The sequence below is a fragment of the Saccopteryx bilineata genome, chromosome 4, assembly GCF_036850765.1.
Source record: "Saccopteryx bilineata isolate mSacBil1 chromosome 4, mSacBil1_pri_phased_curated, whole genome shotgun sequence".
Classification (NCBI taxonomy): domain Eukaryota; kingdom Metazoa; phylum Chordata; class Mammalia; order Chiroptera; family Emballonuridae; genus Saccopteryx; species Saccopteryx bilineata.
The window spans coordinates 265,107,047-265,175,073 of record NC_089493.1 but is presented as its reverse complement, the minus strand read 5'-3'; the positions used below and the strand labels follow the sequence as shown (position 1 = coordinate 265,175,073).

Sequence of the window (68,027 nt, the reverse complement as noted above, 5' to 3'; positions counted from 1 at the left end):
AGGTCCTAGTTGGGCAAGATGGAGGAGGTGAGTGTGAAGGGAGGAGAGAAAAGAACCTGTGCCCTGGAAGAATGGAGGGCTTCGATGCCCAGTAAGGATGGGGGAGCAGAGAGGGAAGTAGGGCTGAGTGAAAAGGAGGCACCAAAGGTCTCTGAGCACCATGGATGGACCATCCCTGTTAGGAAAATCAGCGTGAGCAGCAGAGTATGGCCTGGAGGCTGAGAGAAAGCCAGCCTGTTTCCCTGCCACTTGAGCAATAGGATGGGAATGTCTGGAGGAGGGGTGAGTAGAACACGATGGGATCCTGGTTCATACAGCAGGACTCTAGGGGCGAGATGGCTTGTCTCACAACCACCCAGCTCTGAACCTGTTTACCCCTGCTTAGCAACGACCTCTTTCAGATAAGGAAGTTCTCCACTTCAGCGTTGTTGTGAGGATTAATGTGATATTAGGTGTCCAGCATGTGTTTAAGCTGTTCTAGAAGCAAAGGCTACTCCCAAAATACCCTGGGGACTGTCCCTGCCTGAACATCAATCCATTATTTGTCCTCATGTTCCCGGATGTTGCAACACCCTGGGACACCCTGGGAACTCATCTCTCAACTTATCTCTCAACTTCTGCTGTCCTCAGCAGAGAGAGGAAGTGGCTGTGTCTGCTGTAGAGAGGAAGTATAACTAGGAATTGGCCCTGAAAATTAGCCCCAGCCAGTTCCAGATGGGCCTCAGCTCAACATGAAGCTGGCCCTGGCAGGCCCAAGAGGCAGCCTCTGGAAGTAATGTCAGAAGGTCCTGCTTTCCCCCTCAAGGTGGAGCTTGAGGGGGAAGGGGAGGGAGATGGCAGAGGACTGACAATTGTCTTGATTTCTGTTGCTTACAAGCCGCCCCTTTCCCTGGTGTTTGGGATAGCTTCCTGTTATATCCTGTGACATTCTCAGTGAACCAACACTTTCTGAGTGGGTTTAAAACGTTGCCTCTGCAGCCCGGAAAAAAGGGAGATGAGGTATGTTAAAGGACAATAGGGGAAAAAAGTAAAATTATGATAATACAAATAGAAAACAAATATGTGCCAAAGGTCTTGTTTTAATTTATTCATTGAGGGAAATCAGGGTATAAAAAACTGGTTCAAAAGAAAATTCAAATAACATTTATATAAAGGTAATCAGTAATACAGATATGAATTTGCTGATAGATGCACAAATGGCTTCTTCCATGGCATCTCTAAGGACAAGATCATTTGAAACCATTTGCATTACTATTGGTTTTCTACAATTTACAGAATTGTAAAATACCTTAGACAAAGACTAGGAAAGGCACAGAGTCTCATGCATTAGGTAGCCTGAAAGGGTGCTGCAGAAGACCCAGTAAGCGTTCTGCCCTCCTCTAGGTGTTAATTTATCATGAATTTTTAGTGGTGGATTCTAAGCAGCTCCTAAGGGCTAATGGAAGTTTTCATGGGATGGTTGGATACCAGCAGATAGATAAAGCCGTGTCTTCCAAGGGGCCTCTCAAGAAGCCTAGTTTGTCCACACACTATAATTGCTCTATTTTCTTGAGCAACTCTAGATCCCAAACCAGGGTGCCAGAGTATTAATTTATAGCTATAATGCTCTCTGGAGGTGGAAGGTACAGGCCAAGTGTGATTATTTGCTGTGAAAACAAACATTTCTAATTTGCAGCAAGGGCCCTACCAAGGATGAGCCAGTTCAAAATATGTTCCATGGGCCAGGACTTATAAAAGATGATGCTTCTAAGAGAGACAGCTTCACTCCTCAGGGCTGCAAAGTCATTGCACTTTTGATGGCTGTGTAGGTCATACCTGGGTCCTGGGGAGGCATCATGGCCTGCCCAGAGATGCCAGGTTCTGTTAAAAAGAAATAATGAGCAAAGCAGCTGTGGCTGCTAATCAGCTACTCCCTCCAGAGTATTGGATGGAGGCCAATTAGCTGAGGCACTGAGCAACAAAATTCTACCTTTCCAAGCAAAGCATCAGAAAGTTCTCGAGCCCCTTAACATTTGCCTTTTCCTAGGTTTCCTTTGATCTGCTCTTGCTCCAGGGTGAGCCAGGGGCTCCTTCCAGGATTGGAGCATTAGAAAGCAGTAAACTCTGACACCTGGAGTCAAGTTTAAGGACTTTCTAAAATTATGTAAGTCTCTCTGGCCATGACTACTCCCTATTCCAGGCCAACAGCCACATTCCTTCTTAGTCCACGTCATCCACTCTCAGTTGCTTGTGAAGGCCTGAGGGCTTCACAAGCTCCAGTCTTTGAGGCATTAAAAAAAACAAACAAACAAAAAAACAAACAAAAAGGCTGCCTCCCTGGACAGAGATGATTTAGGACAAAGAGCCCCCATCAGGAATGTTTCAGTTCCCAGTTACTCCTAGACTTCATGCCTTTATGCAAGGCAAACCTAACTCACTGTGTGTGTATGCGCATTCTCACATTTCTCTAATAGAAAAAAAAATAATGTGAGTATATAGTAAATAAAATCCACAGTTCATCTCTTATCTTCTTGGAGCATCTTAGGTTTTCTCCCAGAACCCTTATATGCCTACAAGCCAGTGTGTACATTAAGAAAACAAAATCAACATTCCCCCCCTCCCCAAAATACACAAAAGTTGGTGCAGGTCTACTTTATCCTCTACTCTGAAAGTTCCTTTTTGTTACTTTTCTTTTTCTCTATTTTTTATTTTTCTGAAGTGAGATGTGAGTAGGTAGAGAGACAGACATCCACATGCGCCCAACTGGGATCCACCCAGCAAACCCACCAGGGGGCAATGCTCTGCCCATCTGGGGCCTTGCTCCGTTGCAACCAGAGCCATTCTAGCACCTGAGGCAGAGGCCCTGGAGCCATCCTCAGTGCCCGGGCCAACTTTGCTCCAATGGAGCCTTGGCTGCGGGAGGGGAAGAGAGAGACAGAGAGGAAGGAGAGGGAGAGGGGTGGAGAAGCAGATGGGCGCTTCTCCTGTGTGCCCTGGCCAGGAATCGAACCTGGGACTTCTGCATGCCAGGCCAATGCTTTACACTAAGCCAACTGGCCAGGGCACTTTTTATTTTTATTTATTGATTTTAGCAAGATAGGAAGGGAGAGAGAGAGAGAGGAACACCGAGCTGTTCTTGTATGTGCCCTAACTGGGAATTGAACCAGCAACCTCTGTACTTCAGGAGGATGCTCTAACCAGCTGAGTTATTAATCAACTGAGCTATCCAGCTAGAGCACCGTTTTTACTTAACAATAGATTTGTGAGTCTTCCTCAGTCTTTCTGCCTGGCATTCCAGGGTTATTTAACCAGCCCCTTTCTGCTGGGTGGGTGTTTCTGATCCTTCGCTATGTACATTGGTTTAAAGTTCAGTTTGCAGGTGGCCAATCCCGTTTCCTTCATTTCCACCTTCGTGAGAGCCATCCTGCTGCAGTCTCAGGACACAGCACACTCACTCTCTCCTGCTTAAAAATTAAAAGTCCAAGCTCCCCATACTCCCTCTTGCTGCTGCCCTATTTTGCTTCTTTTCATCATCAGATCCCTATTTTTTCCCAAATATAGTCTTTCTTTTCAGGTTATAAAAATGGAAACTATTCATTGGGACACACTCAAATGATACAGGAAAAGTACAATGAAAGTGGAAATCACCCGCTATCCCGCCCCTTGGATGTTACCATGTTGGCTAGTGTCCTTCTAGGCACACACAGCTATGGGCAAGCTTATGTAAGTGACATCATTACACACGAGTGGGTTTATCCTCTGCTGCCCCTTCCACCTCTACCCCATAATGTCTGGAACACAAAGATTGTTCTTGGAAGAGCTGTCTGTATACAGAAGCGCGTCATATCACTTGTTACGGCCAAGACTGCATTCCTGACCTTCATGACCACAGATATATCTGCCCTAGCTTCTGTCTGTCAATGAAAACACTCTGTGGTCACCACTGGCCTCCATGTAGTAAAGTCAGAAGTTTGGAACCTGTCTTGAAGTCATCTGGCAGACTGAAAGATGAAAGAGCCCTGCCCTGGCCAGTTGGCTCAGCGGTAGAGCGTCGGCCTGGCGTGCGGGGGACCCAGGTTCGATTCCTGGCCAGGGCACATAGGAGAAGCACCCATTTGCTTCTCCACCTGCCCCTTCCTCTCTGTCTCTTCCCCTCCTGCAGCCAAGGCTCCATTGGAGCAAAGATGGCCCGGGCACTGGGGATGGCTCCTTGGCCTCTGCCCCAGGCGCTAGAGTGGCTCTGGTCGCAACATGGCGACACCCAGGATGGGCAGAGCATTGCCCCTGGTGGGCGTGCCGGGTGGATCCCGGTCGGGCGCATGCGGGAGTCTGTCTGACTGTCTCTCCCCATTTCCAGCTTCAGAAAAATACAAAAAAAAAAAAGAGCCCAGAACTGGGAGGCAGGAGCCCCTAACCCAGAGATAGACTGCCCTCCCCGGGATCTAGCCTGTCGGGCCTCTCAAGAGTATCTGTCACCACTGAGCATTTCATGGGTTCTCTGCAATCATGCTTACCCAGTGCCCTCCAGTCTAGCCCCCTCCTGACACTTCTACTTCTCATCTGTTATTTAAAGGCCGATGTTACTAAAACCTGATTCAGTTTTTCTCATTATCTCTCTCTCTCTCTTTTTTTTTTTTTTGTATTTTTCTGAAGCTGGAAATGGGGAGAGACAGTCAGACAGACTCCCGCATGCGCCCGACCGGGATCCACCCGGCACGCCCACCAGGGACAACGCTCTGCCCACCAGGGGCGATGCTCTGCCCCTCCGGGGCGTCGCTCTGCCACGACCAGAGCCACTCTAGAGCCTGGGACAGAGGCCAAGGAGCCATCCCCAGCGCCCGGACCATCTTTGCTCCAATGGAGCCTTGGCTGTGGGAGGGGAAGAGAGAGACAGAGAGGAAGGAGGGGGGGTGTGGAGAAGCAAATGGGCGCTTCTCCTATGTGCCCTGGCTGGGAATCGAACCCGGGTCCCCTGCATGCCAGGCCGACGCTCTACCGCTGAGCCAACCGGCCAGGGCCTCTCTCTTTTTTTAAAGACATAGATTTTATTTATTGATTTTTAGAGGGAGGAGAGACAGACAGACAGACAGACAGAGGGGAGAGAAGTGGGAAGCATCAGCTTGTAGTAGCTGCTTGGCATATGTGCCTTCACTGGTCAAGCCCGGGGTTTTGAAATGGCAACCTCAGCATTCCAGGTCGACACTTTATCCACTGCGCCACCACAGGCCAGGCTTTTCTCATCATCTGTGCTCTTTCCAGGTATCTTGATGTTGCTAGCGACTCTGAACTCCCTGTCTCTACCCCAGATCTCTCCAGAGCAGGGGTCCCCAAACTTTTTACACAAGGGGCCTGTTCACTGTCCCTCAGACCATTGGAGGGCTGGACTATAAAAAAAACTATGAACAAATCCCTATGCACACTGCACATATCTTATTTTAAAGTAAAAAAGCAAAATGGGAACAAATACAATATTTAAAATAAAGAACAAGTAAATTTAAATCAACAAACTGACAGTATTTCAATGGGAACTATGGGCCTGCTTTTGGCTGATGAGATGGTCAATGTCTGGTTCCATATTTGTCACTGCTAGCCGTAACAAGTGATATGACGTGCTTCTGGAGCCGTGATGCGTGCATCCCGCGTCACCGGAAGTAGTACTGTATGTTAGCAACACCGCGCTTTGTGGCGCCGCCACATACAGTGCTCCACTCACTGACCACCAATGAAAGAGGTGCCCCTTCCAGAAGTGCGGCGGGGGCCGGATAAATGGCCTCAGGGGGCTGCATGCGGCTCGCAGGCCATAGTGTGGGGACCGCTGCTCCAGAGCCTCATACCTTGCAGTTCTCCCCTTTCTCCCTATACACACTCATTTGTTGACTGCCCCCCTTCCTAGTGTCCTCTTCTTTATGCAACCCAGTCTTCCAGGCAGTGTCCTTCCTGCCTCTAACCTGGTGAAGGTCTCTAACCTGCCCTCTTCCCTGGATCCCACATTATTCCCAACCTCCCCCAGAGCTCCACATATTCCACCATCTCCTCTCTCTAGAGCCTTACTTCCAAAATCTTTCATCTACTCTTCCACCATTATTCTGTTGGAGTCTCTAGGTGTGTATGCAGTGGAGTTTCTGGTGAATAACACTTTGGTATTTCACTAAGATAAAAGGAAGCACTTAAGAAACTATCTTTTGAATGTTAAAAGACTTTTCTAATACTTCAGACTACATCATCTGTGCCCCTCCTCCAATGGGACCAGTCATACGGGGTCGCTCAATTAGACACTACCTCAATTCAAAGATGAACCCTGCCGGTTGCCAACTATGCAACCTTAGACACATTGCTTAAGATCTGTGCCTCAGCCTGACCAGGCAGTGGCACAGTGGATAGCACATTGGACTGGGATGCGGAGGTCCCAGGTTTGAGACCCCAAGGTCACCAGCTTGAGCACAGGCTCATCTGGTTTGAGCAAAGCTTGGACCCAAGGTCGCTGGCTTGAGCAAGGGGTTACTCAGTCTGCTGAAGGCCCACGGTCAAGGCACATGAGAAAGCAATCAATGAGCAACTAAGACGTTGCAACGAAAAATTGATGATTGATGCTTCTCATCTCTCTCCGCTCCTGTCTGTCTGTCCCTATCTATCCCTCTGACTCTCTCTCTGTCTCTGTAAAAAAAAATAAAATTGTGCCTCAGAAGTCTTCATTTTTAAAATGGAAATAACAATAGCACCTATCTCACTGAGAGGGTTCAGGGAGGTGATGTGTGTCAAGTGGTTGGCACATAATAGGTGCTTTAGAAATGTTGTAGATGGTTATAGCTGAGAAAACTGAGACTGAGAAGGGAAGGTAAATGTTCCCATCCTAAACTGTAACCTCTATAGTGATCTAGTATAAATCACAGGTAAAATACTACCCTCATTTCTTGATGGAGATTTGACTCAGGAAGTAATTGGGAAAGCCTGACTTTGGTGCCCCCCCCCGCCCCGCCCCGACTTGAGGACTGTGTCCTCTCAGTCAGCTCTTGGGTGGTAGATTCCTGGTTTAGGGTACCAGAAACTCAGCCTACTATAGGCACTTCTTCTCCTCCTTCACTAATTTCAGGTGGGTTACTACTCCTTTCTGGGCATCAGCTTCCTCTTCTATAAAATGAAGTTTTTAAACTGAATTACAGAGGAGGTCTCTTTCTCCATCCCCAGCAGTCTGAATCTTCCTCAAATCCCCAATAAAGTGTGAGTGACATTAGATTGTGTAAAAATACTTAACTAGCCTGACCTGTGGTGGTGCAGTGGATAATGCGTTGACCTGAAATGTTGCAGTCGCCAGTTTGAAACCCTGGGCTTGCCCGGTCAAGGTATATACAAGAAGCAACTATTATGAGTTGATGCCTCCTGCTCCTCCCCTGCCTTTCTCTCTATCCTCTGTCTAAAATAAATAAAATCTTTATAAAAACTTAACTAGAGTCCAAGATTCAAAGGACTCTGTATCCCTGAAACGGTATGCAAAATGTCTGTGTGTATAATGTGTGTGCACACGTGTGTGAAAACTGACATCTGAGCATTTTTCTGGGAATGGCTTTCTTTGGCTTTGGAAAGCAGATCTGTGATACCAAAAAATTAGTCATCAGCTTTGTTTCAAGGCCTCATCCACTTTGACCTGTACTACAACAGTCTCCAAACTAGTCTCCCCACTACTTCCTCTTTCCTTTCCATCTATTTTCCACCCACCACACAGGCTATCCTTCTAAAGTGCATGCTGACTCTGTCATTTCCCAGCTTACATCCTTCCATTGGTTGTTGCCTAAATTCCTTGCATGGCACTTAAAGTCCATCATAATCTTACCCAGCTTTCTTCCCAGACTCATATCCTGCCACACCCTAATCCATTTTCTCTGTCTTCAGCCCCTTCATTTATCCTCTGTCCTGGCCACAAGGAACATTTTACTGCTTCCTGAACGCGTCAGGCACTTTCACATCTCTTTTCCGTCGCACGGGTTTCTCTAAACTCCATGAGTCAAATCCCTGTGTGGGTTTGAAAATCCAACTCAAGCGTCATCCCCCATGTGATGCCTTCCTGACCCACCCCCAAAATTAGGTGCACCCTTCTCATTCATTTATCATAACATTTCCCCCACTATATTGTCATTGTGTGTTTAAGTGTCTGTATCCCCAATTAGGAGTTCTTCCAGGAGGGGAACCAAGTTTCCAATTGATCTGTTCATTCCCAGTACCCAGCACAGGGATTAAAACCATGTTATGTACAGGTAAAAACTATGTAAAAAACTATGTAAAATAATCAGTAAGTTAATGAAGGACTAAGTAGGTGAGTGAATAAGCTAAAGAGGAAGAAGAGATAAACGTGCACAAGTCCGCCGGGACCCGGACCCGCCCCCGCCCGGACTGAACTACATTTCCCAGAAGGCTCGGCGTCTTGGGCATGCGCGCCGGAGCGCAAGGAAGCTGCGACGCGGAGTTTCACTCCGGCTGTCTTCTCCTCAGAGTCGGAGTGGCAGCCGGAGTCGTCCCCAGGCGGAGCCAGAGCTGCAGCCCCAGGGCGGCGGTGCTCTCATCCTGCCCCCTCGCCCTGGTCAGCTCGGTGAGAGGGGACGGTCAGGCCACTTGCTGGTCCGTGGGACTGTGGTCCCCAGGGGGCGGGGGAGACCAAGCTGAGCTGGGACCGGAAGGGGGCGGGCTTGTAAGTGAAGGAGGGCTGGGCTGGGCTGGGCCGGGCCGGGCCGGGTCGGGTCGGGTCGGAGAAGAGTCCCGGGATGAGATCCGGAGGGACATTGGGAGGATTGATGTCAAGGTTGTAGGTCCTGGAGGTGAGAGTTGGGAGGCGTTGAGAGCTTAATGGTGCTGGGTGAGAGGGTGAACGCCGGGGTGGAAGCCAAAGGGCTAGCAGCAGGTGGAGGGGCGCCGGCCCTGGGAGTTTGGGTCGGTCGGGAGGAGTGGACCCCTTCCCACAGAACATAGTGCGGGCCTTGATGATGTTGCCACCGGGCTACCGGTTAGGTGTGGATTCGGCTCGGGTCTCCTCCAGGTGAACGACTAACTGTAGCAAGGCTTGTAATTTAGAGGTCTTTCCCTCCAAACTTTTCTTTCCTGTCCCAAGTGGGGTCTGCCTTCCAGGAAGCTCCTATTTCCAGGGACCCTGGGTTACTTTTGCGGAGTGTGTAATATATGCTGAAGAGGATTTAGAAGTCTTTTTCTGGAGCTCACCTTTCATCTCTGCTTTCTCAGTCAGCTACTGGTTCCACTTCCCTAAGTGCCTGTAGCAGTGGAAATAATGAGTGCACAGTCACTTAGACCCTTAAGAAACTCAAAATATTTCAGCTCCTTTAGAATTCTAGAAGGAGGACTTTTGGGAGCCAAAATTAGGGTTTACCTTAAACCATCAGAGTAATTAGAACTAGGCCTCTTGTTCATTGCTCTGTGACTTTGGCCAAACTTTTACCCTCTCTGGTGTGTTGATTTCCTGAATGCCTACACTGCAGACTCGCTTTTAAAGCCCTTTTGGACTTTTCTATGAAAAGGCTCAGTTAAAAAATATAATAATTATTATTTTTTTTTACCATCGCCTTGATGATTTGAGCAGGCAGAGGGAGAATGCTGTACCCTGTGCTCTGCCTAGGGTTTTGGAAAATAAATCTGGTGGTTTCCAGCCCCCAGTCACAGCACAGATCCAATATCTGTGCATTCGTTTTCACTAACTGCTGTTTCTCAATTTAAAACCTGATCATCTTCTTCCTTGTTGGCAAAGGTGCCTTGGAATTTGTGTCGCTGAGTCAGCAGGCCTTTCAGATTTGCTTGGTTTTTGTTGTTTGTGTTTTATATCAAGATGGGAACCCGAACAAGTCATTCCTCCTAAGGATCTGGTGTCTCCATCAAGAAGGGACAGTTTGTGCCAGCTCTCCAGAGAGAAAAGGTGAGAGCCATGGGGATTTTACATTGCTGCCTTCTTAATCTGGTTTTCAATAGAGAAGGTGGGGACTGGAGAGGGTAGAATTTGAGGTCTCCAGGATGAAAGTGAGCCCTGGGAGTAGATTGTTGATTGCCAACTCTCAAATAAATTCAAGTGGCTTCTTGCCAATGGCTTCTCCTGTTTAACTAGTCTTAGAGAGTGCTTTCTACATGGTCTGTACTTTAAAACGTGCTTTATGTGATGAAGGACATAAGTCATGATTTCTGCATTTGAACTGGAAATTTTTCTTTTGTTGCATGAACCTTTACTGGGTTCCTCCTTAGTGTCAAGCCCCGTGCTCAGTGGGGGAGGGCGGGTACAGTGAGGAGCAACAAGAGTTCTGTCTTCTGGGACTTGGTTGTGTGGTAGAAAAAACAGACAAACCATAGACAGCGACAAGATGTTGTCAGTGTGATACATGTTGAGGAGGGGTGCTCAGGGCAGAGCCAGCACCCCTCCAGCAAGGGCTAGAAGGGAAGGTGAGAAGATCAGGAAGGCTTTGGGAAGATGATAACTAAGGTGAGTAGTAAAGGAGTAGGACTTAGAAGTAAGGGCAGTAAGTTGCCTGGCAGAGGAGTTGGTATATGCAGAGTCGTGAAACTACCTGGCATGTCTGGGTCATGGTAAATAGCTCAGTGGCTGGAGCAACAAGGGGTGGCTGTGGGGTAGAGGATGCTGGAAAGGTGGACAGAGGGGTGAGTGTGGAAGGTTTTATGGGCCATGCCAAGGCCCTGGGGAGCAGAAGGATTTTAGCAGAAGAATTCCATGTGGAGCATTTACAATTTTCACACTGGCTGGGAAGTGTGGGTTGGATTTGATTGGATTATTCTCTTTGTGACTTTCCTTACACTAAGCCAGTTTCTGGTAAGGGGAGGTTAACATGAGATTTTGCCCTCAGCTCACTGATGGACATAGAGAACTGTAAGGGACAGGCAGAGTGCTGTGGAAGTTGATAAAAGGATGTTTTCTTTCAATTGGGCACACCAAGATGCTATTTATTTATTTATTTATTTATTTTTATTATTATTATTTTTTCTGAAGCTGGAAACGGGGAGAGACAGACAGACTCCTGCATGCGCCCGACCGGGATCCACCCGGCACGCCCACCAGGGGCGACGCTCTGCCCACCAGGGGGCGATGCTCTGCCCCTCGGGGCCTCGCTCTGCCGCAACCAGAGCCACTCTAGCACCTGGGGCAGAGGCCAAGGAGCCATCCCCAGCGCCCGGGCCATCTTTGCTCCAATGGAGCCTCGGCTGCAGGAGGGGAAGAGAGAGACAGAGAGGAAGGAGGGGGTAGGGGGTGGAGAAGCAAATGGGCGCTTCTCCTATGTGCCCTGGCTGGGAATCGAACCCGGGTCCCCCGCATGCCAGGCCGACGCTCTACCGCTGAGCCAACCGGCCAGGGTCCAAGATGCTATTTAATTGGGGCCTTGAAAGTATGGGTCAGGTGGGGTGAGTGGCCAAGTGAATGGGATTATGATGTATTATTTGATAGCAAATCATTACTTAAACTCCTTGGGAGGAGATGGAGAGAGGGAAGTATAGATACAAGAGGCTATAAAAGGGTAGTATACATACTGGCAAATACTGTTGATAGAGAGGGGCCAGGGTGTGATGGGCTTCAGTGTCAACCCAAGGAACTTGAACTTTATTCTAGAAATCCAGTGGAGGTATGGAAGAAACAGGATCAGAACTATGACTTCAGGAAGCTCAATCTTGCACCTGTCTCTGAGGTGAATTAGAAGGAGACACAAGAGTTAGGGAAGCCAGTGGGAGAGAATACTTATCAAGGTGAGAGGAATAAAGCAGCCCAACCAGTTGCTGGCAGTGGGTGCTGAGGAGCTGGGAAGGGAAAACAGAGAAAGCCATGGCAGCTGTGGGGCAGTGGAGGAGAAGGTTGAGGAGGAGCAAGACCCAGATTTTTCTTCTAACTGCCTGGGTCAGAGTGGAGCCAGAAATGCAGGAGAAAAAGCAGAATTAGGGAGGAGGAAAGTGAGTTTGACTTTAGACATGTTTAAGGTACCTAAGGTGCCACCAAGAAGGGGACTGTGGGCTAGGGAGAGAAGTCCCTGATTCATTCTACACATCCCTATAGAAATTATATGCCAGGCCAGCCTGACTAGGTGGAGAAACAGTGGATAGAGCATCGGACTGGGATGCGGAGGACCCAGGTTCAAAATCCCGATGTCACTGGCTTGAGCTCGGGCTCACTAGCCTGAACGCGGGGTCTCTGGTTTGAGTGTGGGATCATAGACATGACCCCATGGTTGCTGGCTTGAAACTCAAGGTTGCTGGCTCGAGCCTAAGGTTGCTGGCTTGAGCAAGGGGTCATTCGCTCTGCTGTAGAGAGGAACAGATAGGGACAGACAGGAAGGGAGAGAGATGAGAAGCATCTGTTCTTCATTGTGACATCTTAGTTGTTCATTGATTGCTTTCTCATATCTATTCTTCTCTCTCTCTGTCAAAAAAAAAGAAATTGTATGCCAGGTTTATGCTTGGCATATGGAGTACAAAGATAAATTAAATGATCTCTTTCTTGTGTTTAATTTTTACCTCAAATAAGCACGTGGCTTGCTTATATTTACTTTTCTTTTTTGTTTAAGGGAGAGAGAAGAGAAGCATTAACTTGTAGTTGTAGCACTTTAATTGTTCATTGGTTGCTTTCTCACATGTGCCTTGACCAGGGGACTCCAGCTGAGCCAGTGACCCCTTGTTCAAGCCAGCAACTTTGCACTCAAGCTGGGGACCATGGAGTCATGTCTATATGATCCCATGCTCAAACCGGAGATCCCACTCTCAAGCTAGTGAGGCCGTGCTCAAGCGAGCACCCTCGGGGTTTCAAACCTGGGTCCTCCGCATCCCAGGTTTATGCTTTATCCATTGTGCCACCACCTGGTCAGGCTTTACTAAGCTATTTTTAATGAATGTAGTAACTTTCTGTATTCCCATTACTCAAAACAAAAGCTTGGGGCTTGAAACAAAAGTATACATCTAGCCATGCAATCTTTCTTCTGGTTTTCATGCTGAGATAACTATTATCCCCTTGCTTTCATTTTAATATAGTTTTATTGTACCTATGCATTTTCTAGGAAAGTAAAAAATATATAATTTTGCTAAGATTTGTCCATATTATTGCATGTCATGTGGTTCATTTGTTTTTTTTAATTGATTTTAATTTATTGTGTTTACATAGATTCTAATGTTGCCCCGAATGCATCTCCTCTCCCCCATATTCCCCTCAGCATCTCCCTTGCCCCCTCCCCGTGGTTCATTTGTTTTTACTACTAATATTCCGTGGTGTGTGCACATCAGTTTATGCATCTGATCTTCCATACATGGGCACTTAGTTTCCAGGTTTGGCTGTTGCACATGTGCTGCTCTGAACATTCCCATACACATCTTCTGTTACACATGTGCAAGGGGTCTTCTTGAGTATAAACTTAGGGGTAATATTTTTCTGAGTCATTGGGTAAATAAATGTTTAACTTTTGTTGATATTGCAACACTGTTTTCTGAAGTTGTACCAGTTACATTCTACCAGCAGCAGTGTACAGGACTTTCAATTGCTTTACTTTTTTGCCAACACTTTACATAGACAGACTTATTTTTAATAGAAATTTTAAAAAAGATTTTATCACTATTTAATGATTTTTAGAGAGATGAGAGAGACAGAGAGAAAGGGGGGTAGCGGGAAGCATCAACTTATAGCTGCTTCTCGCATGTGCCTTAACCAGCCAAGCCCAGGGTTCTAAACTGGCGACCTCAGCATGCCAGGTTGATACTTTATCCACTGTGCCATCACAGGTCAGGCTAGGCAGACTTTTTTTATATTTGCCAATTGAATAGGTATAAAATAGGATCTTTGGGATCTTAATTTTTATGTCCCTGAGCCCTGACATTGAACATCTCTTCATAAGTTTATTGGCATATGTGTTTCTTGTGAAAAATATTCATGTCTCTTGCCAATTTTCCTATGGGATATTTGGTGCATCATCATCATTATTATTGATTTGTAAGATTTTAATTTATATGCATATTACAAATATGCTTATCACTTACTTTTCTCCTTTTATTAAGGCATATTTTGATGAAGGACCATTCTTAATTTTAACATAGTGAAATGTATTTTTTAAAATTTGTAGTCAGCGTTCAGTCTTGTTTAAGATATCTTTTCCTGACTATATCCTTGCCTTGAAGGAGCCTGTGCCCTAGTGGAGGGCACAGGTAGATAATTGCACTTAGATGTTACATTGACATTGTTAGAAGTTGCCACTTCTCCTTGTGGGGCAGGAGTGGATATAGGAATATTTCACAGTATACAGAGTCTTAAGCTGGGAATTACCGTATTTCCCCAAGTATAAGAAGCACAATTTTTTTGAAAAATTTGGAGTCTAAAAATGGTGCACCTTATTTAGTGGTCATAGATTTTTTTTTTACTTGCATTTCCCACTTTTCGCACTTGTTTTTGTGCTTATTGTTGAAGACAGTGATTCGTTGTCAGATACAGATGAGGACAAGCTAATGGATGGGAGTTTTGACAGTGATTAGGAGTTGTATGAATTTTATGATGAATAAAACTTGGGTTCAATAACTTTATGTAATACATTTTTTTTCAAACTTGGGGCCCCAAAATTAAGGTGCGTCTTATACATGGGAGCATCTTATACATGGGGAAATACTCTAAGAGAGGAGGAATAGGTGGACAGGTAGAGTAGAAACTCACTGGGTGGGGAGGGGGTGGGAGAGGCAAGAAGTAGCCTGTCCTGTCCTGGGTCCTCCCCAAGTTCCTGATGACTGCAACAGTGGGTTCATCTGTAGAAAGATTTGGATGATCTACATGCATGGCATTATTAAAGCCATGGGGACATGGCTCTGGGAAGCAGTATGGCTCCTGGGGGTAGTAGCACTGACAACATGCTGCCTACTGTGCTATTGGATGCTGTGAAGACATGTTGGCAGAGAACAGGGTATTTCGTTGGGGGTGGCTAGCCAGAGACAAAGGCACTCTCTTACTACTTTGTAGAAAAATCAGTTCAGAGAAGTATTTCTCATGTATACCGCAGTGGGATACAGTGATAGATGTTGGGGAGGCAGTAGGAGAGGGGTCAGCACACCATGGCCCATGGGCAAAATCTGGCCTGCTGCCTGTTTTTGTTAATAGAATTTTATTGGGACACAACCACTTCAGCTAGTTTACACATTGTCAATGGCTGTTTTCATGTTACAGTGCCAGAGCTGCATAGTTGCAACAGACACCCTTTGTTCTGCAAAGCATAAGATAAGTAGTTTCTGACCCTTTAAGGAAAGGTTGGCCGATTCCTGTCATGGGGAGTCATGGTAACTGGTAACCTGGAGAGTGTGTACTAGCTAGTTGTTTCTGGAAGAATAATAAATCAGGCCTGCAAATGTTGCCAACTCCTCTGTTTTTTAAAAAACTGGAAATCTGGATTTTTAAAAAAGGGTAAATATTCTAATTTTTAAACATTAGCTCAATTAAAAAAAACAAAAAACACAACTGTAGGCCAAGAAAACACATATGTCAGCTGAGATGTCCAGCATCAGTTTATCTCTTCTGTCTTGGTGGATTTTGGAAACAGATTTGGTTTTATTTTATTTTTTATTTTTAAATTTTATTTATTGATTTTAAAGAGCGAGGAAGGGAGAAACAGACAGAAACATTGGTCTGTTCCTATATGTGTCCTGACCGGGAATCGAAATAGCAACCTTTGTACATCGGGATGACACTAACTGACCGAGCTAGCCAGCCAGAGCCAGATTTGGTTTTACTTCTACCTGTGTATTCCTTGGGCAAATTGCTTTTCTTCTTTTGCCTTACTTTTTTCATTTATAAAATAGAGATAATACTTACACCTCAGGATTGTGAGGATTAAATGAGAACTTTTATATGGTAGTACAGCGCCTGGTGGATAGTAAGCTCTTGGTTGGTGGCTAGTGCTTTTATTACTGCAGGCGATCAGGTTGCTCCAGGCACAGGAGCAGCAGGTACTTGGTGCTGGTGGAGGTATCTCACAAGGGAATGGTAGGTCGCTGTGGCTTTCTCAGCCCTGTTTGGATGGTTCTACTCTGACCTGTCGCTGGAGGGCTCAAGGCAGGCACAGCCAGCAGAGGAGCTGGCATTTCCCTTCCATTGGCCCAGTGTGTAAGGAGCAAATCATGTGTTAGTTTCCTTGTGTCTCAGAAACCTAGTAAGTTTTGGTTGGCAGTGGCTGAGACATCTCTTTTTAAAACAATAGTGCCATCTTGCCTGACCTGTAGTGGCACAGTGGATGGAGTGTCAACTTGCACTGAGGTCGCAGGTTCAAAACCCTGGGCTTGCCTGGTCAAGGCACAAATATGGGGAAGCAACTACAAGTTGATGCTTCCCACTCCCCCTCCTCCTCAAGTGAATAAATAAAATCTTAAAAAAAAAAAATCCGTCTGACCAGGCGGGGGCGCAGTGGATAGAGCGTTGGACTGGGATGCGGAAGGACCCAGGTTCGAGACCCCGGGGTTGCCAGCTTGAGCGCGGGCTCATCTGGCTTGAGCAAAAAATGCTCACTAGCATGGACCCAAGGTCACTGGCTCAAGCGAGGGGTCTGCTGAAGGCCCGCGGTCATGGCACATATGAGAAAGCTATCAATGAACAACTACGGTGTCGCAGCGAAAAACTGATGATTGATGCTTCTCATCTCTCTCCGTTCCTGTCTGTCTGTCCCTATCTATCCCTCTATCTGACTTTCTCTCTGTCCTTGTAAAAAAGTAAATAAATAAAATAAAAAAGGACCAATTAAAAAAAAATCCAGCTCCATCTTGCAGTGCTTACGTATTGTTAAAGTTTAGGTACCTGGATGGTCAGTTTTATGCATTTTTTTGGAACTTAGGGATGGGGGCTGTCTCTTGGCAAGGAGGTGCCATGGTACTTTGACAAGGCCTGTTAGTGAAACCCTGTTGGGATAGTAGCAGCTATTTAAAAAAATAGTTTCCCACTAATTGAGAGAGAGAGAGGAAGGGGGAGAGAAAGAGAAATATCAACTCACTGTTCCCCTTAGTTGTTCCACTTAATTGTTCCATTTAGTTGTATATTTATTGATTGCTTATCCAATGTGCTCTGACTGGGGATATGACCTGTTACCTGGGCGTGCCAGAACAGTGCTTTATCCACTGAGCCACGCAGCCAGGGCAGTAGCAGCTATTAAAGTAGTGATGCAGAATAATGGTGGTGATGCTTTGGTTTATGTTTATGATCTTTTAAAAGTGTTAGGCATTTTTGCCCTGGCTGGATAGCTCAGTTGATTAGAGCATCGTCCTGATATGCCAAGGCTGGGGATTTGATCCCTGATCAGGGCACATGCAAGAATCAACCAGTGAATGCATAAATAAGTGGAACAACAAATTAATGTTTCTTTCTCTCTCCCTCTTTCTCCTGTTCCCTCCCTCCCTCCCTCCCTCCCTCCCTCCCTCCCTCCCTCCCTCCCTCTTTCTCTCTCAAAAGGGTTAAAATCAATAAATAAAAACAAGCCTGCCCAAGCAGAGCGTTGGACTGGGATGCAGATGACCCAGATTCGAAACCCCACGGTTGTTGGCTTGAGCGCGGGATCATAAACATAACCCCATGGTCGCTGGCTTGAGCCCAAAGGTTGCTGGCTTGAAGCCCATGGCTGCTGGCTTGAGCCCAAGATTGCTGGCTTGAGCAAGAGGTCATTCGCTCTGCCCCCGTCAAGACACATATGAGAAACTAGTCAATGGTGCCACAACAAAGAATTGATGCTTATCTCTCCCTTCCCCTCTCTGTCACTGTCACAAAAAATAAGTAAGTAGGCCCTGGCCAGTTGGCTCAGTGGTAGAACATTGGCTGAGCGTGTTAAAGTCCCATGTTCGATTCCCGGCCAGGGCACACAGGAGAAGCGCCCAGAGCATCGTCCCCGGTGGGCATGCTGGGTGGATCCGGTCGGGCTCATGTGGGAGTCTCTGTCTGCCTTCCCTTTGCTTCTCACTTTGGGAAAAAAAAAAAAAAAAGTAACTACGCAAATAAATAAAAACAAAAGTGTTAGGCATTTTAAAGAGATTTGTTTCTTATAACAGAAGTTATACTTCAGAAACAAAACATCTCCTATAGCAGGGGTCCCCAAACTGTTTACACAGGGGGCCAGTTCACTGTCCCTCAGACTGTTGGAGGCCGGACTATAAAAAAAACTATGAACAAATCCCTATGCACACTGCACATACCTTATTTTAAAGTAAAAAAACAAAACAGGAACAAATACAATATTTAAAATAAAGAACTAGTAAATTTAAATCAACAAACCAGTATTTCAATGGGAACTATGCTCCTTTCACTGACCACCAATGAAAGAGGTGCCCCTTCCGGAAGTGTGGCGGGGGCTGGATAAATAACCTCAGGGGGCTGCATGTGGCCCGCTTGGCCGTAGTTTGAGGACCCCTGTCCTATAGTTTTTCTATTCAAAGGCAGCTGTTGTTAAGTTTTTTTAAGTTTTCTTTATGTTTCTCTTTTGCCTAATTAAAATAGTGCTATGATGAATATCTTTATATTGAAGATTTTCTAAATTCTTCTTAGATATATTCTTAATTATTGGGTCGAAATGAGTAAACGTTTTTAAACTTCTTGATACATATTACACAACTGTTTTCTGGAAAGTTTTATCCTTTCCAGCAGTATGAAGTCTCTATGTGCTGTTGCTAGCTAGCACTGAATGTTGAAATTAAGTTATTTTTACTACTTTGATAGGCAAAAAAGAATATTCCATTGTTTTTAATTTGTATTACGAGCAACATTTCTAGTAAAGTAGAATACTTCAGTGATGCATTTGTGTGCAGAATTTGACCTTCCCAGGTCTGTGGGAAGGCTTCCTAATAGTGCCTAGGTGGGGGCTGTACTCTAAGAAGTCTTTGAAGGTCATGCTCATTGTGTCAGCTGGTAGGGTATGGAGTTTCAGGCCATACTTTTTTAAAAGAGCCTGAAAGTGAGGCAGCTTAGAAAATAGGGCTTGAAGCCCTGTTTTCTGGTGTCACCAGTTTCCAATCCATGTGCCTCAGAACTCTTCTGTTCTGCAGAAGAACTTCCTGGGCCTCTTGGGAAGTAGGAATGGAGTCCATCTCCGTGTCAAAAAGAGCACACCATGTTTCTGTGTTTTACATATCAATGGATGGCACACAGTCACATTTGGAAAAAGGTTCTGCCGCTCATAGAAGGCTGGAAAACCCATCCAACCACCTGAGTAATAGAGCCTAAAGAAAGGGAAGTGACTGTCCCAAGGTCAGTGAGCACATGGGAGATTGAGTGAAGTGCAATGTGTATGACCTGAGAGTAGGGGTCTGACAGGTCATCTTCATGTCCATTCAGGACAACAGAGGCAGGACAGACGCTGGCAGTAGTGTGGACTGAAAGGTGAACTGCGAAGTTCAGGTGTGGGCTAAGCTGTTGTGTATTTCAGTGGGCTTTGGAGGAATGAAATGGATCCTGCCTTACCTGTTGGCATGTTAACAGTGACTCAGGCTGACTGACTTTAAAACCCACACCCAGGGCCTTTTTCCCAGAGGCCACAGCTGCAGTGGGGTCCATTTGTGTGGTTCACCCAACCGAGGGCCCACATTTAGGCAGAATGGTTTTCACTCATATTCTTGTGCCAGTGCAGATCTTGTTCTAAAGCTTTTCTAAATCCTCTGGAAATAGAAAGACTTTTGGACACACGTAATGTTTTTCTTTTGTGTGAAAACACCTCTGGTAGAATGGCAGCATTCCTCTCTGCTTTAGAGCCACAGTGCTGTGGACAGGGACCTGCAGCTGAATTCCACAACAGAATACCAGGGAAAGAAGGAATTTTTTGTATATGTGTGGTCAAAGTTGTTGGTATTAAAAAAATTTTTTTTTGGTTTGATCATAAAAAGTAATATACCCACCGTAGGACATTTGTAAGTGCAGAAACAGGTAAAAAATATTCTATAATTCTACCACTCTTTTTTAAAGAGAGAGAGATGGAGAGATGAGAAGCATCAACTCGTAGTTGCGGCACCTTAATTGTTCAATGATTGCTTTCTCATATGTGCCTTGACCAGGGGGCTCCAGCCAAGTCAGCGACCTTAGTGCTCAAGCCAGTGACCATGGGATCATGTCTATGACCCCATGCTCAAGCTGGCAACCCTGCACTCAAGCTGATGAGCCTGCACTCTAGTGGGTGACCTCGAGCTTTTGAACCTGGGTCCTCAGCATCCCAGACTGACACTCTATCCACTGTGCTACTGCCTGGTCAGGCTCCATCACTCTTTTTTTTTTCTTTTTGTGACAGAGACAGAGAGAGACAGAAGGACATACAGGGACAGACAGTCAGGAAGGGAGAGAGATGAGAAGTATCAATTCTTCGTTGCGGCACCTTAGTTGTTTGTTCATTGATTGCTTTCTCGTATGTGCTTTGACTGGGGTCTACAGCAGACCGAGTGACCCCTTACTCAAGCCAGTGACCTTGGGCTCATGCTGGTGAGCCTTGCTCAAACCAGATGAGCCTGCATTCAAGCTGGCAACCTTGAGATTTCGAACCTGGATCCTCTGCGTCCCAGTCTGATGCTTCATTCACTGTGCCACCGCCTGGTCAGGCTCCATCACTCTTATTAGTGTTTCAGAGTTGTTTCTCTAACATTTAAAAAATTATTTTATATAAGGTAGAAAGAGCATGGGCTTTATAGTGTCACAGACTGGCTGCCTGACCTTGGATAAGTTCTTAATTTCTTTTGGCCTCAGTTCTCTTGTGTATAAAATGGGAATAATTTTTATGTTCAGGGGTGATTGAGAGTTGACAAAGCTGGATGACAAAAGCACCAAGCTGAGTGTGTGCCACATAGTAGGTGCTCAACAAATGGCATACCAACCTGCCGGACAGCATAGTGTGTGCACTTTTATAGCCTGTATTTTTTATTTGTTGTGAGCATTATCTTAGGTCTGTAAGGCTTTTCTAAACATTTTTAAGACTTGTAGTCCACCATCAGGCAAGAATTCCATTATTTAGGTTGCTTCCAGATTCAGGCTTTTTACCATGGCCAATTATAATAATTTTCATAATTAAGAACACTAAGTAGCCTTCTTGTTAGGAACTGAAACAAATGACTGAGGTTGTTGTAGAGAATGGTTGCATTGACAGGGCTGCTATATGTGCATAATTGCTGTGTTCAGGTGGAGCGCCAGTAGGCATTTCTGGGCAGTGCCTCAAATGCCTGGCCCTGGAGCAGAAGGTTCACCTCTCTTTTGTCCTCTGGTATATCAGACCCTCTGGGATACTGGACATTAAATAACTGCAGCCTCAGTGTTGGGTCAGTCTTGGCTCTGCCTTCAGGGTGTTACTGTTCCAGTGGGAGACAGACACTGAAAGCAAGGGTAAATGGAATGTGTAGGGAAGATGCTCATGAGGGTGGAGGTCAGAGGGTTGAGGAGGGAGGGTGTTGTGGTTGAGTCTGGAAAAGTGGACCTATTGGCTTGGCTTAAGTAGAGAGGGGACAGGAAGTCTAGACACATACATCAGCAGGATCAATGGCTGGGAGGTGGGACATGGCTCTGAATGTTCTGGCACTTGCTAGAATTTGATGTGGCTAGACATAGGTGGAAGTCTTGATACGAGATGGGAGAGGAGCTGGACACAGAGGTGCTCTGTGCCATGACTGCTTCATCTCTGGGTCTCCAGTACCCAGACAGGGCTTGGACAGTGGTGGGCCCGCGGCCTGTGGAGACTGAACACTTTCATGAAAAGCTTTAGCTGAAGTTCTCCACTGTATTTCCCAGGCTGTTTGGCAAAGTTCTGCAAGTTAGTTAATTTGGGGATGTGTGGACATGCCATGTGTGCTGACATATAGGAGGTGTCTGCTCCCTGAGAGATGAGTGATGCCTGCCAGGAGTTGCCGGGAGGAAAGTCCAGACTCAGGAATAATTGGCTCTGAAACTGGTTCTGTGATTGTACCTGGATGTGGTTCCAGAGACTTCTAATTGCAGGCACTGAGTTAATAAGCCAGCCAGCCCAAGGGCATCCCAGGCCCAGTCCTCCAGGGTGGATGTGTGCTTTTATTGGAGCATTTGGTAGCTCAGTGGCAGCCGTAGCACCACAGGTGTGCTCAGTTATTGCAGATGTGACTCATTGCCTCCTTTCTCATGCTGTGTGGTTCAGCGCTGCTGCAGGCTGCCACTCCTCACCTAGACTTGATGGGTGGGGAAATGCTGGGGTTCAGGGGGACAGGAAAGGGAGGGAGGCCAAGATTTGCTGATACCTGCTTTGTGCCTGGTGCTTTGCTGGGTGCTTTATACACATCTCTGTTTTAATCCCCATGACAAGCACTTAGAGCAGATACTGGTATCTTCTTTTCCAAATGAAAGAAAAAGCCAGCTTGGAGAGTTTCGGTACCTTAACCAGGGTGATACAGTGAGGAGCGTAGAATAAGTCAGTAATGTGTTCATGCCAGAGCCCATGCCTGTTTCCTTTCACATGCTGCTCCAGATCTACCTTCCTTATGGGGCAGTGGTTTTGGCCTTCTCATCGAAACCTTGATGGTATACAATCTTAGGGAGAGCAGTGAAAGCCCAGGGTCCCAGCATTATTACTAGCTATGTAAGCAAGTCACTGTAACTCTCTGCACCTCGGTTTCCTCATCTGCAAAATAAGGATAAATTTCAATGTCTGCTTAAGGGTTTGTATGGGAACCCTGTTGGCACCAGGCCTGCATGAGCATGCTGTAACAGGACTTGAGATGCAGGTTCCTCTCTCCCTTCCTCCTTTCCCTTCTCTAAATGAGATGAGTACATTTGGCGCTCACCATTACATGTTGGTCCTATTCCTCACTCTCTGGGAGCAGGTGCTCTGGGGGACTGCCATGATAAAGTACATTCATAGACTTCTTTTCCCCTTCAGATAGCGGCAGGTGCATAAGAGCATCATCCCCTTCCATTCAGCCGTGTTTTGAACTAACGTGTATAAAATTAGGTCACAAGGCCTATGCTGGGGCTGGTGATAAGGTTGTGGACAGGGCAGACTCACCCTGTTAGTGGGGGTGCTCTTGGGGGTGGTGTAGAAAGACACAGAATGTCTTCATACCCATACATGTAATTAGCATAGAGTTCTGAATGGTGCTGTGAAGGAGTTCATGTGAAAGGCTCCCTGAATGACAGGCTGGTCCTGAAGGATGAATAGAGTATACAAGGGAAGATGACAGGCTGGAGTAACTGGGAAAAGAATGGCTTGGAGGATTCTTTGTAAACTTTGGACCTGACCACTGGTCAGTGAGGCCCAGGCCCAGGGAGTAGAGTGCAGAGAGGCCAGGCCTCAGCAGTTAGATTTTAATATGTTTTTTTATTTAATGTGTTTTTATTTTATTATCAATAAATAATGTGAATTTATTTACTGATTTTAGAGGAGAGAGAGAAGGGGGGTGGGAGGAGTGGGACACATCAACTCATAGTAGTTGCTTCTCATATGTGCCTTGACTGGGCAAGCCCAGGATTTTGAACTGGTGACCTCAACATTCCAGGTCGATGCTTTATCCACTGCACCACCACAGATCAGGCTATTTTAATGTTTATTGATGACATTCTTCATGATAAATGGTGCCTCCTGGGACAGCCCAGACACTCAGACGGAGCAAGGACCCATGCTGTGAGTCCCAGCTCTGCCATTGAGCCACTGGGCATCCTTGAGTCCCAGTCTTTATTGAGACCCAGATTTTCCCATTTGTGGTATGGGAGAAAACAAAGAAACCTGCTTTGGAAACTGTAGAGGTGTGAGGAGTCATCATTGCCTCAGTCCACAAAAGATTTGGGGTGACTTGTGAAAATATATATAGTATATATAAAGGATACATTTAGTAGTGGGTCAGAGGGAAATTATTGGTAAAGAGACAGAAGCTGGGCTGATGATCAGCACCTAAAATTCACTTTACTATATCTTCTTGAATATTTGCAGAGGTAGGTAGGCTGCTTGATTGACTTTGAATTCTTCCTGGCTGCCTGAGCAAAGAGATAGGATCAGTTATTTGATTCAAGATGCCTAAAGTAAAAAGTGACTGTGGAAAAAGCATGATTTTTTTCCCCTGCACTGAGGCTGACTGACAGGGCCCCTGTGTGCTCTGGTAACTGCATGTTTGTCCTGTTTACAGGTCTACTGGAAACACTGGGCAATGAACGGGAAACACCAGCTCAGAGTGGTCTGAAGCCGTTTGGGAAACAGGGAGTGCTGGGGAAGATGGCCATGGCCCCAAGCTCCTCCCTGGCTCAGATGTACACCAGCCCTGTGGCAGTGGCTGTGTGGGAGTGGCAGGATGGCCTGGGCACCTGGCACCCCTACAGTGCCACTGTCTGCAGCTACATCGAGCAGCAGTTTGTCCAGCAGAAGGGCCAGCGCTTTGGGCTGGGGAGTCTGGCCCACAGCATCCCCTTAGGTCAAGCTGATCCCTCGCTGGCCCCTTACATCATCGACCTCCCCAGCTGGACCCAGTTCCGCCAGGACACTGGTAAGACACGTTCTGCCTCTAGTATGTGTCCAAGCACCTGCCTTGGGTCAGTGCTGATCTAGGCATTGGAGTTAACAGAACTGACTCTCAGAGCTAGTTCTGTCCCTGAAATGTACATGGTTGGGAGGTGGGTACTGTGAGTGATAGCAAGTCACACAGTGTGAGATGTATAATAAGTCTTCACGTAGTGTTGTCAATATGTTCTGTGACTTTTCTTTTTAGCTAGAGAGAGAGAAAGAGACAGGAAGGGAGAGAGAGATAAGAAGCGTCAACTCATAGTTGTGTTGTTACTTTAGTTGTTCATTGATTGCTTCTCACATGTGCCTTGACCTGGGGGTCTCAAACTGATCCAGTGACCCCTTGCAAAGCCCACAACCTTAGGCTCAAGCCAGTGACCCTGGACTTCAAGCCATTGACTTTTGGGCTCAAGCCAGCAACCATGGGATCATGTTAATGATTTGATGTTCAAGCTGGATGAGCCTGCGCTTAAGCTGGCAACCTTGAGGTTTCAAATCTGGGACCTTGGTGTCCCAGGTCAACACTCTAGCCACTGTACCACCACCAGTCAGGCAGTAGGTTCTGTGACTTTAAATGAAAGGATGTATAATGAAACCAGTTTACCATAGGCTGATGGATATAAACAAGAGAAAAATTCCTATGGCATCTCATCAACATTTTAATGAAACAACTTATTTGAGTCCCTGCTATACCTCTTAGTAGTAGAGGGTGCCTTAGGAGCATGGTGCAGAGGCCTTCTCAGCCCCTTTTCCCCTTGTTCCCAAAGCAAGAATGCCTTTCTCCACCTGCGGAGATTTGAGCTCTCCCTGGCAGGCAGCCAGCATAGAGGTGGTGTGCCATGCTAGTTAGGAGAGCCTGGTGATGAGTTCCGGCTCTAGTGTGCCATAGCTGTGTGATCTGGGCAGTTACTTCACTCTCCTGTGCACTCATGTTTGGTTTTATTAGATGTTTTGATCAGTATTACTGAAAATGGGGCGACCAACTTCCTCCCAGAGCTTGCTCTGTCCCTCTAACCCAGTGGTTCTCAGCTGGAGGTGATTTTGTTCCACAGGACATTTGATAATGTCTGGAGACATTTTTGATTGTTATGACTGTGGGGCAGGATGCTACTGGCATCTAGTTGGTAGTAGCCAGGGATGCTGCTAAACATCCTACAGTGCACAGGATCAACCCCGTGACAAGTAATTATTGGCCCAGAGTGTCACTTGTTTCGAGACTGAGAAACCCTGCTCTGATCCCTATAGCAGCATTCCAGGCGAGTGAGGACTAAGACTTCAGTCTGTTTGACGTAGATAAAAGTCCCTTCATAATGTTTTCAGGAAACTGAGGAAGGTAGCAGACAAGATAAATAATGCATAAGTTGTGTATTATGTTAGACAGCAGTGAGTGTTTATCAAGGAGTGGGAGTGTAGTGTTGGGAAAGGTCAGTTTGAAATTTGAGCTTCGGTGGCACTGGCAAGGGACGGAGACAGACAGGAAGGGTGGGGGAGAGGCAAGTTCTGCAGTGCTATTCAGTCCCTCAGAGAGACAGCTTTTATTCTGAAAGAGGGGGCCATGGGAGGATTTGGGCAGAGGAGTGACATAATCTGGTTGGGGGTTAAGAGCATCTCTCTAGCTGCTTGGATGGAGGCAGGGCTGCTGCAGTCAGGAGACCAGGTGGAATTTAATTGCAGTGATCATCTTTCATCAGGTGCTGTTGGAAACATGGCTTAAATTTATGTTTTTCTTTTTCTCTTTAATCTTCAGGTTTGATTTTATTAAGAATATAAGCTAAGCACAGGATGTTACCCAATATTTGCTACTTGAGAAGTCAAAGGGAACGGTACATTCATATAAGAGAATTATGTAATGCTTTATAATGAATTTTAGAGACATGAAATACTCATGGCATAATACATGAAAATAGCAGGAAAAGTTTTTCAGTGTGATTGTCAGCTACCTGAAAGTATGTGCCTAGAAAACTAGATGGGAAGAAATGCATTGCAGTATTAATTGTGTGTTTTCCTCTTGGCAGTTGGATTATGGATGATTTTCTTTTCTTTTATGTTTATTGTATTGATTTTAGTGAGAGAGGAAGGGAGAGACAGGCACATTGATTTGTTCCTATATGTGCCTTGACCAGGAATCAAACCAGTAACCTCTGTGCTTTGGGATGATGCTCTAACCACTTGAGCTATCTGGCCAGGGCTTAATTTTCTTTATACTTTTTTCTTTTCTTTTTTAAAATTTTTAAAAATTTATTTAGAAAATTAACTTTAACATGGTGATGTATACTTTTTTGTTTTCAATTTTTTAAGTGAGCCTAACCAGGCAGTGGTGCAGTGTATAGAGCGTCGTCCTGGGACTCTGGGGACCTAGATTCAAAACCCCAAGGTTACTTGCTTGAGCGCAGGCTCATCTGGCTTGAGCGCAGGGTTGCTGGCTTGAGTGTGGCTTGGCTGGAGCCCCCCATCAAGGCACATTTGAGAAAGCAATCAATGAACAAATAAAGTGCCACAACCATGAGTTGATGCTTCTCATCTCTCTCCCTTCCTGTCTATGTCTGTCTCTCTCTTAAAAAAAAAAATCTGATATATGATATAACCTGTTTTAGATAAAGCAAAAACAAAACAAAACAAAAAACTTCCACCTTTAAGCCTGACCTGTGCTGGCCCAGTGGATAGTGTCAACCTGGAACACTGAGATAGCCTGTTCAAAACCATGGTCTTGCGCAGTCAAGGCACATACAGGAAGCAACTACTATGAGTTGATGCTTCCTGCTTCTTCTTTCTCTCTCTCTCTCTCTCTCTCTCTCTCTCTCTCTCTTTCTCTCCTCTCCTCTCCTTTCTCTAAAAATAAATAAATGAAAATAATTTTTAAGTGAAGCTGCTAGATAAGTCTCATCATTCAAAATATTTTTTATAGCCTAATTGAGTCTGAGCCATAGCAATTCCTTGACCTAGGCTTCCAGCATCCCTAACTCCTGCCCAGGAGCACAGATTCCCCGCTGCTGCTTGATTCCTTTGGGCCACAGTTTCTTTATCTAAAGAGAGCTTTCTATCTTTCACTCAAAATATGGAAAGAACAACCACTGCCAGCTTTTAGGTCAAATGGCATCATGACCCTATATATACTGTGATCATATTGGTTTATTTTGGTTATAGAAAAAATAATTTTTAAACTCCCTTTGTTTTGAGGGTGCTAGCAGATTAACATTTGTATGTAATATTCTTTTAAAACAGGCACCATGCGGGCTGTGCGGAGGCACCTGTTCCCACAGTATTCAGCCCTGGGCCGGGGCATTGTCTGGGAGTGGCTCAGTGACGATGGCTCCTGGATAGCCTATGAAGCCAGCGTTTGTGACTATCTGGAGCAGCAGGTGGCCAGGGGCAACCAGCTCGTGGACTTGGCATCTCTGGGGTACAACTACATTGTCAACTATGCCACCTACACACAGACCAACAAGACTTCGAGCTTCTGTCGTAGTGTGCGACGCCAAGCAGGTCCTCCTTACCCAGTGACCAACATCATTGCTCCACCAGGCCACATGGGAGTTGTCTGCTCTTGCCATCAGTGCCTCAACAATGGTGGAACTGGCCCTGTGTCAGGTCACTACCGCCACTCCATGACCAGCCTCCCTGCATACCCTATCCCTCAGCCCCCCCAAAGGACTGCTGTTGTCTTTGGGGCCCACCAGGCCTTTGCCCCATACAATAAGCCCTCACTCTCTGGGGCCAGGTCTGCACCCAGGCTGAACACCACCAACCCCTGGAGTGGGGTGCTGCCCTCCTTGGGGCATCAGTCCTTTTACTTCTCCAGCCTCTCCCACCTGGGACCTCAGCACCAGCCCCCAGGATCATCCACTGCCAGTGGAGCCAGGTATCTTGTGTTATTGAGGGTCGTTTTGTTCACCTGTGCACCTTGTCAGCAGCCTTGGGTTTTGCTTTTACTTAGTTGGGAAGACTCGCCCAAATACTTGCAGACCTGGCACCTGCTTTCTTTATTATTTCTGCTGTACAGTATCCTTTTCATGTGCCATGTGGTGCCACAGTTGGCCACAGTCTTATATCCCACAGAGCCTCCCTGACTTCTCAGACTTGAGTGCTGATAATCACTACACAGGTTAAAATCAGTAATCCCTTCACTCAGGAGACTTGTGCTCTCTGTAGAGCATCTACCCGCATTTTGGCTGTGCCTGTATGCCATGTAGCTGGTACCATGTGCCTGAGAACATTTCACCAACCCCTATGTACCAGGCACCAAGGACACAGACATGGAAGGTTCAGTCCCCTCCCTAAGCCCACAGTCTTGTCCAGGGGAAGGTTGTGAGATCAGTTTTGGTGCTTAAACATTGGTTGAGGAGAGATGGTGGCACAGTGGATAGAGCGTCGGACTAGGTCACAGAGGACCCAGGTTCAAAACCTTGAGGTCACCAGCTTGAGCACAGTCACATCCAGCTTGAGTGGGACTCACCAGCTTGAGCACAGGGTCGTTGGCTTGAGTGTGGGATCATAGACATGACCACATTGTCACTGGCTTGAGCCCAAAGGTTGCTGGCTTGAGCAAAGGGTTACTCACTCTGCTATAGCCCCTTGGTCAAGGCACATGAGAAAGCAATCATTGAACAACTAAGGAGCTGCAACAAAGAATTGATGCTTCTCGTTTCTCTCTCTTCCTGTCTGTCCCTCTCTCTGACTTTCTCAAAAATAAACAAAAGAACATTGGTTGAAGAGAGAGCAAAATGTTGAGTGGGGATGGGGGGCAAAAGGTGACAGGATAGCTCCTGTGCTGGTGTGTTCCAGCCCGGTGCCTCTCAGAGCTCTCTGCGCCCTGAGAAAGGGGGTGAAATAGGCCCCAGCCAGACCAGTTAGCACTTGAAAGTGAGAAAAGCTGGAGTGGCCAGCTGAGCTGTGCTCCCAGTGTGCTCAGAGACCTGTCACTTACAAGGGCCTTGTCATTGATCATTTTTTAGCACGTTGGGTTTGAAGAACATATTGAGAATTCAGAATGGTAGTTGGGATGGGACAATTTCCGAGAAAAGGTGACTTGGACAGGTAGTGACAGGACAAGTAGGCCTGTGGCTGCCCTAGTTCCCAGGGAGGCAGCATCTTGTTGATTTGCACTGATGCCAGGCAGTCAGTATCTTGGTGCTGCCTTACTCACCCAGCCCCACCCCTGCCCCCTTGACCACAATGAGGACTGAAGCTTCCTAGGGTGGCCAAGACCGTGGCAGCTTCTTGAGTCTCTAGCATTTTTTCAAACTAGGTTTCAGAGAACCCTGCCAGCTTGTAGAAGACACAGTAACAACTGTCATTCACTGAGCAGCCATTATAGCCAGCCCTGTTGAGCAGGCTGCGTGAGTAATTTTATTATTTTTCATAATGGTCATGTTGCAGGTAGTATCCTTAGCTTATGGTGAGCCCATTGAGGCTGACGAGGTTGGCAGCACAGCCAGCAAGTGCCAGAGCTGAGATTAAACCCAGGCGCCCGAGTAGCCGTGTGGGATATGTGGAGTTCTCGAAGGCAGAGGGAGAAGTGTGAGGAGTCTGACAGAGGAAAGGGTCCTGGATGGCTCAGGGCATCTTCCTGGGCATTTTCTCCTTCCGAGAGTTGGAGCATGTGGATCTGAGAATTTAGGAATTGAGAATACAGGGAAGTTTCACTTGGACCTCTGATTTTCCTACAGACATGAGCAAGCAGGACTCACTGCTAGCCCAGTACCCCCAGTGCCCTTTTGAAGCCCCCTTTGATATGTAGGTCAGTCTCTTAGGGAAAGGTCTGCTGTCTCTGCCAGCCCAGAATGATTATCAGTAGGGCTAGAGCTTCTACCAGGCCAGCTTTGCCTCATCTGGGGCTTCTTAAGTTCTTATAAATTATTTTGAGGTAAATTTCTAGGTGGTTCTAGAGCTGGGATGCTGGGATTGAGCCAGGCAACTTAATAGGTTTGGTTGCTTTCTCCTGGTACAGAGCTTCCATTGGTTTCTGCTTCCCTGCCTGAAGGCCTGAGAGACTGTTGATGAGGGCTCATCTGGTACAGGCCAGGCAAGTTACTGAAGGGAAAGTGGCTGGCCCAGATGGCCTTACCCTTGCTGCTGGGCCACGCGTGTTGCTGCTTGCCCTGCATTGTAGGGCAGGACGGAACCAGGCCGGCTGGCTCTGTTCATTGAAACAGCCTCAAGGGGACCTGCCTCCTAAGATGGATGCTCATCTTTATCTCCTACAGCTTTGTGGGAGCTAGGAGGGGCATGCTTTACTTGCATGGGCCTATCCCTGCTTTGAAAAACTAAGTTTTTCTGTATCTAATATGTAGTGAAGCTTTCTTCAGTTAACCCTCTCTCATGGGTGTTGTAGAACCAGAGGGGCTTAATAGCTGACCTCTTAACCCAGCAGGGATGGGAGGGCTGAGAACACTTGGCAGCTTGGACTCCCTAGGGGCTGTGGTTTAGTTCTTGAAGCCAAATATGAATGTCAACAGTATTAGATGAAAGTTACCGTGTGTAAGGAAGCGAGGAGAAGGCAGCAGGGCAGACAGCACCATGGGCTGGGGAAGCCTGAGAACTAGCTATGTTTAACTGGTAGCCACTAGAAAGAACATGTGAGTAAGTAAAATCAAAATTTGTGGAATCCGTGTGGTTTTAAACGGTTTCTTGCTCAATCTGGGTAAAACCATGGCTGACTGATTTCCGTGTACCCTGAGAGGCTTTTTAAGTAGGCAGAAATACATCAAGAAGGTACATTTGAGCCCTGGCCTGTTGGCTCAGCGGTAGAGCGTCGGCCTAGAGTGCGGAGGACCCGGGTTCGATTCCGGCCAGAGCACACAGGAGAAGCGCCCATTTGCTTCTCCACCCCTCTGCCGCGCTTTCCTCTCTCTTTCTTCCCCTCCTGCAGCCAAGGCTCTATTGGAGCAAAGATGGCCCGGGCGCTGGGGATGGCTCTGTGGCCTCTGCCTCAGGCGCTAGAGTGGCTCTGGTCGCAACATGGCGACGCCCAGGATGGGCAGAGCATCGCCCCCTGGTGGGCAGAGCTTCGCCCCTGGTGGGCGTGCCGGGTGGATCCCGGTCGGGCTTATGCGGGAGTCTGTCTGACTGTCTCTCCCTGTTTCCAGCTTCAGAAAAATGAAAAAAAAAAGAAAAAAAAAAAAAAAAAGGTACATTTGTCACTGAGCTGCTGGATATAAGTAAATTTCCTGGTAGCTGAAGTTTATCCCTTTAAGCATCACAACTTCTGTTTTAATGATGGTAGATGAAAAACTTTCCAAAATGTGTCATGCACATTCTAGTCCTCTTTAATAGAGGGTGTGCCAGCTTGTTGAGCATTTTAATGACTTGGGGTGGTGATTATGACCAGCGGTCTATTGCAGCTCTGGTGTGGCTAAGCCTCGGCACGCTTTGTCTCTGTACTAAACAGCCCTAGAAAATGGTTCTTCCAGTTTGCTTTCATCTGCTATGTTCTCACTGCATTCTCCCTTCCTCTAAAGGCACCCTATTGCTGCCTGCTGTCAGCCAGGCTCTTGAGGCTTGTGTAATTTGGAGTCCTGGGTTCCAGATGGGGCCTTTCTCTTCACTCACTTCAGGCCTCTGGGCCAGCTCTGTTCCCTTTCCAGGTCTGTCTGTCTTCTCTTAAAATTAAGGAGTTGGGCCTGACCAGGAGGTGTGGCAGTGGATAGAGCATCAGACTGGGATATGGAGGACCCAGGTTCGAGACCCTGAGGTCGCCAGCTTGAGCACGCGCTCATCTGGTTTGAGCAAAGCTCATCAGCTTGAGCTCAAGGTCGCTTGCTCGAGCAGAGGGTCACTCAGTCTGCTGTAGCCCCCTGGTCAAGGCACATACGAGAAATCAATCAATGAACAACTAAGGAACCTCAATAAAGAATTGATGTTTCTCATCTCTCTCCCTTCCTGTCTGTTTGTCCCTCTCTCTGACTCTCCCTGTCTCTGCCAAAAAAAAATTAAGGAGTTGGGCTGGTTAGTTTCTGAAGTTTCCTTTTGCTTTAATGTCACTGTGGGTTTCAGGGTGTAGTGAGGGCCCTGCAGAAAGGTGTCTGGGAGCCCTTTAGCTTTCCTGTACCCCCTTTGCTCCTCCGAGATCTGGGAAACATTGGACATTTGTATTGGGGTGAAGATCAAGCCTTGCAGCTGCCCTTGGGGCCTTTTGGAATTATTCTTATCTTACAGGTAGAGACATTGAAGCTCAGAAAGGGACTCCACATGCCCAAGGGCACACAGCTTTAAGGGGAGCAGGCACTGGAAGTGAGGGATCCAGACTCCACATCTGACACTCCTTGTACATACTGTCAGAGCTCCCCCCCCCATTGGTGCTGGCTTCCTGGACTTTAGGGAGCTGGAGGAAGGCCTTGCATTTCCCTACTCTTCCCTGCCCCTTACCTGGGACCATCAAATTGTGTCTGTCCTCATGTCTCATGTTCTCAGCTCCATTTGGAAGCTCTGGGAGATAGACCCAGACGGAAGACCAGGTAGCCCCAGGAAGAGGGGAGGCAGGGAGAGAGGCCTGAGGCAGCGACTGAGGGAATTATCAGCGAAGGGCACTTCATGGCACAAATGATGCCCCACAGGATCATTCTGCTAGTCTGAGCCCCTTGAGAATGGTTGAAGGGATCGTGGCCTTTAAGGTTCTGTCCACTCCTGAGAGTCGCCATCTTGGGAACCACTGAGTCCTTTTTCTGTTGCATTTTCTTTATCAGAGCAGGGAAGTGTGGGGAGGTGCTGGGATAAGTCATAGGGGAAATGGCCACATTGGGAGACCCCGCCTTAAACAACTAGAACTTACTCATGGTTCCTGGTTCCTGGTCCCAGTTCCGGGATGTGCTGCCCACTGGGAACCTCGCTGCATGTCTGTTTTCTGCTCTAGTTGTTGGGTGTGGAACCTAAAATTAGGCCTTCTCGCTTAGATATGTGCTTCTCTCTGGTGAAGGAAGACCCCTCTCTGGAGCCTCTGGGCCAGTGGTGCCAAGCCCACTAAGTAGCCCACTAATTTTGGGCAGTTGTACAGCCAAGCTTTGACTTTCCAGCTTCCTAGTTAAGTGCTCCCTGGAGAGTTGCTTGGGAGATGAAAGATGTATGGAAGGGTTCTAGCTTCTCGAATTTCTTCACTTACAGAACCTGAGAATTGCAAAGACCATCAGAAACTATTAGACTATTTACCTTCTTTTTAAAAAACGTAGTGGAAAAAGAGGTTCAGAAAGTGGGGTAGGGAGTGGGGTAGAGCTTGTTCCAACTTAAACAGAACTTAGTGGGCCAGAATTTTAGCCCAGGTGTCCTCAACATTTCCATTGCATTATCAGAGCATTCCTGGTCCAGTTCCATTGTTCTCTTGAGGTTGAGAGTAGATGAGGAGGGCAAGAAGCCGCTTCTTGAGTAGCATGGCTGCATAGCTTGTTCTGTTTGGGAGAACAATCCAGAAATGAAAAGAAGATACATCAGAAAACCTGCTGTGCTACAGACCCTGTGCAAGGTCCTGGCATCCTCAGCACCGTCTGAGTCTGAGGTTTTTCTGGTTTGGATCAAAATCAGCCAGCCCCCTGTAGTTTCCACCAGCGGGATCTGTGACCCACGGCTGGTGGCAGGGAAAGATCTGGGACAGCTTGTGAAGCATTTGCTGTAACCAGGCAAGTTGCTGGTTTGCTGGCAGCTGTAAGGGAGCACAGTAGACTGGAGCTGTCCATCGTTTCCTGAGTACCTTCCCAGTTCCTGGTTCCTGGCTGGGCCTAGTAGAAAAGAGACAAATGTGCCCAGGCCTCGTCCTTGGGGAGTTCCAGTGTAGGGATTATGTGGAAGGGTTTCATAACTCTTCCTGTTTAATCCTGTTTAACATGGGCAGAGATGGACAGGAGGATATAGGCATCAGGGTGGGGGATGTTGGCAGGCATCTTGGTCCGTCTACACCAATTGTTCTCCAGTGTGGGGATCCCCACAACCGTAATGGCATGGTTTGTTATTTAAAACTATAGGCCCTGGCCAATTGGCTCAGCAGTAGAGCATTGGCTGGCATGTGAAAGTTCTGGATTTGATTACTGGTCAGCGCACACAGGAGAAGCGACCATCCTCCATCTGTCTATCTCTATCTCTCTCTCTCCCCCCCCCTTCCTCTCCTGCAACCATGGCTCAAATGGTTCGAGCAAAGTTGTCCCAGGGCACTGAGATGGCTCCATGGTCTTGCCTTAGGCGCTAAAATAGCTAGGGTGCCAAGCAACGGAGCAGCGGCCCAAACAGGCAGAGTATCGCCTAGTAGGAGGCTTGCTGGGTGAATTCTAGTTGGGGTGCATGCAGCAGTCTGTCTCTGCCTCCCTGCCTCGCACTTGATTAAAAAAATATATATATATGTATATATATATGTATATATACATAAACATAGTATATATACATACACTTGAACATAGTCACTGTCAGAAGCAAGACCCTCATATTTTTTAAAGCCTTTATTTTGAACAATTTTAGATTTACAGAAAAGTTACAAAAATAATACAGAGTTGCCACATTTCCCTTACTTGACTTCTCATGTTAACATCTTTCATAACCACAGCTTTCAGAACCAGAGAATTACCACTGGTACAGTACTATTAGCTAAACCAGTTTTCAACCACTGTTCTCATTCTGTCCTAGGATGCTGTGGGATCCCACTTTGCATCCAGTTGTCAGTTCTCCTTCTACCATTCTTGGTCTTTTTTCATCTTCTGTAACCCTTCCCTTTTTGTAGGTAGTCGAATGTCCCTTAATTTAGGTTCGTCAAATGTTTTCTCACGATTTGTAATGAGGTTATTCAATCTTGGCAGGAACCGCAAAAATGGTGTTGTGTCCTCAGAGCATTATTTCTTGGGACTCCTGTTACTAATCGGTCATATTACTGGTGATGTTGGTCTTGATCACTTGTTAGAGTGGCTTCTGCCAGATTTTCCTTCTATAGCTACCGTAGAGCTCTCCTTTTGATGAAGCTAGTGAGCTCAAAATTCTTTGTCTTTAGAGTCTCTGGACTTCTCAGGAAAACATATTTTGACAGTTAAAGCTTCTTTGTAAAAATAAGAGACCTCATATCCAAGCAGCCCCTGCCTGCCATTTCTTCCTGTCAAACATCTGGCCTGACTTTGATTTTTTAAAATTGATTAATTGATTTCAGAGAGAGAGAGACAGAAATATTGATCTGTTCCTGTGTGTGCCCTGTGTATGTCTGTTTGATGGGGGATCAAACTGACAACATCTGCACATCAGGACAATATTCTAACCAAGCTATCTGGCCAGGGCTGGAGATTGATTCTTGTCACTTGATTTTTTCAGGGGAAGTGATGGTAGATCGAGCCCTGGGCTTAATATCTCTCTTTTTTTTTTTTTTTTTTTTGTATTTTTCTGAAGCTGGAAACGGGGAGGCAGTCAGACAGACTCCCGCATGTGCCCGACCGGGATCCACCCGGCACGCCCACCAGGGGGCGATGCTCTGCCCATCCGGGTCGTCACTCTGTTGCGACCAGAGCCAGTCTTAGCGCATGAGGCAGAGGCCATGGAACCATCCCCAGCGCCCCTGCCATCTTTGCTCCAATGGAGCCTTGGCTGCGGGAGGGGAAGAGAGACAGAGAGGAAGAAGAGGGGGAGGGGTGGAGAAGCAGATGGGCGCCTCTCCTGTGTGCTCTGGCCGGGAATCGAACCCAGGACTCCCGCACGCCAGGCCAACGCTCCACCGCTCAGCCAACCGGCCAGGGCCTGTACCACATCTTCTTAACCAGTCCTCTATCCAGGGACACTTTGGTTGTCTCAATGTCTTGGCCACTGTGAATAATGCTGCAGTGAACATGGGGTTGCACATGTCTTTACATATCAATATTTTCAAGTTTTTTGGGGTATATACTGGGTCTTATGGTAGCTCTATTCTTAATTTTTTTGAGGAACTGCCATACTCTCTTCCATAGTGGCTGTACCAGTTTACATTCCCACCAGCAGTGAATGAGGGTTCCTTTTCCTCCACAACCTCTCTAATACTTGTTATTACCTGTCTTGTTGATAATAGCCAGTATAACAGGTGTGATGTGTTATCTCGTAGTTGTGATTTGCATTTCTCTGATAGCTAGCAAAGATGAACATCTTTTCATGTATCTGTTTTTTTGTATGTCTTCATCAGAGAAGTGTCTGCTCTTCAGGTCCTGTCCCCATTTTTTAATTGGATTGTTTGCTTTAACATTTTTAAGCATTCAAATTCTGTAGTTAGTTGGGGTCTGAGAGGGGTGAAATTCAGATCTCTGTGCTCCTCTTTCCGGATACTCTTCATCAGGAGCTTTAATTTAAAAAAAGATAAAGCAGAAGCCATTCCACAAAAGCAGCTCTGGGAAGTGAAACTATGGCGGGACCTTAACAGCACCAGTGTGTCCCTAACACGGTGTTTCTCCGGCTCTCCTTTCTGCTAAGTAGGCTCTGCACACTAAGCTTTGCTCTCTCTTCTCCCCAAGTGCCTCCATCCCCAGCGGTTCTGTGAGCAGCCCTGGGAGCGTCCCTGCCACTGTGCCCGTGCAGATGCCGAAGCCCAGCAGGGTCCAGCAAGCCCTTGCAGGTAGGCACACTGCTATTGGGCCTGGGGTCCAGAACGGACTGTGTCTGGCAGGACTTGGGGGTTGTGGGGGGAGATTGTGGAGTGAGGGTCTTGTTATTCTCTGTGTTCTCATGAAAACCCAAAGGGGCTCCTTTGGGGGCAGTGCTTCTTGTCGGTGATGATGTACCCTTGGTAAGTGAGCTTGGGGTAGCTACCCCTCCTCCTCTCTCAGGGTATGGCTGCCCTGGTATGGACCTTCCCCATCTTTTAAATATTCACATCATCTTGAATTATGTATGGTTCAGGAGTCACTTTTCTATCCTGAAATGCATTAGGAATTTCCCTGAAGGAGCCCTCTGGAAGAGTCCCAGGATTATTTTGGCTGAAGTGACATTATGAATAAGTGGCTTTTGTGTCCAGCTAGCTCTTTTGTTAACCATACATCTTGGAACTGTTTTTAAGATCTCCGTACAGGTATTAGAGAGGCACTGAAAGTTATTTTTTAACTTGCAAGAAATATAAAGGGTTCTAGAAAGGTGAACTGAGTGTAGTAAACCTCCTTCATTTAAAGGTTAGAGCAAGGGAATAAGATAAGCAGAGTGCATGTGATAGGTGAGTCGCTGTGGTAACACAGGGAATTGGAGGAGGCAGTCTTGGAGGCAGGGAGACCCTTGTGGAGCCTGACTTCATGCCTCAGGTAAGCCGCCAAGGCCTGACTAGGGCCATGGCAGTGGGATGGGAGGTAAGAGCTTCTGACTTGGTGATGGGCCTGCTTGTGAGAGAGAAGGGCTGGCACGAGGCCTGGTGGGCAGTTGCTGATGGCAGTGATTTACTTTGTGTGTATATTGATTCTCTTCATCCCAGTCACAGCCCTGAGGTGGAAACTTTTATTTCCATTTTACACTTGAAAAAACTGAGGCACAGAGAATTGCAAAACTTTCCCAGATCAGCCAGCCTGTCCTTGGAGAGCTGGAATGCAGCCCCAAGCATTCTGTCCTCAGAATCTAGCCTCTTAGCTGTTACACAGCACTGCTCCTGAGTCTGCTGGGAACATTGGGAGGGGTGGGGGGCAATGGCTGTGTATAGCCACATGGAACTGGTCTGCAGGCAGGGGGAGTTTAGACATGCAGCTCAAATGAGCAGTCTGTGATGCACTGGGATGACCTCTGCCCCCCATGGGAGTGCATGAGCTTACAGAGACCATGGGTGGAACACTGGGAAGAAGAGTCCTTGAAGGAAATGGATGGCCAGTCGGGGAGGTGACAGAAGATGGAAGAGTGGAACTGGGAAAGCCCCATGTGGAGACACTGCCCTGCAGGCCCTCTGGCACCTGCTTCAGCTGCTCAGCCATTAACCTTCTGCTGGGGCAGAGAGAACAGTGAGCAGAAGCGGTGACTAGAAAGTTCCTGCCCAGTGTAGGTCTTGTGGCATCAGATGCTGTTCATGAGTCAGATGTGTGTGTGTGTGCATGTGCACGCATGCATGTGGTGGTGGTGGTGGTGGTGGTTCTGTTGGAGAAAGTTTGTGGGTGAACAGGTGTGCTCTACACATGACACAGTTCCATTCCACTCTGTAATCACTAGGGCTTTAACACACATGTTATGATAACCTCTAGAAATGGTCTGGGGATTGAGTAGCTCTTGCTCTTTTTCTTCTGCTCTTCAGGCTGAGAGCACTCTCTCCAGACTAGGTCCCAGATTGTTCTCTATCGTGTCCAGTATTTTCGCCATAATATCTTTGCTGCCTACCCTGAATGCAAGGCTCTGACTTATACCTATTGGTGGGACTTTTGTCTAGGGTGCCAGGGCACAAGGATCCCAAGCGGGCCCCTAAGAAGCAAGGTCTGCAGAGAGTTCTCTCAGCCTGGGCTGTGTTGATGGGTTTGGGAATATGATTTAAGCATGGCTACAGTGATGTGAGCACTTGGACGCAGGGTTTAGCAGGTAGGTTTACAAACAGGTGGCCATGCTGTTGGACGGTGTACCCCTCTGCACTGGTGGGGGAGGTCTACAGAGGATCCACCTCCAGGTCCAGCCAGGAGTGCCTCACGTGACAGCTTCAGTGACTGAGACCTGGCCCGACCTCTCTTTGGAGGAAGGGGAGGTGGGAGGGGCCCCTGATGCTCAGGCTCGGTTCCCACCCTATGAAGGAGGAGTATCTGCATTTTTTGCTGCTGCAAACTGCCAAGACCAGTCAGTCAGGGAGGAGTGGTGCTGGGCTTGAACTCTGCTTGGCAAGGCCAGAGCTGGAGAAGGATAAGCTTAGACCTGAGCCCTGGTCACTGGGCGAAAGGCCGACCCTTGGTGTCAGAAAGGGGATGTTCACGCATCTGCCCATTTACAAGAACGGTAATCTCTGGGGCTCGAACAGATCAGATGAGCAGAGAAAAAGCCGTGGCTGTCTGAGATGTTACAGTTATTTGGTGATGTTAGGACTTCGGGTGGCTGTCCTGAGTCCTTGCCATTGGGGAAGATGTGAAGGTCCACTCATGGTGTCCCCTAGCCATACTGTTCATTGGGCACTGCTTCTGTGAAGTGTTTGGTATGGGGTGATTTTCACACTTTCTCATAAGGTAAACTTATGCAGGCTTCTAAGTGGAGACCTGTGTGTGTGACTTGAATTCAGGGAATGGAAAGGGCAGGAGTGTTTGTCATGTTGGCCTCTTAGGGGCTTGTGACGGTGGCTCCAGGGGTGAGTTTATTCCCCAAAAGACAGATACTGTGCCCCTTCTATGACCCAGCCCTGCCCGAGGTGCTCAGTGTGGTGGTAGGCAGTGGTAAAAAGATGAATGAGTCCCCACAGGTGGTAAGAACATTAAGCAGAGTAAAGGAGACAGAGCTGGAGGGGCCGTGGCCTTTTAAAATGGGGTGGTTAGGAAAGGACGGCCTGCTGCAGTGACACTTGAGGAGAGGTCTGGTTGAAGTGAGGGAGCTGATGTTGGGGAAGAGCTCATGATCAATACAAAGGCCTAAGGTTCTAAGGAATTGTTCCTGGTCTTTCCATCTTTTGGCCCCCTGTGTCTGCTTGTCATTCAGTCTGCCTGACATTTAGTTCCCAAGGGAATCCACATTTGAGCCCATGCACAAACCTTTGGACACTGGTGGCATAGCATTATGTGATGAGCAGGCTCCCAGGGTCCAACCTTGGCCTTCTGACGTGTACTTTGGGGTCTCCTGCTTAGTGGCCACTGCAACATACCCTGCCTGCCTCAGCTGTGCCACCTAGGCTGCTGGCTGGCACCTGCTTCTGTCCCTGACTGGCACATTTGCCACATCGAGAGAACGTTGTTCTTCTGGTAGATACAACAGTGGCCGGCCTGATGGGTCCCAAGGCCAGGTGTCCCCTTCCCCTCTGAATTGCCTCTAAAGTGGACAGCTCTGTCTGCCTGGCCTGGGTGGGGGAATGAGGCCCAGGAGGGCCAGGATTGTCACTTCCTACCTAGGCTGTCCACAGTGCCCAGCCCCCTAGCTAGATTCTTAGTGCCTGGAATGCCACACTCAGGGAAGTACCCGAGGAGAAGCCCAGAGTTCCCTTCCCCTTGGGAGGAGGTGCTTTGAGCCAGACAGGGGACAGGAGGGATTGGGGCGGTGGTGCCGTGGATAGCAGGGTAGGCTAAAAGGGTGGCAGCAGTCGGGACTCCTATAAGAGGACATGCTGTGTTCCAGGAAGCGTCGGGTCCTTGAGCACAAAGGGAGCAGTGTGGGGTGAGGGTCAGTTAGGACATGGATTGCTAGGCTACGGAATGAGACCTCCCTCTGCAGGCATCAGGAAGTATGACAAGAATGGACAGTCCACCTCAGCTGGGCTGCCTGCTACAGCTCCCTCCCCCTTCTGGCCATGCCTATCACGCATGCCCACCCAGGGCAGAGGGGCTATTTAAACTTCTGCTGAGGGTTCCAGAGAAGGAAGCCATGGCCTGTGACTTCTGCTGGGGTGGCATTCTGCCCTGTGTCATCCTGAATCAAATGGCCTCACCCACTGCATACAATGGGTGCAAGCTAATCCGTTGCTTGTATAGATGCCTGTGGAACTTGGGACCAGGGCTCCAGTGAGCCAGGTATCTCACTGGTTCCTTGCCTGGATCTTAGCCCTGCCAGCCTGGGTAGGCCCGGGCAGCCTCGAGCCTCCAGATTCCCCAGGGAGACCAGTAGGTCCTGATGGCCATTCACAGTGCCACCTGGACTCAGCTGGGGTTTGTGGACGTCACATGCCAAATGATGACTCCTAATATTTCTCCCTTCTGCATGTCTGATCTCACACCCCGTGTAGGCATGACGAGTGTTCTGATGTCAGCCATCGGACTCCCTGTGTGTCTTAGCCGCGCACCCCAGCCTGCCAGCCCTCCCGCCTCCTGTCTGGCCTCTAAAAGTCACAGCTCAGTTAAGAGATTGAGGAAAATGTCCATGAAAGGTAGTTTCTGCTCACAAATACTCTCTGGCCTCTGCTTAGCCGCCTCTGAGTCTTGCTGCCTCTGACTCTCCTGCATCAGTTGCTCTTCTCTGACTCCCACGGCCCTTCTCTGCTTCCCTCACCTGCCAGCCACGGGCTTTGTGCCCTTCTCCCTGCCCTCAGCAGCAGAGGCAGCCCCTTGGGAATCTCCTTTTGCCTGCAGTCCCAGAGTTTAGGTCCTGTATCCCTAGCACAGTTGGAGTGTGAGTGGCCTATTTTTGAGTACTCTTGACTGTGTAGACACAGGTGTGGGGTGAGGCCTGATTCAGGATGAGGGACAACTCTGTCCTTTTCACTGGGGCTGGTGTGTGTCTCAGGAAAGGCCCCCAGCACTGTCTGAAGGTTTCGTGAGTTTTAATAAGACTTGCGTGGAGGGGCCTGTGGATAGTAAGTTTTTGTTTTTTGGGTTTTTTTGGGTTTTTTTTGTATTTTTCCAAAGTTAGAAGCAGGAGGCAGTCAGACAGACTCCCGCATGTGCCCGACCAGGATCCACCTGGCATGCCCACCAGGGGGTGATGCTCTGCTCTGCCCATCTGGGGCATTGCTCTATTGCAGCTGGAGCCATGAGGCGCAGGCTATGGAGCCATCCTCAGTGCCCGGGCCAACATTGCTCCAGTGGAGCCTTGGCTGCGGGAGGGAAAGAGAGATAGAGAAGAAGAAGAGGGGGAAGGGTGGAGAAGCAGATGGGCGCTTCTCCTGTGTGCCCTGGCCGGGAATCGAACCTGGGACTTCCTGGTAGTAAATTCTTTTTTTTTTTTTTTCATTTTTCTGAAGCTGGAAACAGGGAGAGACAGTCAGACAGACTCCCGCATGCGCCCGACCGGGATCCACCCGGTACGCCCACCAGGGGCGACGCTCTGCCCACCAGGGGGCGATGCTCTGCCCATCCTGGGCGTCGCCATATTGCGACCAGAGTCACTCTAGCGCCTGGGGCAGAGGCCAAGGAGCCATCCCCAGCGCCCGGGCCATCTTTGCTCCAATGGAGCCTCGGCTGCGGGAGGGGAAGAGAGAGACAGAGAGGAAAGTGCGGCGGAGGGGTGGAGAAGCAAATGGGCGCTTCTCCTGTGTGCCCTGGCTGGGAATCGAACCCGGGTCCTCCGCACGCTAGGCCGACGCTCTACCGCTGAGCCAACCGGCCAGGGCCCTGGTAGTAAATTCTTAACCTGTCACTTCTAAAGCCAGTTGTAGCTATAGCTACATCCTGGGGCCAGAGAAGCACAGACTGCTAAAGGCCCAATGACACTCAGGATGGTGCAGTGAGCAGGGAGCACAGCCCTGTCTCGACTGGTCCTAGGTTTTTGTCTTGACTCAGGCACTCACTAGCTTTGTGATCTTACACAAGTGCCTCCTCCAGTCATGATCCAGTGCCTCATACTTAGCAGATTGGCTGAGGGAGGAATAGAAAGTACATACATGAAGCACTTGGCACATAGGAAGGGTGACTCATGGGATCCTGTCCACTGCCTGCCGAACCTCACGGGGTAGATGTAGGCCCGGGGAGTGGGCAGGGCTTTATCTACCCTGCCCTGCCCTGTTCTTAGCCTCGCTGCCAGTGATTGGAGCAGGCTCCTAGATCCTGACCCCCTTCCAGTTCTTACTCTGCTTCGGAGGTGGAGACAAGTCTGTGGGCAGGGGCCGGCCAGCAGCTCCCTGAAGCCCTTGGGCTTACCTTGAAGGAACACAGGCTCTCGGCAGACCTGGCCTCGGGCTCATGGGACCCTTCCATAGGGTTGGCAGTCACCTGGCTGGCCCCCTTGGGAAAGTGTGGCTCATGAAAGTTACCTTCAGTTCTGAAAGCTGCCTGGGGCCAGGGTGGGTGGTGGGAGAAGGGATGGAGCTGGGCCTCACCAGAGCTCGGCCTGTGGCTAGTCCTGGAGGGTGGGGTCTGAAGCTAATCTGGAGACTGACCTGTAGCCACCAGGCTTTTCTAAGAGCTTCATCCCCAAAATCTGAATAGAGTTCCTAATAGCAGGACAGCCACCCGTGCTGATGGTCATTGTGCTTTTACCTGACTTTGTCACCATAGTGACCAGAGTCAGGCCCTAGAGGTGTGTCTGTGGTTGTATGTGGGTGTGTATGGGGTAATGGGTATTTGTTCGTAAGGGTGGGGGTGGCGTGTTTAGAGTGTGGTATTTTTTTGCCTGTAGCTACCTTTCAGGTAATAGCAGCTCATGCCTTTATAGCTATCAGCTTTGGTGGGTATTAGGTCTCCACTTTTCAGACGATGTAACTGAGACTCAAAGGTAACATGATTTGGTCATAGCACAGGAGCCAGAATCAAACCTCACATGGCCTGGTCCCAGCCTCTCTGTTCCCCTCATAACTGTCACTCTAGAGGGAGCTCAGCTTTTGAAACACAGTTTTATCTTTGCAGCCGTAGTTTGATGGTCATGAGCTTGGGTTCAAACCAGAGTCCCTTGATCTCGGAGGCTAGGAGCTCCCCAGTGACCTTGAGGCAGGATGAAGAGCCCAAGAGGGCTGTTCCCAGGTTACCCCAGTCTCCCTGGTCCTTCCTTCCATTCTGCTCTCTCACAGGCTTGCTACCATTCTCTGATTCTGCTGCTGCCTCTGTCTGGACAGCCAGCCACTGTACGGGTGCCCCTCCTGCTAGCTGGAGGAGTTCCTTGTCCTGGATGAGGCCTGTTGGTGCAGGGTCGGTGTTGATGTAGGCGCAGGCCCCTCCCAGCTTCCTGCACGCGTACACAGAGGAGTAGGAGGTTTTGAGAGGAGCGGGAAGCCAAGGTGCTCTTCCTGCTGCACATCTTGGCTGCTTTCCAGAGCTGCTCGTATTAGGAACAGAGTAGGTGTGTCACTAAGACTCCACAGTCCAGGGACAGGCTTAAGAAGACTTTGCGATGTGTTGTGACAGTGTCAGTGTGGCTGTCGTCTGCTGTCTGTGTGTACACAGACGCCTACATAGGGTAGGCACCTACTACACATTCAACTCAAAAAACTGACTTCCTTACCAAAACCTTCTCACAAGAGTAATGAAAGTGGAGTGAAATTTCACTGCCAAAATGTGCTCCAGAGCGGTTTGTTCTAGAAACAATTTGATTCTTCTGCATGTACTCCAAGGAGCCTGGGTCCAGTTTCCTGACTGAATGTGCACAGGGTCCTGAGGGCTGTGACCAGCTGCTGTCTCTGCCCCTCTTCCTCTGCCTCCAGGGCTTCTCGGGCTGGGCCTCACGGGTGGGCCTGGACAGGGCTCGTCCAGCAGCGTGTTCTGCACCTGGCTCCCGGTCACTTCTTGCATGCTGACCTTCCTGTCTCAGCCATTCTAACATTCCTCCTGGCAGCTTGGACCTCTTCCTTGTCCTCCTCTCTCTCTGGTTTCAGCACCTCCAGTCAGACTCCTTGAGACACCGCTGATGTTCTCCTCTCTTCTAGGAGGGACTCCAAAGCCAGAGCCAGAGCAGGTGCTAAGAAACTACACTGAAGAGCTGAAAACAGCCCCCGATGAGGTAGGTGTCACAGGCACCATGCTGCTTTTAGCATTGTTTGGAAATGATGGACAGCTCCAGACAAGGATGCCAACTTGGTCTCTGCTGGAAGGAGATCTGTGGATGCTGGCACCATGCTCTGGGCACTTGGGTTTAATTGCCCAGCCAGGCCTTATCAAGATGAGGCAGCTTTTGCTTTTGAAACTTGGATTCAGTCTTAGCTTTGCCAAAAACAAGTGTGAGCCTGCGCAAAGCTCTTGTCTTGCACAGGCCTCTGTGTAGCACTGTGCCATCCTGGGGGCCAGGAGTCCTGGCGAGCCAGCCTCACTCCCCGAGGGCTGACACTGGTGTGGATGGGAAGTGGCCTTGTCCAGATAGCAGTGCTGCCCCTCTGGCTGGTGGGAGAGCAGGTCAGGGTTCCTGTCATTAACAGGGCCTGTCACACCCTCGTAACAGCTTCAGTAGACCTGAACCTCTCTGCTGAGCTACGTTTTGCAGTCTGCAAGTGCCCCTTTTCATTGATTGAATGGAGAGTCCTGGAGTATCTGGAGGAGGCAGGCTAAATGTCAGTCCTTTCCGTACAGACCGAGGACTCTTCACTGGCCTGTTTTCCCTGCAAGTCAAGTACGTGAGAAACATTTGGTTGGTAAAGGTTTAGACAGAAGCCTGAAAGGCCTCCTTGTGTCTCCCACCCTCCCTCCAGCCCTCTCAGCTCCCACTTCAGATCACTCAGTCTGTCTCTCTTGGCCCTTGTGCTCGTCAGCATAACTGGGCTGCTTTGCCCAAGCTTCCCCCTCTCTAAACTGCTCTCCATACAGGCAGCACACAGCTGTAATCATGGTAGTACACCCCTGCTCTAAACCCCTCAGTGGGGCCCTGATGTATAAAACCCCAAGTGCTGAGCACGATCAGAAGCTTCCAGGGTCTGGTCCTCTCCCCTGGTGCCTCATCTCCTAACCCTGTTCCCATGCCAGCGGCAGTTGCTACTGCCCCTCTGAAACTATATGCTGGTTCATGCTCAGCTCATTCTCTTCCCTCTATCTGGAACGTCTGTTCCTGTGCTTGTCCACCTGACAAGTTTCCTTTTCCCTTGTAAACACAGCTTGGAGGGCCTCTCCTGTTTTTTCTCTCTGGCTGTTCCAGCTTCTGTGTTAGCCTCTGCTTCTGTTACTGCACTGGCCCCCTGGGCTCGGTGCTGCCTGACATCCCTCTTGCCCTGGTAAGCCCCTGAGAGCACAGATCCCAGTGACTCATCTGTGTTCTCAGCCTCTGGAACAAATGACTGTTGAATTGACTTTGTAACTCTGGCATTTCTGCAGATGAAGGTCTTTTCCTACAAGTCTTGCTTCTTTGGGTGCAGGTCTCTCTTGGTGAGCGTTCCTGTGTTTGGTCCCCCTCCAGGACTGCATCATCTGTATGGAGAAACTGTCCATGGTGTCTGGGTACAGTGATGTGACCAACAGCAAGGCCATCGGGCCAGCATCTGTGGGCCGCCTCACCAAGTGTAGCCATGCCTTCCACCTGCTCTGCCTGCTGGCCATGTACTGCAATGGGAACAAGGTGCCTACATGCTGACCCAGGGTGGGAGCCAGGGATGATCTGTTCTGGTCACGCTGCACCTGAGCAGGTGACGGTAGCTGCCCTGTGGAGGACCAGGAGAGTGCTCAGAGGCAGCCCCTGCCCTGCAGCAGGATGTGGTGTGGACCTTGGGGGCTGGGAGTGGCAGGTGGCGCCTGGCTGTGCTTCCTTCAGTGGAGTTTAGCCAGAATGGACAGAGGTTGGGAGGATGAAGAGAAGTGAGGCCCGTGGCAGACCCTCAGGCTGGGCTTGGCCTTCCTCTGCAGCACCCCTGTGTGTCCTGGTCCAGCTAGGGTGCTGGCACAACAGCTGATCAGTCACAGGGTTTTCCTGTCTGATTTGCAATGGGATTAGACTATGGGGACTTCTGCTCATAAACCTGATTTTTCTACCTGATGACAGTCTCCTGGTATTTTCTCCCCTGTAATGAAAACTATATAGCGAGTTTCTGGTACAAAATTGACCTTTCTAAGGAAGCTGTTGGAATCAAGTTTCTGTGCAAGGAGGCTGCCTGGGAGTTGGGCCATTTGCCCAGAACCCAGTGTCTGCTGCCAACCTGTCCCCCTGCGGACCTCTTTCCCATCTAGATGGCGGGTGGCTGGCTGTGCCTAGGTGCTTTCTCAGGGCCTTGAGCTCAGTGTGTGGCGTTCTTTCTTGTCTCAGGATGGAAGTTTACAGTGTCCTTCCTGCAAAACCATCTATGGAGAGAAAACTGGGACGCAACCTCGGGGGAAGATGGAAGTGTTCACCTTCCAGGTGTCCCTCCCTGGCCATGAGGACTGCGGGACAATACTCATAGTTTACAACATTCCTCATGGCATTCAGGTAAGGGCGCACTGGCGCAAGAGGAGTCTGCTTGGATCTTTCTGGAATCAGTCCCTCTCCCAACAGTCTGCTCCCTGGTCACTGTGAGAATGTCCAGGTTGGCAAGCTTAGGCTTCCAGGAACCAGAAGGAGCTAGTGCAAGGAGTTAGAGCAGCGGTTCTCAACCTGTGGGTCGCAACCCTGGCGGGGTCGCCTAAAGCCATCGGAAAATACATAATGCATATCAGGTATTTACATTCCGAATCATAACTGTAGCAAAATTACAGTTTTGAAGTAGCCACCAAGATTACTTTTTGGTTTGGGGTCACCGCAATATGAGGAACTGTATTGCGGGGTCACGGCATTAGAAAGGTTGAGAACCACTGAGTTAGAGCAATCTCTTAGGACCATGCAAGCAAAGAGATGGCCCTTAGCCCTTTCCTGAGATAGGAAAGGCTTCCTGGAGGTGGAGACAGCTGGATTTATACTAGGCAGAAGGCTAAGGGTACAAGCAGGAAGAACACTTGTGTAGAGTGGCAGGAACCCTCTTGGGGGCACAGGACGGAGCAGGAGGTGACAGCATTAAGGACTGATGGAGAGACCCGCTCAGTGGCCAGATCATGCCTGGCTTGGGAGCAGCGGGGCTGGGGCTGGATGTCGGGAACAAGACAGGAATCCTAGAAGAAGGTCCTAGGGTCCCAGTGGAGACCCAGACAGGAGCACTGGCCCCTTAGGCCTCCTTTCTTGGGCCAGGGTTGATCTCAGAGACTGGGCAGTTTGGGAAGGTACAGCGCCATGAGGAGCAGGAGCCTGATGGGGCCTGTCTGCCAAAGATGGGGCATTGCCTCCATTTTGTTTAATCATGTGCCTGACTTCCTTCTACTTTTTCTCCTTGGCTCAGAGTGAAATTTTAAAACATTCTAGACAGGGTTGGCACCATAGGACCAGAGGGGAACCTGGAGCTGTACATGGTGCGTCACTGTGTGGCAGAGGGCAGGAGGACGGGCTAGCCGCTGATCCAGCTCCCACTCCTGCTCAGACCACGGCCAGTCTCAGGGTTCCGCTCCAGCCATTTGTGGAGAGTGGAGGGGCCTATGTGCTGAAGTGAAGGTGTCCTGAAGGCAGGCAGACCTGCTATCCAGTCCAGAGAGCCCAGTGCCTGAGGATCGCTGAAGAAGTAGGAGCCTCCGTCACAGCCTTTGAGGGGTGCTGGTCTCATCAGGGAAATAGAGAAAGTTAGCAGGAGGGTCTGATGATACCAAGTGGAGTAGCACACATTCAGGAAAGGCAGCTATGTTCATGTTGGGTCTTAGGAAAGATTTGAGAGAGACAGCAATATATTTATTTGGTCACTTGAGCTCAGGAATAGACCTGGCCAGGAGGGCAAAGGGGCAAGGCTGGGCCTCCATGTCCTGTGCAACTCTGGAGCCGGTGAGCACCTTTTAGAGCACCCCCACTCCCATGTCTCTGTTCCTCCTGCAGGGCCCTGAGCACCCCAACCCCGGAAAGCCATTCACTGCCAGAGGGTTTCCCCGCCAGTGCTACCTTCCGGACAATGCCCAGGGCCGCAAGGTAAGGACCCCACCACCACCCTTGGGGAGGGGTCACCCTGTTGGCAAGCCTGTGCCCAATTGCTGGTTCCAGTGCAAGGTCGCTCCTTCCAGGAACCCGCGTAGGTTGGACATCCTTGAGGTGCCAGGAGTGCTAGGCGAGATGATCTGGACTTGACTGGGGCCCGAGTAAGGAGGAGAGGCCGTCTTCTAGCAGCCTGATGGGCCAGGTTAAGTCTGCACTGAGACCTGAATTGGGACTTTGCTTGCTCGTGGGAGAGCATTCTAGGCAGACCTAGTAGCTAGTGCAACAACTTTGAGATGGAAACGGGCTTGGGAGGTGTCAAGAGCCTCAAGGAGGACCAAGGGGGCGAGGAGGGGTGAGGTAAATGAGGAGGAGTGGGGGTGAGTTCCTCCAGGCCAGCCATGGGGAAGTGGGCTTTATTCTGAGCACAGTGTGAGGTGAGGGCATGGCAGAAGAGGAAAAGCTACAGACTTTAGGTTGGAGAAAGCTCCCTCTGGTGCTAAGAGAGGACGGACTCCGGGTGGCCAAGCATGGAGAGCAGCAGGGAGGCCTGGATCCGGATAGGAGGGACAGAGGGGAGTTCGTCCAAGATGTACTTGGAAGTAGGGAGTAATCCGGTGTTTAGGGGCTGAGTAGATGGCAGTACTGTCTTGGGTGGGCGGGCTGGCCATCAGGTGGGCCAAGACTTGAGTCACGGAGGTGCCCAGTGTGAGGTCCCATTGGACTATCAGATCAGCAGTTGGCATTCCAGGGGCTTAGGGCTAGAGTTACAGGCTGGGGACTGTGGATGACATCACTTAGGTGGCAGTGGGATGGAATGGAGGGGACAGGGCCAGGGGTTCTACCAGTGGTTAATGGTACAAGGGCCTAGCACGTGGCCCTTCAGAACCCACCGCTGACACTGGTGGATGGCTGATGCTGCTGTCCTCATCCTTATCACTGGGGCAAGTTAGGGGGGAGGGCAGCGGACACTCCCACCCTGTTGCCTGGCCACCCCTGCCCCAGGACGGAAAAACTTGTGAGGAGACAGGCCAGTGCTTGTGCACCCTTCCTTCCTCCCTTATTTTCTCTTCCTTCTCTTCTCTCCTCCTGGGGCAGGTCCTAGAGCTGCTGAAGGTGGCCTGGAAGAGGCGACTTATCTTCACAGTGGGCACATCCAGCACCACGGGCGAGACTGACACGGTAGTGTGGAATGAGATCCACCACAAGACAGAGATGGACCGCAACGTGACGGGCCATGGCTACCCCGACCCCAACTACCTGCAGAACGTGCTGGCTGAGCTGGCTGCCCAGGGGGTGACTGAGGACTGCCTGGAGCAGCAGTGACCCACCGGCCTGGCAGCCAGCCACCGTCCCCGCTGTGGCTAGGCTGCCCCTGGGATGGGCAGGCAGGAACGTGCCTTTCCTTGGAGGCTAAAATGTTTGTTGGGGGTTTGGGCATTTTCCACCAAAGCTGGGGCTTCTCCTGTTTGCCTTTCCTTCCTCTTCCCCTCCAGGCCTGGGTCTGCATGGGAATCAGGCAAGCCTGGGGAGTTGTACTTGTGGGGGCTTAAGATGCAGCTACCTCAGTGCTGGGGGCCTGGCACGAAGTGAGGAGAGACCACCCCACCCCCAGCCAGGGGCAGGCATGGGTCTGGGTTAGCTTCTCATACCTCAGATGTTCTGTTTGCAATAAATGCCCAATAGCCAAAGTCAGCAGGTCCTGGTGTATTTGTCAGTGGAGTGTGTATGTGTGTGTGTGTGTGTGTGTAAGAGCGAGATGAAGGCCGACACACACGTCCTGTTGTATTAGAGCCGGAAGGGGCCTAAAGGCTGCCCATTCAACTCCCGTTTCTTGAGTGAAGAAACTGAGGCTGCAGTGAGGGCTGGAGAGCCCATGGCACTGACTTGTGCTGCTTCCCCACCCCCACTCCGGTTCTCCTTGCACTGTGGAATGCAGAGCCATCATCCCTTTATCTGCCCGGGTTCTGGGGAACGCTACTCACAGGAGGCAAGTGCTGCAGTCTCCATTTTACTGATGGGGAAACAGGTTCAAGGGTGTAGGGAGCCAGAGCTGGCATCCAGGCCAGGACTGGTCTGAGACCATCCTCGAAGTTCTGATTCTTCTGGACCCCCTCAGAAAGAGGATTAAACACTCCCAGACTGGTCTGTCCCGGGGAGTGCTCGTGGCCTGGGAGTGGAGGGACTCACAGGGCCACATTTTGAATGGGCCACAGACACTTTGCTTTGTGGCCCCTTTCTCTAGAAGAAAAAATGTTAAATTTTGTTTTACAATGTTTTGGTATAAAGATGATTATGTTAGAGCATTTTTATTTAATCTAGAAGTTCATTATTTTCCTTCTAATTTTAAAAGAAATTAAGACTGGGCTCCTAAAAGTATTGTGGGCCCTGGGCACTGCTCGCTGAGCCTCATGTAGGAGCTGGTCCTGGGGAGGGTGGGGGGCTGGCTGGACCCCCACCCTGTTTGCTTCCATTGTGAGACCTCCACTGGCTCACAGGGCACAGGAGGTGCAAGGGTGCTGAGGGCCGCTGCCCTCTTGACTCCCAGGTTACAGTATAATGAGACTCAGAATGGGGGAAAAGCTTTGCAAATCTACCTGAAAGGGTCTAGTATACAGACTGTATGAGGAACTCAACAATAAAAAGACACCCAATTATTTTTAAAAAGCAAAGGGCTTTCTCCAGAGATGATGTACAGATAGCTGACAGGTACAAGAGGAATGCTCAACATCGCCAGGGAAACGCAAATCAAAACCACAAAGTGATACCACTTCATACCCATGAGGGTGGTTATTGAAAGACAAAGAAAAAAGGAAAATAGCAAGCAAGTGCTGATGAGGATGTGGAGAAATTGGAGCCCTTATCTGATGCTGGCAGGGATGTGAAAAGCAGCTGCTTCAAAGAAACGGTTGGGCAGTTCCTCAGAAAGTGGTTACCATGTGATTAAGCAATGCCACTCCTAGATTCATACACAAGAGCTGAAAACATGTCCACACCAAAGCAGGAATGTTCACAGCAACGTTATTCATAATAGCCAAAAAGTGGGGAAAACCCCAAATAGTCATCAGCAGATGGATGAATGAATAAACAAAATGTTGTCTCTTCAGACAGTGGAACGTCATTCAACCATAAAAAAGAAGTACTGACATATTCCAACATGGGTGGATCTTGAAAACGTTATGCCAAGTGAAAGAGCCAGACAAAGGCTACAGACTGATTCCATTTAGGTGAAGGGTCCAGAATAGGCAAATCTGTGAAAACAAAGTAGAAGATTAGCTGTTCCCAGGGCATGCAGGGAATGGGGAGTGACTATTTTCATGGGTCCTGTGTTTCCTCTTGAGGCGATGAAAAGGTTCTAGAATCACTGTTGATTGCACAACTTTGTGAATATACTAAAAACCAGTGAACTTACACTTTAAAAGGGTGAATTTTATGCTATGTGAATTATATGTTAGTAAAATATATATACATATATATTTATAGTTGTGAGTACGTGAAAGTTTTTCTTGTTAATGATTTATTAATTATTGAACAGCCTGACCCGGTGGTGACGCAGTGGATAGAGCATCAGACTGGGATGTGGAGGACCCAGGTTCGAGACCCCGAGGTCGCCGGCTTGAGCGTGGGTTCATCTGGCTTAAGCAAAAAGCTCACCAGCTTGGACCCAAAGTTGCTGGCTCGAGCAAGGGGTTACTCGGTCTGCTGAAGGCCCGTGGTCAATGCACATATGAGAAAGCAATCAATGAACAACTAAGGTGTCGCAGTGAAAAACTAATGATTGATGCTTCTCATCTCTCTGCGTTCCTGTCTGTCCCTATCTATCCCTCTCTCTGACTCTCTGTCCCTGTAAAAAAAAAAAAAAAAAAAATTACAATGAATAGTTATGTGAACCTAATAAAAAAAATTATTGAACAACTGTAAACCTACCTTTGCCCCACCTGTATATATAGTGAGAACCACAGGAAGTAAAGTAAGTGGGGGCCTTGTCAGCTGTCAAGGGCTCTACAGACCTCTCTCTAAGTTCTTCCTTTGGACAAGGAAACTGAAGAACGAGGAAGGATGTGGCCTTGAGGAGGGAGGACAGGGCCCAAGAGGGCAGCAAGGCAGGGGGCTGCGATGGGCTGGAGCTGGACAGGTTGGAGCTGCCCCTACAACGTGCTCCTGGGTGGGACAGGAAGGCCGGAGGGAGTCTCCTGGTACCTAGGGTGCAGGAATCTCAGGCATGTGGCCCTGAGCCAACAAACAAGGTTCCAGAGACTGACACACACACACACACACACACACACACACACACACACACCCGGGACTCACCCGGGACTGGCATACTGGGAGGCTGGGAGTTTGGGTGGGGCCTAAATTCACACTTGGGACTCAGGGATCCCCGGGCCTTTCTCTCAGCTCTGGCCCCTCCTCACGGTGGGCTGGGCTGACGGGAGGGGTTGGGTGCATTCATATTTTCAGGTCTTTCCAGCCCTTGGCCAGCCTGGCAGCCTGACTAACCAGCTCCTCCAGGTCCAAGGTGCTGGGGGAGGGGGACAGCAGGGGACAGCCAGACCAGCCCCAGGCATTGGATGTCCCAGAAGGTGGCTATCATGGGGCTTCCCAAGAGGCAGCCTCGCCCACAGCTGCTGTTCCTCTTGGCGCTGGTCTGGCCCCAGCCCTCCATGAGCCTGGGTGAGTATGGGTCCAGGGATTGTATGCACCTGGCCAGAACCCCAGGGACTGGGGCTCCTGCTGGAGCGATTTGGACCCTGGGAGGGAGTCCATGGCCTCTGGTTGGGAGAGGCAGCCCCGGGGCACTGGGTCCCAGGGCCCTCACACCTGTCTCCATGGCCACAGAGCTGATCCCCTACACGCCGCAGATAACAGCCTGGGACCTGGAAGGGAAGGTCACGGCCACCACATTCTCCTTGGAGCAGCCGCGCTGTGTGCTGGACGGGCATGCCAGTGCTGCCAGCACTGTCTGGCTGGTGGTGGCCTTCAGCAACGGTGTGTCACAGTGCAGGTGTGGGGCCTGGGGGATGGGTGGGGCTGAGGAGAGCTGCAGGGTCTAGAGAGTCCCTCAATGTGACCTTTGACAGCTGGGTGTGGATTGGGAGTTGGGCTATATGGAGAAGGGCTTCTGGGGGGTGACAAAGCCTGCTTTGTGTCATACCGGTCCTCTGGGTGCTGTGGCATGGAGGGCCAGGGTTGGGTCCTTGGTCCCAGCCAGGGACTGTGGCAAGGAAGGCCTGGCTTCCTGGCCCACCAGTCCCATCTGTCCCTTCCTCCTGCAGCTTCCAGGAACTTCCAGAACCCGAAGACACTGGCTGAGATCCCAGCCTTCCCACAGCTGGAGACCGATGGCCACTACATGACGCTGCCACTGTCCCTGGACCAGCTGCCCTGCGAGGATCCCGCGGGCGGCAGCAGCATCCCCGTGCTGCGGGTGGGCAATGATCCTGACTGCCTGGCTGACCTCCAGCAGCCATCCTACTGCAATGCCCCCCTCCCCAGCCCTGGACCTTACCGGTGGGTCACTGCCTGGAGCCTGGGATGAGGGCTGTGCTGGGAGAGGAAGGGTTTCGGGGCCCAGGATTGCCCTCCCTAGCCTTTCCCCGGGCCCTATCTGGCTGCAGGCCGAAGAAGGCCCTTCCACTCTGCAAGCATTGGCTTCTTCCTCCGGGGTGGGTGGGGCAGCACTCATCACAACTGGGGGGCAGGCAGACTTCGGCCTATCCAGGGGCCCAGGAGAAAGAGGTGGCACCACGGGGCTGGAGAGTGAGGTGGGGTGGGTGAGTCTGCAGGGCTGCAGTCACAGGCCCATTGTTTCTCTCACGGGGGCATCTGGTGGGAAACGAGCCCAGGGCTGAGTTCAAACCCTGGTGGGTATGAGGTGGGGAAACACCACCCATTTTTACAGGCAAAGGAACTGAGAGGCACAAAAGTGCCAAGTGGCAAAAAAAAAAAAAAAAAAAAAAGACTGACCCGTGGGGCACAGTGGATAGAGCATCAACCTGGGACGCTAAGGATAGAGCGTTGACCTGGGACACTGAGGTCCCAGGTTTGAAATCCTGAGGTCACCGTCTTGAGTGTGGGCTCATTCAGATTGAGCACAGGTTACCAGCTTGAGCATAGAATCATCAATATGATCCCATAGTGGCTGACTTGAGCCCCCCGGTCAAATTATTTTTGAGAAGCAATCAATGAACAACTAAAGTGACAGAACTATGAGCTGATGCTTCTCATCTCTCTACCTTCATGTCTCTCTCCCCCATTCTCTCTCTAAAAAAAAAAAAAAAAAAAAAAAAAAGTGCCAAGTGTCTTGTCGAGGTCAGCATAGAGCTAGGGTGGGAGAGCAGCTGTTCAGACCAAGGCTGCCTGGGCCACAGGATGAGGCAAGGTGTCGTCAGGGAGACCAGGTGCAGCTGGGAGAACCAGCAGGTACACAGGGAAGGTGGTGCGGTGTGGGCTGGGCCAGCGCTCCATCCACCACCTCTGCCCTCTCACTCAGCCCTGTCAGGCCCACCTCCCCATCCACTCCCTGGCGTGGCCTCCATCCCTAGCAGCCACCAGAGTGAGCTTCCCTCAGTACCAGGCTGCCTGAGTCTCCTAATAGTTAGAAACCTTCCAGCATGACCAGGCGGTGGCGCAGTGGATAGAGTGTCGGACTGGGATGTGGAGGACCCAGGTTCGAGAGCCCGAGGTCGCCAGCTTGAGCACGGGCTCATCTGGTTTAAGCAAAGCTCACCAGCTTGGACCCAAGGTCACTGGCTCTAGCAAGGGGTTACTCGGTCTGCTGAAGGCCCGCGGTCAAGGTACATATGAGAAAGCATCAATGAACAACTAAGGTGTCACAACAAAAAACTGATGATTGATGCCTCTCATCTCTCTGCATTCCTGTCTGTCTGTCCCTATCTAACCCTCTCTCTGTCTCTGTAAACAAACAAACAAACAAACAAATAAAAAAACTTAAGAAACCTTCCAGAGCTCCCCAACCCTAGCAAAGATACAACCTGAGCTCCTCTGTATGGCCCTTGGTGCCAGCCTGCCCCCCCCCCATTGTGTTCCTGAGTATGCTCTGAATACATCCCTTCTTCCCTAGGCCTTTACCTGGGGTCCTCACCCCGACTGGGCCTCAGAGACTCCATGGGGCCAGCGTTCTCCTCTGGGAGGCCTGTAGCCCCCAGCCCACACAGCCTAGCGAGCCAAGGTGCACAGCCTGGCCCAGGAGAGCTGCCTGGAGTCTGGCTGTGGTGGGCGCCCTGCCTAGGGCAGCTGAGGCTCTGAGCCTCCTCCCTCCTCTCTTCAGGGTGAAGTTCCTCTTGATGGATGCCATGGGCTCACCCCAGGCTGAGACCAGGTGGTCCGACCCTATCACTCTCCACCAAGGTAGCGCTGGGGAGGGGGTGTTCTGGCTCCAGTCTGTCTCATGCAGACTTATTACCCTCTGCGAAACGGTCATGCTCAGCTGCCACCACCCCCCTGCTGCCATGGGACTGGGGACCTGGTGGCAGTGTTCAAGTCCAGCTGGCCCTCCACACAGAACCTCATGCTGGGGGCTGGGGCCTGCGGCAGAGGCACTAGCTCTGTTCATCCCCAGATGTTTGCCATCTTTTGGATGCCCAGGCCTAAGCCCAGTCGTGGACGGAAACAACCTTCCCCTCCTGTGGGGAGCCAGCCCGGGGCCCAGCACTGCTGGGTGGAGAAGGGCCAGGGCAAGCAGGAGGCCACTCAGTCAGGGCCGCAGGTTCTGGGAAGCTTCCCTCGGCCAGGCTCCAAAAAGCCAGCATGAGTCACCAGGCCAAGGAAACTGCATGTACGGAGGCCAGAGCGTCCAGTGTGGAGGACGCCTGGGGTGCGGGCTGCAGAAACTAGAGAGGGGGGTGGGACTTGTTGTTTGAAGGCATTGTATGCCAGGCTCCAGGAGTGGGCAGCCACACAGTCCCGAGGTCTGTGGCCAGACTGCCTGCCATGGCTGGGGCAGGGGTGGGCACATGGGTGGGAACAGCCTGGAAGGTAAGACCAGGTTGGAGGCTGGAGTGATGGGTGGTCCTGGTTACAGGGCACAGATGCCCTTCTGGTAGGCTGTCTGGATGAGAGACAGCCAGGCCTTGGGTATGGGAATGAGTGGAGGTGACTGCCCTGGGGTCCAGGGGCAGCTTCTGAGCAGCCACTGTGTGTGCAGGGAAGTCCCCAGGCTCCATCGACACGTGGCCAGGGCGGCGAAGCGGTGACATGATTGTCATCACCTCCATCCTCTCTTCTCTGGCTGGCCTCCTGCTCCTGGCCTTCCTGGCAGCCTCCACAGTGCGCTTGTGAGTGAGGACCTCCCAGGACCCCCCACCCGCCCACCTGGAACCTCTTCCCTCTCCCTGACCCCTGAGCATGGAAAACCTCCCTGACCCTGTGGTTTTGAGCTGGGAAATGTCCCAGGAAGGGCTGTGCACAGAATTTCCACCCTGAGTGTGCCTACCCTGGGAGGACAGAGAGGTGGTTCAGCAGTTCCTCTGGCCACAGGTTCAGAGAAAGGGCCACCTTGCTCTGCCCTGTCCATCCGCGTGTCCTTTGCCTTGCCCTTGTCCTCTGGGGCCTCATTTTCTCTCCAGTGAGTCCTGTCATTTCAGTGAACTGACAGCAGGGTAATCAAGGTGGCCACCTGGAGAAGGCCAGCCTCCAGTTGTTCTAGAAGGGAGGGAAGGGAGATCAGAGGCTGCAGGGGGAGGGATGTGGGGGTGTGTGTGTGGGGGGGAGGCCCTGACACGGCAGCCAGCTCCGCCCAGCAGTGACACCGCTCCTCCTCTCCCTTCCTAGCTCCAGCCTGTGGTGGCCTGAGGAGGCCCCTGAGCAGCTTCGGATTGGCTCCTTCATGGGCAAGCGCTACATGACCCACCACATCCCGCCTAGTGAAGCTGCCACCCTGCCTGTGGGCTGCGAGCCCGGCCTGGACCCCTTCCCCAGCCTTAGTCCCTAGCCTGGCCAGTGTGCCCGGGGCTGGGGCTGGGGCTGGGGCAGTGGGCAGGGGGTGGGGGAGACCAGGTAGCGTGCTGCTCCTTATCAGCCCTTGCGGCCGAATGCCTTCCCCATCCCACTCCCCCTCTGCCTGAAAGGCCGTGGCAGCAGCCCTGACCGGCTTCCCCATTTCCCCGCTCTCTCCAGGCAGAGGAGTCTGGGTGACGGCTCCGGTCAGGCTGGCATCCACTCCCCACCTCCATCCGTGCCTCTGTTCTGCCTGTCCTCCCGTCAGTGAGGCTGGAGGTAATGTGGAGAAGACACCTTGATGGGAAGCTTCCAGCCCGGGAGGAGGCCTACAGGGGCCTCGCTCTGTCCTGAGCAGGAGCTGAACTGGACCCGCCATGGGTGTATGAGGCCTGAGCTTCCCCCGTCTCTCTGCCGACCTGCTGCTGGCGGGGCTGCAGCAAAGTCTTCAGAGCACCCTCATTGTCCCTTCCTGAGGGTGGCTAGAAGGTCAGACAGGGTGTAGATATGACTGGCCGGCTACTGATCTGGGCCACCACTTCCAACCCCTTTGCACACACAGAGGGCTCACACACTTATCTACTCACTGTTACTCCACAGACATTTGTTGATTGCCTGCTGCAGGCCATGCACAGTGTTAGATATGGGGCCTCAGGCAGATGGTGGGGAGCACACTCACTGCTCTGGACCTCAGATGACCACATGTCCAGATGTGACTTGTTACTGTTGGGAGGCTGTCACGTTCTGATTTTCACATACCCTCAGGCTCACATTCCCTCAGTCACCTTCCACGAGCTCTCAGGTCCACAACCACCCTTCACTGAATGACAGGCTTCACTCCCCCAGCGTCCGTCTGCCAACAAGGCCGATGGTACCCACCGTGGCCACACGAGGGCGCCAGTGCATAGCGACTGCCGCCGCACAACCCCGCCTGCGCACTCCTATTCCCAGAGCAGCATGGCTCTGTTCAACAGCCGCAACTCAGCAGAGTATCTGGAGGCCTAGGCTGCAGGCCCCACCGCGACCAAGCCTGGGGCATGCGCAGTCACGCCCCTGCTTCAGGGACCACTGCGTGCCATCCAGTCCACACAAACCCACCGTTTTCTAGATGGAGAAACTGAGGCTTGCCTGCATGTTCTATGCACACTGCCTCCCTGCCTCGTGTCCCCTGGCCATTCTAGCCTGCCTGCAGTGGCCTACGGGCAGGGGTACCCCTCTTTTTGAGGTGAATAAATGTTGTCTGGCTTTTCCATCCGAGTGGCTCCTGTGCTGGTTTCAGAAGAGTGGCATTTACCCATAGGACCCAGCCCGGCCTTGCTCTGTCCACCTCCGCCCTCCACCAGGCCCAGGGCTGCCCTGCGCCTGTCCCTTTGATTGCAAGCCCTAATTGTTCTCTGGGGGTGCCCCCACCTCCCGATGGGTACTAGGGAAACCCACCTGTGTATTGCAGGGCCAGGAAGCCAGCTACTAAGCAGTTTATGTGGATTTAGAAGTGCTCCCTCCCAGGCAAACACTTCAGGAGAGTCTTTCCTGGCTCCTGGTGGTCTTTCCCCTATCTTGCCTGTACCCCCATCAGCCACAAGACCCCTTCCAGGTGTAGACAGGAACAGAGTCAATGCAGTCAGGAGCTCAGGCCCTGGTGTCCTGGGTAACATCTGGTCATGGTGTTACCAGACAGGGGACCTGGCCATTCAGGTCTGCCAAGGCCAGCCAGTAGTGTGTGGGTTCTTGACTTCATGCAGGAAAAATTTCACACGTGAGCCTACGTCTTTGTGAGAGTACATTTCTTAAAGCTAGGGATACTCACCCTGGCCAGGTAGCTCGGTTGGTCGAGTGTTGTCCTGACATGCTGAAGTTGTGGGTTCGATCCTCGGTCAGAGCACACACAGGAATCAGCCAGTGACAGCATGAATGAGTGGAGCAACAGGTCACTGTTTCTTTTTTTAATTATTTTTATTTATTTATTTATTTTTATTTTTGCATTTTTCCGAAGCTGGAAATGGGGAGGCAGTCAGACAGACTCCCACATGCGCCCAACCAGAATCCACCCGCATGCCCACCAGGGGGTGATGCTCTGCCGCATCCAGAGCCATTCTAGCGCCTGAGGCAGAGGCCACAGAGCCATCCTCAGCACCCGGGCCATCCTTGCTCCAATGGAACCTCAGCTGCGGGAGGGGAAGAGAGAGACAGAGAGGAAGGAGAGGCGAGGGGTGGAGAAGCAGATGGGCGCTTCTCTTGTGTGCCCCGGCCGGGAATCGAACCCGGGACTCCCACATGCCAGGCCGACGCTCCACCACTGAGCCAACTGGCCAGGGCCCACTGTTTCTCTCTCTTTCTCTGTCTCTCTCTTTCCCTTCTTCTTTCTCTAAAAATCAATTAAAAAAAAAACTGGGACAGTAAAACAAGGGAGGGCCTAGAATAGAAGAACAATAGGGGAGAGGCTAGGTAAGGGACCTTGGAGACAGGTTCAGGGAGTTAGCCCTGGAAGAGCTGCCGCTGCCCACTGCTCCCCTGGGGGGGGGGGCAGGGAAGAGGGGAAGGGGGAAGAGAAAGGCTGACTAGTGTGCTCCAGGGAGGAGAGCATTCTTAGAGGAGGATTTCAATAGAATATTCATCAGCTTTTCCAGCCCCCCCCCCCCGGCTGTGGTCTCCACTGACCATGCTCCCCGCCAGAAACCGGGCAGTGAGCGGGCCATCAGCCACTGCAGCCTGTCTGTTGTCCAGCTTCACCCACCTGGGCCTGGAGCTAAAACACAATTGAAGCCTAGATGTTATCTCTGCATCTGGCTATAAATTGCTTGTCCAGTTTGGTTTATTCAGCTGTCTCAGTTTCCCCATCCTATTTGTCAAGGAATTTTCCTTGATTTTTACTGACCTGTCTCAATGGGAGCCAGCCTCTTTGGGCAGCCACGTTTGAAATTGTACTATTTTGGAATTGGAGTTGGGTTGAAAGTGCCCCCACCTCACCCTCACCAGCTACCCCTCGCAGAGTCTGTCTCACACTGCTCTATTCAGACCTGGTTCCTACACCAGATGAAGAGGCCCTCGAAGCTCAAGATGCCCAGCTTGGGGTCTGCCCAAGAGGCTATGGTGGAGAGGAGAGGAAGAAGGGTCCTCTAAGCGTTTATTGAGTGAAAATACGGACGAGCAGGAGGATTAGTCAGAGCAGGAATTGTTCCAGGCTCTTCCACGTCCCAGGGCCCTCTTGTGGCTGGTTCTTACGCCAGAATCTGTGCTGACTCCAGGCACAGCCCCAGCGACAGGCTGCGTGCCTGGGGCTGCCCCTTGTTTCTGAAGGGCCTGGCGTTCAGCCCTCTGAGGAGCTGCTCCCACCCGATCTGGTGCCCAGGGCTTGACCAGAGGGTCAGGCTCTAAATAGACATTGCAATACCTGAGCAAAAACTGAAGAGGCTGGAGAGCCCAGGGAAGGCAGCTGACCCCACCTGAGGGTCACGGGGGCTTCCTAGAGGTGATTTCTGAGCTGCATTAGTCAAGTAGAGAGGAAAGGAGGGAGGAAGGAGACCATCTTGCCCTGTGGTGGCATAGATGGTGCTGGGGGCCGGGGGCCGAGGGCCAGGGGGGAACTGGAGGCTGGGAGGCCAATGAAAGAGGCTAGCCTGGTCTTTCAGGCAGATGGACTGAGCCTTTAACAAGACAAAGAGGTTGAAGAGCCTGATCTGTGGTGCTGCAGTGGACAGAGCATCAACCTGGAACACTGAGGTTGCCGGTTTGAAACCCTGGGCTTGCCTGGTCAAGGCACATATGGGAGTTGGTGCTTTCTGCTCCTCCCCCCTTCTCTCTCTCTCTCTTCTCTCTCATCTCTCTCTCTCCAAAAATATCTTTTAAAAAAAGACAAAGGGGTTTAGAGAGGAAGAAGTGAATTCCAGAAATATTCAGGAATGGCAGAACTGGGGACGTCTTAGATCTGGGAGATGAGGCAGAAGGAGAAGGCTAGGCCTGGGTTTCTGACATGAGGACGAGTATGAATGCAAAATGGAGGACCTTTATGTTCTGGAAGTGGTTCGATCAGCCCAGCTTGCTTCAGCAATCCCTAGAAGAGGGAGTACTGGAGACGTCATCTTCGCAGCTGGGTGAGTCCACAAGCACGTCAACAAATTGTTAATATTTTACAAAGATGGAGGCCTACCCTGGTCAGCTGTGAGCCCGCATGACTGTGGGTGTTCTGCCCCAAGGTTGTGCTGGCAACCACTCCAGGGTGTCACAGAATCCACAGAGAGAGGGGTGAAGGGATGGGTCATTGACCAGCTCAAGAGGGTCATTAGCTGACCCCAGCCCTTTGTGGGCCAGCTCATGACAGCCTTGAGCAGAATACATAGTGATAGTCACATTGTGGAGAATCTTTTATTAAATGGAGTTTTGGAGACTCTTTTATTAAATGGCATTTAAATTTTTCCCCAGGACTGTATTTGGGGAAGCGTCTCCAAATCCATTGGCCCGTAACATAATGGTTCAGTAGTTAAAAACAAGTTCATTGTTAAAAAGGAAAAAAACAGCAATGATTGTGGGGGTGATGACTCGCAGGTGACTCATCAGACCTAAATCAAAGGAATCAGAATGACAGCAGGTGGCAACCAGCCTGGTCTCTTGCTGGGATGTCAGTAGTTGCCCCTTGCCAGTCTTCCCACACCAGTGTTCCTGCTCCCCACCTCCGTTCTCCTCCCAGCATCCAGAGGGACAAAATTATAAACCTGATGATGTCTCACCATTGCTCACAGCTCTCAGAGACTGCCTACTGTAAGAACAGAACCTGGATTCAACATTTCAGTCTTGGGGCCCCATGATCCATTCTTACCCCTATATTCTAGCCATAGAGGCCACGGGGCCTTTGCACTTGCTTATCTCTTGATGTGGAACACTCCTCTTTGCTTTCCTTCCTCTAGCTCATTTTCTTCTTCAAGGCAGCCCTTCCTGAGCCATCAGCTCTCCTAAGCTGTGTTCTTTTCCTTCCCAGCACATTTTCCATTTTGCAATTAGACATTTAAAACGGTGAGCTTTTGCGTCTTCCTATTAAACTGTGAACTTCAGGAGGGCAGGGACCGACCAGGTCTGGTTTGCTCACCAGGGTGTTCCCACAGCTCCCATGTCGGGCTCAACATGGTGCCCGACTCTCAGTAGGTGCTTAAAAAATAATTGTTGATTAAATACTTTATAAAAAGCACTTTACATTCTTTTTAAAATATCAGATTCATGGAGATATAACTCAAATACCATGTAATATACCTGTTTAAAGTGTATTTTTCAATTCAATGCTTTTTAGTATTCACAAAGTTGTACCACTGTCAACTTTAGGTATTTTAGTTAACCCAAAAGTAAACCCTACACCCAGTGGTAGTCAACCAGGTCCCTACCGCCCACTAGGGGGCATTCCAGCTTTCGTGGTGGGCGGTAGCGGAGCAACCAAAGTATAAATATATATAATTATTATTATATGCTTTAACTTGCTATAACTCTGCTTTATAGATTTTATAAAGTAAAGTTACTCCCCTACTTTATAAATCACCATTACTGTGGAAGCAGTGGGCGGTTAGAAAATTTTACTACGAACAGAGATACAAAGATGGACGATTGGTATAAAAAGGTTGACTACCCCTGCATTAAAGAGTCACGCCTCATTCCTCTCCAACCTCTCTTAGTCCCTGGGAACCCCTCACCTACTTTCTGGGCATTTCATAGAAATGGAATCACACAATATGTGAACCTTTGGGACTAGACTGTTTCACTGAGCACAGTCTGGGGGGAAAGGAAACAGGAGCCCTGCATTGCTTGTCATGGGCTCTGTCATTCACTGTTCTCACTTGATTGAATTGTTTCTTAATCCTTTATAACTGGGTAGAACTGCAATCCAGGGTCCAGCCTCTGGGAAGAGTAGGGTCTCTTTCACCCAGGACACGCAAGACAACTATCAAGGGAGCCCAAGACCCCTCTCCCTACCCCCCCCCCCCGTATTCTCAGTTGCAAACAGCAAAAACCAACCAACAGTTGGGTGGGAAAGGAACACTCTTCAGGTTATGGGGAGCTCCTGGAGGCTCTGAGAGCAAGGGCTGGAGACCACACCAGCCGTCTCAGTGCAAAACAAAGCTGCTGGTCCTGGCCTGCAGTCCACTGGCCCTGCCGTGGGGCCTTCTCTCTCTGTCGTCTCTGGAAGCTGGGCATGGCAACCCCTGTCATGGTCAGAATGAGCTGGCCATGTCACCCGCTTCCTTGTCTGGTGTGGGTGCATGACTGGAGGGCACCCTGGCTGCACAGAGGCTGGAAAGTCACCCACGGTGCCTGCTGCAGTGCGAGACGGGCCGTGCACGAGGGTGCCCAGGTGTGAGTGAGGGGCCGAGTTCACCTGGAGAAGGATGCCTTTTTGTGATTCTCACAAAGATATCATGTGGCTACTGCTGCTCTGGGGACATATGTGGCAGGAAAGGGACATCCCAGACATAAGGAGGGAATGGCCGGAGCCGGGCAGTCAGAAAGAGTGGCAGCCGTCTCCCGTGCTCAGGAGCATGGGGAGCTTATGCTGGTCGGCAAGCCTCCTTATCATGAAAGAATTTCATTACATGCTGGGTGTTCAGAGCCTTGCTGGGATTTGTGACTGTCCGCCTTCTAGGAAGTCCCCAGGGTCAGTGTGGGAGAGAGGAGGGCTTCTCTAGCATGTCATACCCACCCTGAATCTCAGCGTTCACAGCTGCTGTGAAGTCAGTGACTGCTGGCACCCAGGGCTGCTGTGAGCAGCCATGATTGGAGGGGTTGGAAGGTTTGATATATATGTGCTCAGTTAGTGAATTTTTATATTTTCCTTTGAGATACTTTTTGTTATTTCAGAGAGAGACATAGCTGTCAGTTTGACCATTGGCTGCTGCCACCTCAGAGCTTCCTGTTCCCTCTCCAGCATGGGGACACGAGGACCCTCTGCAGACCTTAGCCCTTCACTACCGTCCATAGGAGCAAGCTGGGGGACAGAGAGGGGTATCCAGCTCCTGATTTGAAGCCTAGCCCACCGCCTGCGTGGGCTCCCGTCCCTGCTGGGCCTGTGGTAGAGGGTGGGGCAGACTCCACCTTCTCAGGAGGGGCCAGCATGAACAGGCACAGAGGGACAAAGTCCCACCTCGCTACTCACTCTGCCACTCTGCCGCTTTCCAGCCCTGCCCCTCCCCATAGGAGGGGAAGTGTCCGGGATAGGGTGGAGTCGGGGGAGGGGGCATTTGCTGGGCACCCACTACTGGGCAAAGCAACAGGCCTAGAGACTTGACTCAGAGACCCCACAGGCCATGCAGGGGCTCAGATCCAGTCCCTGTCCTCAGAAAGTGTCCCACTTATGAGGGAGGCACACCCACTCTTATAGATAAAATTGTGTTCCTCAAAATTCATATATTGAAGCTGTAATCTCCAGTGCTTCAGAATGTGACTGTATTTGGGGTAGGGCCTTTAAAAAAAGTAATTAGAGCCCTGGCCGGATAGCTCGGTTGGTTAGAACATCAGCCCGAAGCACAGAGGTTGCTGGTTTGATCCCTGGTCAAGGCACATACAGGAATGGATTGATCTTTCTCTCTCTTTCTCTCTCTCCCTTCTTCTCTGGGTAAAATCAATAAATAAAAATTAAAAAGAAAGTAATTAGAGTTCCTGGGCAGGTGATTCAGTAGATAGAGTGTCATTCTGGCGCGCCAAGATTGTTAGTTTGATCACTAGTCAGGGCACATAAGAGAAGCAGCTAACGAGTGCATAACTAAGTGGAGCAGCAAGTTGATGCTTTTCTCTCTTTCTCTCCCTCCCCTTCTCCCCAAATCAATGGGGGAAAAAATTTTTTTTTCTGTATTTTTCTGAAGCCGGAAACGGGGAGAGACAGTCAGACAGACTCCCGCATGCGCCTGACCGGGATCCACCTGGCACGCCCACCAGGGAGACGCTCTGCCCACCAGGGGGCGATGCTCTGCCCCTCTGGGGCGTCGCTCTGTTGCGACCAGAGCCACTCTAGCGCCTGGGGCAGAGGCCGAGGAGCCATCCCCAGCACCCGGGCCATCTTTGCTCCAGTGGAGCCTTGGCTGCGGGAGGGGAAGAGAGAGATAGAGAGGAAGGAGAGGGGGAGGGGTGGAGAAGCAGATGGGTGCCTCTTCTGTGTGCCCTGGCCGGGAATCGAACCTGGGACTTCTGCACGCCAGGCCGACGCTCTACCACTGAGCCAACCTGCCAGGGTCGGAAAATTTTTTTTTTAAGTAATTAAGTAAATTTAAATTTTTAGAGTGGGCCCTGATCCAATAACCCCATCTCTTACAGAAAGGGATCAGGACATGGAGACACCAGGGGTGCATGCGCAGAGGCCATGTACGGAGGCAGCAAGAGGACAACCATCTACGAGCCAAGGAGAGAGGCCTCGGGAGAAACCAGCCCTGCTCACACCTTGAACTTGGACTTCCAGCCTCCAGAACTATGAGAAAGAGATTTCTGTTGTTTAGGCTGCCCAGTCTGTGGCATTTTGCCCTGGCAGCCCAATCAGACCAATCCACCCGCCATTACGGTGTCACGGCCGTGAGTATTACGGGGGTGGAGTGCACAGAGCAGGCAGTCAGTGATGAGACAACACTTAACTGAGAGCCCACAGGCAAGCAGCGGGCAGGGCTTTGCCGGCAGCAGGAACAGCCCGTGCAGAAGCTTGAAGGTAAGAAAGGGTCTGGGCAGGTCAAGGCCTTCAGAAAGGAACTGAATGAGTGTCGGCTGGAGCCTGCCTGCTCTCGGGCCCTGGCCCTGATCCTGCTCACACTGGACCCCTGGCTTAGCTTTCTAGGCTGCCTTCTCTGTCCCTTGTAGCTAGAGAAGCCAGAAGCCACTGCAGCCGTGTCCTGGCCCACATCTGTCCTCCACACTGGTCTCAGTCTGGATGTCCCTGACTCCTGAAGACAGCCCCAGGATTGAGACAGGAGCCCAGGTTTTCCTCTTTATGTTCATTTGCTGTGAGCCTGCCAGGCGGTCCTGCCCCCTCCCTGGCCTCAGTTTCCCCTCTGTAAAATGAAGGAGGGTCTTGAGGCTCCATCAGCACAGACACTCCAGTCCCAGCTCCCCAAAACCCTGCTCCCTGTGGGTGACGCAGACTAGATACCCACAGGGAAGAATGTGCTGCCCTTGACAACCTTCCTCCTCCTTGACTTCTCCCTCTTCAGGGACAGAGAGGAATGTCCCATTAATCATCCTGGCCTCTCCCTCCTCCCTCCAGGCCCCTCCCTCTGCTCCCTCGTGGAGGGGCCCAAAGGCCCCAGCAGTAATTCATGACTATCCAGGCTTAGCTTTGTCTTCTCAGCCCTGTGCATGGAGTCCTGTCCCTGACTGAGGCCTAACTCCACGGGACCAGGGCAATGGGAGAGTTCCCAGGGATGGCTGGATGGGGATGGGGGGATGGGCAGGAAGGGTGGGGAGCTGAGAGTGGGCTCCGGTCATCAGACGTCTCTGGGTGCCTCTTCCACATGGAGTCCTGTGCTGAACACACATGGGGGTGCAGATAAACCGAGCACAGAACAGAACAGGGGGAGGGAACTGTGATGGGGCAACAAGACAGGCTCAGGGTTAGGGTTAAAGTTAAGGTTAGGGTTAAGGTTAGGGGAGAACCCAGGGGAGGCATCTGATCCAGCCTGAGGATGTGACTAGAGTGGGGGGCACAAGGAGGACTTCCTGAAGAAGGTGGTGTCTGGGCACAGCAGGTTTGTTGAGGGCTCGTGTGTCTGGGATGAGACAGATGTGGAGTCTGGAACATCAAACGCTGGAAGGCATGGCCTGGTGTGGGAGGCCCTGAATACCACCCAGAGGAGTTGAGCCATGCAGAGGATGTGCAAGTGGGGTGGGGCCGCTGGGTTTCAGGAAGGCCTCTTTGGTGGTGGCCCCGGTGGAGTGAGTGGCAGGGAGAGCTGAGCAGAGTAGGGAGGTAGCCTGAGTGGGGCCTTGGGGGACAGGGTCTCCCATGAACACCCCCCAGCTTCTCCTAGGGTGAGCCTGAAGGAACTGGGGGTGCCTGGTAGAACTGGGTTCCTCTCCCCCAGACAGGACCACTGCAGGCAGGCAGCATCCAGCACTGGGTGGCCCTGGTCCCCTGGACTCCAGTGCCGAGGGTTTCTGAGCTTCAGGGAAACTGAGGCATGGAGCCCTTCTCAGAGGGCCTCCTGCACAAGTCAGGATGGAAAGGGAGTTTAGAGAGCCTCCTTGCTGTTACCATGCTTGTCTCTCCTCTGGACGACTATAGTAGCCTCCTCACTGGGCATCCTAAAGTCCTTGCCCCTGTATCCT

The 68,027-nt window shown here is 50.2% G+C and overlaps 2 protein-coding genes across 7 annotated transcripts; both read left to right on the top strand.

Moving 5' to 3' along the window:
* Positions 1-8,415: 8,415 nt before the first annotated feature.
* DTX2 (deltex E3 ubiquitin ligase 2) lies at positions 8,416-52,617 on the top strand. 5 transcript variants are annotated; one of them, XM_066274488.1, is made up of 11 exons: positions 8,416-8,560; positions 9,803-9,889; positions 24,067-24,420; positions 27,660-28,296; positions 36,866-36,966; positions 41,215-41,355; positions 44,782-44,855; positions 46,236-46,394; positions 47,076-47,237; positions 48,699-48,788; positions 49,890-52,616. In XM_066274488.1, the coding sequence occupies exons 3-11, from the start codon at positions 24,153-24,155 to the stop codon at positions 50,115-50,117; spliced, it is 1,860 nt and encodes a 619-aa protein (XP_066130585.1). In that variant the 5' UTR covers positions 8,416-8,560; positions 9,803-9,889; positions 24,067-24,152; the 3' UTR covers positions 50,118-52,616. The 5 variants fall into 5 exon arrangements, with proteins under 5 accessions (XP_066130585.1, XP_066130586.1, XP_066130583.1 ...); XM_066274489.1 differs by having other exon boundaries at positions 8,417-8,551; XM_066274490.1 differs by lacking the exon at positions 8,416-8,560 and adding an exon at positions 8,685-8,786.
* A 631-nt stretch (positions 52,618-53,248) lies between these two features.
* On the top strand, positions 53,249-58,989 carry UPK3B (uroplakin 3B). 2 transcript variants are annotated; one of them, XM_066274492.1, is made up of 7 exons: positions 53,250-53,465; positions 53,631-53,780; positions 54,068-54,302; positions 56,083-56,162; positions 56,959-57,088; positions 57,585-57,809; positions 57,930-58,989. In XM_066274492.1, exons 1-6 carry the CDS (start codon positions 53,363-53,365, stop codon positions 57,742-57,744), a joined length of 858 nt encoding a protein of 285 aa, XP_066130589.1. In that variant the 5' UTR covers positions 53,250-53,362; the 3' UTR covers positions 57,745-57,809; positions 57,930-58,989. The 2 variants fall into 2 exon arrangements, with proteins under 2 accessions (XP_066130590.1, XP_066130589.1); XM_066274493.1 differs by lacking the exon at positions 53,631-53,780 and having other exon boundaries at positions 53,249-53,465.
* The last annotated feature ends 9,038 nt before the right edge of the window (positions 58,990-68,027 follow it).

Excerpts from the sequence above, each read along its gene's own strand:
- UPK3B (XM_066274492.1), top strand. The coding sequence starts at position 53,363 with ATGTCCCAGAAGGTGGCTATCATGGGGCTTCCCAAGAGGCAGCCTCGC. Across the intron at positions 53,466-53,630 it reads CCAGCCCTCCATGAGCCTGG|AGCTGATCCCCTACACGCCG; the intron begins GTGAGTATGGGT and ends CCATGGCCACAG. Across the intron at positions 54,303-56,082 it reads CCCAGCCCTGGACCTTACCG|GGTGAAGTTCCTCTTGATGG; the intron begins GTGGGTCACTGC and ends TCCTCTCTTCAG.
- DTX2 (XM_066274486.1), top strand. The coding sequence starts at position 24,153 with ATGGCCATGGCCCCAAGCTCCTCCCTGGCTCAGATGTACACCAGCCCT. Across the intron at positions 36,967-41,214 it reads GGTCCAGCAAGCCCTTGCAG|GCATGACGAGTGTTCTGATG; the intron begins GTAGGCACACTG and ends CACCCCGTGTAG. Across the intron at positions 46,395-47,075 it reads TGTACTGCAATGGGAACAAG|GATGGAAGTTTACAGTGTCC; the intron begins GTGCCTACATGC and ends TTCTTGTCTCAG.